Source organism: Esox lucius, chromosome 11 (assembly GCF_011004845.1).
Source record: "Esox lucius isolate fEsoLuc1 chromosome 11, fEsoLuc1.pri, whole genome shotgun sequence".
Taxonomy (NCBI): Eukaryota; Metazoa; Chordata; class Actinopteri; order Esociformes; family Esocidae; genus Esox; species Esox lucius.
The window spans coordinates 5008063-5080151 of NC_047579.1; the positions used below are offsets into that span (position 1 = coordinate 5008063).

Below are 72089 nucleotides of genomic sequence, written 5' to 3' on the forward strand. Positions count from 1 at the left end.
CCGAGGCCATGGTCCTCAGTCGGAAAAGGGTGGCTTGCCCACTTCAGGTTGGTGGAGAGTGCCTGCCTCAAGTGGAGGAGTTTAAGTATCTAGGGGTCCTGTTCACGAGTGAGGGAAGGAGCGAACGGGAGATTGACAGACGGATCGGTGCAGCTTCTGCAGTAATGCGGTTGATGTATCCGTCTGTCGTGGTGAAGAAAGAGCTGAGCCGCAAGGCAAAGCTCTCGATTTACCGATCAATCTACGTTCCTACTCTCACCTATGGTCATGAGCTTTGGGTCATGACCGAAAGGACAAGATCCCGGATACAGGCGGCCGAAATGAGGGTGGCTGGGCGATCCCTTAGAGATAGGGTGAGAAGCTCGGTCACCCGGGAGGAGCTCAGAGTAGAGCCGCTGCTCCTCCACATCGAGAGGGGTCAGCTGAGGTGGCTTGGGCATCTGTTTCGGATGCCTCCGGAACACCTTCCTGGGAAGGTGTTCTGGTCCCGTCCCACCGGGAGGAGACCCCGGGGAAGACCTAGGACACGCTGGAGGGACTATGTCTCCCGGCTGGCCTGGGAATGCCTCGGTGTCCCCCTGGAAGAGCTGGAGGAAGTGTCTGGGGAGAGGGAAGTCTGGGCATCCCTGCTTAGACTGCTGCCCCCGCGACCCGGCCCCGGATAAGCGGAAGAAGATGGTATGGTATGGTATTTTATTTTACCTCTGTTTGTGCACGCTGTGAAGTGTGATGAATGTATCATCTTCATGGATATAAGTATCCAGAGCACAATAGTCTCTCCTCTCCAGGCAAAACCACAATACATTTCTTGTGGTCCTCCAGTTTGAAGGCATGGTAATGACTGTTGAAAATTTTTGGTGTCAGCAACTTTCCAAATATCATCCAGATACCTCTGAACTGGATTATCTTGGCTATTTTCAGGAAGACTGGTATGTATGTCCTCTTCAATGATATCTATGATGATGCTGTCACCCACTTTATATTTGATGTTGTTTGTTGAGAGAGAACTTGTCACACCAAGTTTCTCCTCCCTGTAGATGTTATCAACCCCGCTCTTGCCAGCAACGCCTTCCTTAATGTCCAGTGGCAAAGATGGGAATGGAATCAGTTGTTCCCCTTCGGTGTATGTGATTTGGTGGAGGACATCTAACGATGTAAGTTCCCAGCACTGCCTCAACTGGTGCCTTTTGGAGAGGGTATAGCACAGGTTCTTAAAGTTGCAAGTGTTCTGTGATAATTGCTTGAAATATTGGTGCTTTCCCACAAATCGCATGTATCACAGTGGCTTCAGGGGCCCAAATTCTAATATCAGACAGGGGTAATGTATGAGGAAGTAAAGTTTGAGGGTGAAAGTCTCTGGGAACACTGACTGGAAAGATGAGAGGAATTCACCAATTTGAAGACTAAGGACAGGAATGAGATTACTACTTATGATGGGTGACTAGATAATCTCACCAATCTCTCTGCACTTCAGATAAAAATCCCAGTGTACATCACCTTCTGGGTTATCATGTCCAATTAGAAAAGGCTATATCCTAAAAAGACACCAAATTTGAGCTGCTGATCCCTGTAACTTGTCCTGTTTCAGAACACCTTGTGGTATTTTTGTTGGGATGTTTCCTGTCATCTTTTCCTATCTGAAACGCTTCCAACTCTGAATTTATGTTATTCAGAGAGACAATATCCAAACGATGAAATGCCTTGATTACTTGGCAGATCACTATGGGTACAATGCCTTCCAAGAAGTCATGCATTAAGTCTGGAGGAAACACTTTGGTGACATCAAAGTATTCTAGATCACTGAATGGGCATTCTCTGACCACACCGTAGGTCAGTTTTGATATTTCACTATTCTGTCTGACTACATTCAGATTATATTTGTGTACCTGTGAAGATCGGATGATGACATTGTCTTCATTGACTTGAGATCTTAAGTCTTTGTGTGTGGTCATACAAAACCTGCACACTCGGCCGCTGTTGAAACAGTAAGTGAATCCAGCCAAGCTATGAGCAGATAAATTGTCGGCTGAAATGGTAGCCAGAGCACACCTGATATTGAAATTGTGTCCATTCACATTGATTGACAGTCCATCCAAGTATAACTTCTTAAGGTCATGAGTAAGTGGAAGCAAAATGTTTCTGTGCGAATACCTCTGAAACAGCTGATATCTTACCAGTATGTGTTTCAGCTGTGACTTGAAGTTGGACTCTAGATTTCCAATAGTGAAGTAAAATGCTGTGATTTTGTGAATGGATCTTTTGGAACCCAAAGGATTCACCACCTCAAATACATACTGTGTAGAGATGTATCCTAAGAATATTTGGGTCTCCAGAAAAAGGGCATTCTTGGAAAATCTTTCAGTCTGTGAAGTTTTCCAAAAGTGCACTTGGAGCTTTTTCACTGTTTCTTTGAAAAGACTCAAAAATGTTTTATTGGCACATACTGAAATTTGTCTTCCTTCCCCTTGCTGTTAACACCTAGAATGTGTTGTACAGGCTCCACAAGATTCAGATTTTCTTTGCTGTATTGTAGCAATTTGTATTCAGATACTCTCTCATCGGAAAGCAATCAGTCTAGGACCTCATTGCCTTCAAGTTGAAATCCTGACTGTTCCAAGTGAAATGTAATTATTGCAGCATAGTTTTCTTGAAAAAAATGCAGAATGAACTGAAGGTTGGTAACAATGGTTTCTTGTGTAACTTTGGGAATGCTTTTCTTGGATGTTTATTATAAAAAGAGCGATATGTTGCCTTAGCCCAGACAAAAGTGTGTTAATATCAATATGAGGCAAACCAACTGGTTGTGAATGTCCAGCATCTAAAATGTCCTCTTCATTGTGCTCTGATGGTGTATTTTCCTGACTGTGACTAGTTGTATGAAATGCAGCTCTATGCTTTCGGTAGATGTGGTTTCTCAAAACGGGGACACTTTTTTATAGCTTCTCTTGCAGCCTTCTATATCACATACAATATAAAGTTAGGTTGGTGGTGATGTAACAACTCAAGATGTTTCAAGTACTTGGTTAATTGAAACTTAATCACATCACAGAATGGACATTTGTAGTAGTGCACCCATTAAATACCTTTGAACGTTTCTTTTGCGTCACTCAGATGAATTTCCTCAAGCCGTTCCCAAACATCTTCAATTACCCACTTTTCTACCATTGTTTTCTGTAAATAAAGGAGCACACTCATGGGTTCATTTGTTGCACATTATTTCATTGAATGGCTTAGTAGCTAGGTGCCGCTATATATTTTTGGACCGAGTCTAAGTAACGCGAACTTTTCTTCTCTTAACGGCGCTGCTAAACAGACGTCCCATTCATTAGATGACGTTAGTATTTTAGTGATGTAAGTGGCCGTAGCTATTTGGTCCCGGTTACACGGAAATCATGATTTGCCTAATTTAGCTGACAATGGATGGATGATCTACTTAAAATTCTGTTAAGCCATTTTGGTAAACTAACGTCCAAATTCGTTGAAGTTGAAGGTAGTGGCTGCTGATCATTACGACCAACTACTTAATGTTAAGTTAGCTATCTGGCTAGCTAGCTATCTTTCGTTACTTATCGGCCAAGGTCTTAATAGTTGGTCGTAATGATCGACATTAGAACCCCACTTGCGTTGTATAACCTAGCTATTTGCTGTATTGTTATTCTAATTTACGGGACTGTAGCGTAAGTTAAAATATTGTACTCGCCTGTAAATCACTCCGTCAAAGGAATAAACGGAAGTTTGTCCCTTAACATTTAAATGCTCGTGCAAATCTGAAAACAGAATTCTCCCAAGGATTAGGGTACAGTACATGTATTGATAAATCCGGCTATTACGATTTGTAGTGATGGTCTGAGTACGTATCGTCTACTCAAGTTGGGTAGTTAAATATGATGTACTGTAACAAGTTTTGTGGATAAAGTGAGCAAAACTTTAATCTATTATCATTTTGGATCTTTTGCATCCCAGTTATATATTAGACTTGACATTTCGAAGATGGTCAATGCAAAACCCCTCTGCACCTCTGGCAGATAGACTACCCTCACGCCCCACATGTAGGTACATTAATATAGGGGCATCCCTGCCGTGATATAGAATAGAAATACTGAAAACAGTAGGTGCTTTTAAAATGGAGACTATGATATCTAGAAAAATGATAATTAATCAGTGCCTAATATGTTTTATCCTTTCCATAAAGCATCTTACTTGTGTTATCTGCTTTAATCTGTGGACATTACCTGTTACACATCTTTATCCAAAATGTTAAATAAGGATTTCCAATATCCCGCAAGTCAGTAAATAGTGTTTCTTTATATTATATATAGCATATAACCCTAATAAAGCCAAGAGTAGCATTTTTATAAAAAAGGTTATTTTGCTTTTGCAAGACTCAATAAAAAACACATTTCCTTTAATGGTTCTTTGTTATACGGTAAAGAACCCTATGGTTCTATATAGAACCCTAATTAACCTTATTTTTTAAGAGTACACTCAAATTGGTAGGTGACGTTTCTCTTCAAAATCACTTTTGGATAAAATACCCTAATGACCAAGAGCAAGTGGTGTAGAAGAAAAGGAGGAGTTTCGATGGCTGCGTAGCTTACATTACAAAGCTACGAAGTGAAAGTAATGTCTAGGTACTCGCAAGCATGCAGCCCAGAGCAGACGCTATAAAGAAGGTAAGCAGTATTGCTGATATTCCGATTTCCTTTTGCTATGCCATGCCAAAATATTTTTTTCAATGCATTAGGTTTTAGATGAATGAATTGAGTAGATGAAATGTCTAGTCAGACAGCACAACTAATAGGCTACTTTCTTGGTAGGTTAATGGATAATTGCACCATTCTTAACAGCAGAAATGACCCAATCTCGTTGTTTTTCTTTGAAGTTTATAACTGCGATCAACATAGACCACTCAAACATAACTCTCCTAAAACGTGTGCGCGGCTATACCAATATATTAAGTGGGAGCGCTTTTAAGAGCAGTCTGAGTCAGAAGTCATGTGTCTTGTGCAATCGGTTGTATATTTAGTATTTTATGACTATGCTTAGGGTAATGGATTATAAAGTAAAATAAATGGGTACAGTTGACAGATTAATTTGTATTTAACCAAATGTATTTTTTAGGAAAGTTTACCCCAATTTTGCTACTGTGGTAACATGCTGAGTCGGCATGTCCCCCACCGCCCCCCCCCCCCAAAAAAAACGAGCTTAAGAAGAAAATGTTTTGATCATATTTATTTATTTTAAACAAATTAATACAATTCAACATTTCTTAAGATACGATATAGTAAGAACTTGTTTCAGTGTTTATAGATCTGATCCGGACTTTGAGAATAAATGAATTTCCTATTTGGGATTCTAGTACATTAGAGTAACATGGGGCAATACGCCCCCTGGGTTAACACGAAAATACTTTTTCAGTAGCAGTTTGGAGAAATTCACATTGAAAAGTATAATGTGTCTATATATATAATATACATAATATAATTCTGTCTCTCACGGTTCAAATAAACCTAGTATTAAAATTATAGACTGATAATTTATTTGTTAGTGGGCAAACATACAAAATCAGCAGGGGATAAAAAAAGAAAATCCTCACTTTATAGTAGCAAATTCTCAATAGAGATTAATTATATGATCATGATAATTTCTCCATAAAGTCTTCTTTCTAGGTCAAATTTTCACAAATTGTGATCACAAAGTATTTTGAGAAAATACATTTCCAAGTGAATGAACAAGTCGTGTAGCAAAAAACAGAGGGTAACTTGGGGGATCAATGTTTTTTGTGAATTAAAAAAGGCAATGTTTGGTCAGATTAAGATATGTACCTATTGACTATAGTCAGACAAATACATTTAGAAAAAAAAAATATTGGGCAGAATGATTCTATTTTATTGCAACCTAATCAAACTGTAAAGGCCTCTATCCGTGAAAAATGTCCCTCCCTAAAGGGGTAAAAGGCCCCCAATGGGCAATTTATTGAATATCAAGGCCAAATGATAGGGATATTACATTACATGTTCAGTAAACTAGCTGTAAACTAAATGCTACTTATATTAGGCTATATCTAGAACTTTTGTAATATTTCAGCATATTTTTGTCCAAAGGAGAGCATTTAACCCCAAACATGATCACCATTAAAATAGGTTTGCTGTAAAAAATAATGATGATTTTTTTTGATTACTTAGCCTAAGGCCTTCCTAATGTCATTAAAAATCAGTTTAGAGGTCTAACTAATGTCATTAAAAATCAGTTTAGAGGTCTAACTTACATCACATGTTTTCAAAAAGAAAATAAGATAAACTCCTGTCAAAATCGTTTTTGTGGAATTACTTGCTCAGTTAATTCAACAACATTTTCTAGATGAAGAATACTGGCAACCAAGGAATATTTGGCAATATAATGTGGTGTCATTTGGTACTTTAGGGCATGTAACCCTGGGAGAACCTGAAATAATATGGGTTTTGGAAATCCCCAATCAAACAAACTTTCAATCAGAAATGTATATAAAATAAAATAAATGCATAGAGGCATTTGCAAGACAGCAAAGAAATACATTTCTTATGATGACATTTGAATGGCATAATTTGCCGAACAAGTCAGAGTGCCATAATTTTGCGGGACCGCATAAGCGGAGCTGGCCTAGAAGAGCAACTGACTGACTGACTGACTGACCGACTGACCGACTGACTAACAGACCCTTGTTAAAAAGCGTAGTTGTTGGAGACTTGGTCTACGGAACAACAGGTCCCACATTCAACTCCCATCACATTCATGCTATTTGTGGTGGAGGTAAACTTAATAAGAAATGTTACCTAGTTTAACACAATGGTTAATTGTGTCCAACAAAATATTCAAACTTGGCATGATGTTAATATGTGACAAAGATAATGTCAAGAGGCTATACCGACACTTGGCATATGTATAGCTCTGTCGTGTAGTGGTTAAATACACAGCTTTTCACATAGGTGATCCAGGTTTGAATCTTGGGGAGCATCAATGAATAGAGCTTTTTATTGTGGGCGGGCTGAACTAGGCTTGCCTGGTTTCTTGTTTACAGATTTCATGTATGACTAAAAATGAAAGTCTGGGATCCCTGAATGCTGCTGTGGAAAAGTCGCTGCCTCATATTTAGCAACAGCAGAGTTAGAATCTTACTCATGAATTAGCCCTGGGGCCCTGAGGAGGTCTGTGCATTTGGCAAACATGTCCAGCTCATGACTTCCTTATGGTATGTAGTGATTCCGGTCTAGACTTCCTGGTAAAGCAATAATTATGAAAAGAACAGTTTGGGATTTGCTTCAAAAGATCTGGACATTGGCTGTGCCTAGATTGCTGGGAGTTGCTGCGATTATACAGACATTAATCACATATTTGATATCAAGAATTTGTAGGGAAAAATTACAAACTACTTTCGTTGTAAGCATTTCTGCTGCATGTTTAACTCAGTCTAAAAAACGTGTTATCTATATGTGAAGTTCCCTTTATTTGTCAATTGGACACAAGTTCTTATCAATGTTGGACTTATTCTAAATAAAGGTAGAAGAAATGCACACCTTAGTTGACGAGGTGCTGGCTAAAGGGTACGAAATTGAAACAAAATGAATGAAAAAGCCGCACTCTAAACTCAAATGCATATCATAGCATTTTTTTTTAATAAGACCAACGTTTCGACAGACACGCTGTCTTCATCAGGGGACTTATTCTAAATGCCAGTCACTCTGAGTGACATGTTGGAGAAGCGTTAGCAGGGGGCAGTCACGCTAGACCCCCATGGAGAATTGTTTTAGGGCTGTGTCAGTTCATGTCACTTAGAAAAAAGGAAACTAACAGTATAGTTCCTTTTTTTCAACAGAGAAATTACAACTGGAATCTCCTCTGGTGGGGGAAGTTGCCAATGCCCTTAGTTAGGGTGCCCCCCCATTGAAGTAAGGTTTGGGGACCAGTCAGGTTTGGGGACCAGTCAGGTATGGGGATCAGTCAGGTATGGGGATCAGTCAGATTGACCTAGGGTAAAATAAGACAATTCACAAGCGCCGAACTTTGATCGACCTGTGACATATTACTTTAGACTCATTAATCTTTTTGACCCACATGGGAACAGACCGCAGCACTATGAACGTCTTCCAGGAGAAGAAGATATACAGGGATAACAGTGCAATATCACAACTCCCCTGTCCCCCTGGTGATCAATCTGAACATCTATAAACACTTCATTTCCATGGTTGGATTAGTAGTCTTACAAACCAGTTCATATTGACCATAAAAGGACACAGACTGCACAACATTGGTGAACTGGTAACCAGAAATGGACACAGATTTTATGTTACTGACCTTTAGTCATTTTTCTTAAATCTAGTCTTTATACATTGCCTTTTATTTCTTTTACACCTTGCCTCAATGCCTTTGTGTTATCAAACTTACCTTCAGAGGGAGATGCAGTCTCATTTAATGTGGACGATACATCTGCTAAATACATAATTTGATTTGGTTAAGTAAAAAAAAGTGATGTAACCTACCAAAATCTTCCATGTCATGGACTTGCTCTGTCATGTTTGATGCGGCATCCACAATGTTGCTAGTTCCACTCTCTGACATTGTGACAGCTTCGCTATTTTCATCAGATTGGCTCCCACTATCATCAGCCTCATGATCACTCAATGCAATTTTGTCTGGGAAATGGGATTGATAACATACATATAGCTGGACATAAAAACAACAGTCATGGAAATAGGATTTTTTGCTTAATATATGAGTATCATATAAGGGACCAATTCTATGGCAAGTCGATATGCCTTATACATGTTTAGTAAGAAAACACTCAAACTTTAACACAAACTCATCCAGTGATTTCCCCTGCATGGTGGAAAGAAGTCCTTTCTCCATTGATATCAGTAGCTTGGAAATCTTAGCCAGTTGTGTTGTGGGAACAGGTAAATCCCGTAGGACACGGATCAAGTTCTTGTTTTTTAATTAAGGACTTTGTGAAAGAGTGGCCCCATGTTTTCTGAGTTGTGACGATCTGAGGTGCTCAGGATGCTTTGCTCCACATTGGCTTGCATGAATACGCAAACAGTCCTGTCCTCTATAATGGCTCATTGATTTGGGTCTCGCAAACAGGAAGACAGTTGTGGCATTGACATCACATTATGTTCTTTTACTCACCAGTAGTGACAGAGCATCAACCATGCTTGGTGTGAGCAAGACAGCAACCTTTTTTCCCCCGTTTCCCCATGATTTCAATTTGGTTAAAATAGTTGCAGAGCTTCTGTTCAGTCTTTGATAACCCCACAGCAACATCTTCATGGAGCTTAGTGTAGTCTCTTTAATGAAAACTCTGGAGGCGCAATTTTGAAACCTCCCCAGCACGTCAGCGATTGAACACAATGATTTGTGAAAGTGTAACTTTTGCAAATTGACCATAGTTCTGAGTGGTGGCCTCCTCCTCCAGGCTGCAAAAGGCCCTTTTAGCAGATTTCTCAAGGTACTGGTGAAGTATCTGTACATCTTCAGTGAAGGGTATTGTTGATGGCTTGTTGTACTTTGCGTCACTCAGCGTGTTCAGGGCACTGTGAGACACCAACTCAGACCACTTGGATGTGTACAGTCAGATTGACCTAGGGTCAAATTAGACAATTCACAAGCTCCGAGCTTTGATCGAGCTGTGACATATTCCTTTAGACTCATTCATCTTTTTGACCACGTCTGCCCTTTCGGGGGACTTTTGAAGTCCCCACATGTATAGTAAAACCACACACACACACGCGCACACACACACACATATATAAATACACATACACACTCACACTTTCAGCCAGGTCATACACAGAAGTTTGAGCTGAAATATGCAGCATCTTTGTGAATGTTGGAGCGTTACTTTTTAAAGGAGCATTACTTTTTAAAGGAGCAACCCAACCTTAGTGTAGTCCACTCTACAGTCAAGAGATGGATGCTTTTGTCAGAAGGGGTTGTAGTTATGGTTGTAAGTATAGTTGAAAGGCTAAACACTGTGATCAAAGCAAGTGTGATTAAAACAGTTCCCCTGACAGATTAATGCTGTAAAATAGGATATTTTCCAACCAATGGATCTTTTACTTCTGAAATGAAGTGCCTTGTTGTGAAGTCAATTGTAAATGATTACATGTTGAGGCATGTTCATTTTCATTTTTTTTGGTTGAATCAAAAAAAAAATATTAGTTAAACTTCAAAGGTAATATACATTCATGTTAACTGTTATGGCACTACATATATTCTATACAAAACATTTTTTGCAAGTAATTCGAAGTCCAGAACATTTATACGCATGCAATTATAAAATTTATGAACAGTATAGACAAGCTTTCTGATGACACAGAAATACTGCAGGACATATAACTTGGTTATAACTCTATATTTCCCTGTCTTCCTGTCCAGGATAAATTCTAATAATTACCAGGTCAACATGATCAGTTGGTTAATATGGATCATCGGAGCCTGTCTGCTGGTGAGTTCTACATGTTTCTTTGTCTCCCACTAGTTTGATTGTCTGAAAAGTCTTTAAGCCTGATGCCCCATCCTATAGACACACCTGTAGCCAATGGATGAATTGTCTGTCACCCTCTGGAACTGCATCTCCAAATAGGGGTAAAGAGGGGAATGTTCCTCATCTGACGCCATGTTTCACTGGCATTAGCTATAGGCTCTAGCCATAGTTGAAAGCATAGAACCTCTGGAAAAAAGCTTCACTAGAAAAGAGATTAGGACTTGTGTAGTAACAAGAAACCAGGCAAGCCTAGTTCAGACCGGACTGTTATTGAAAGTATGGCCATTTGAACAGCGTATTAGCCAGTAATTTCAGGTTTTAGCCAGCAAAGTTTTCGTCAATACGGAATAATTCACAATGCGTACTTCACTTCGCCTGCGAGGAGATACGGACTCGGAACCTACAAGTCTGCTTCTCTAACCACTACGCTATTTAATGAGGGGCAGTCAGTCAGTCAGGCACTCAGTCAGTCACTCAGTAAGAGACATTCGCTCTTCTTAGTCGGCTCTGCTTACGCGGCCCGGCAAAAAGGAGCTTCATTTCATATTTCCACACCTAAGATATCATGCATTATATCCAAGTTGTCAGATATATTACTGTATCTCAAGGTATTGAGTATGCCGTTTCTTTTGCTTTGAACAAGATAACTGTAATGCTCCTCATTTAATGCTTTGCCAAACATAACTACCCATGGGTCATCCTGACTAAATTACCATTTGAGCTGATGCCTTGTCAGTAAGACAAAGCCTAGTTTAATACTTTGCAGTGAATGATTCTACATAACAAAGAATACTATTTAGACCTAGATTGTCATCCGTTATCTGTGCAATAGTACCAACGATGGGTTCCAAATTACACTAACATTCCTCTCTCAAGTATTTTTACATCAACCAATGGACTAAGTATCCTATCCATGCCATACTTTTTGGCATCCTGAGAATAAAACAAAGCAATGAGGTGTATATTCATTAGAGACGAATTAAGAGATGCTGGTATGTCACAAAGCACAAACATCCAAGTTTATAGATTCCCTGATTAGACACTAATGGGTTAACAATTTGAAAGTCATCATAGTAAACTAATGCATTGCTACATATCAATAACAAAAGATGGCATCTAAAATACTGTCACAATAGTCCTTGTACATATCACTGACTGATCTTCAATGTGTTTCCACACCTCCTGATTCCTAAAATTGAACTTGGGGGCAGTGCCGTTTCTTGAACATTTTACATGGGGTGGCAGAAGGGTGGCAAGTTGAAATTCAAGGGTGCATTAGGGCTGTCACAACTATTACATTATTACCTGATTATGTAATATTATGTAATATTATTTAATTATTATATCAACTTTTTACACAATATTTTTATTCCAAAATCATATGTTTCCAATCTGAATAAGGGATTTTTAGGCAAATGTTAGAAACGTCTCAACAAATACCATGCGGAATATGTCCATTCCCATCAGTCAGGATGTCTAGTGTATGGGAGCATATGAGTGTTGGACAGCTGTGGTGAAAGTTATAGGTGCAGATCATTGCTTCTTAATTTCAGTACGTTTAAACCATGTTTAGAATTGTTTTGCACCAATGCACCATTCTGTAATTTTGCAACAGTATTATTTAATTGATTTGTCACATCAACTCTGATCAACAAAAGAAAAATAACACTCAAACGGGTGTAAAATATTCAAACTAATTCGACTTTTCTTCTATGTAAGTCAACTTTTTTTCTATTTCCATCCATATTTCATAATTAGAAGATACGCATTAAAATAAATGGATATAAATATCTGTTCTCCTATTGCATATTAACGTTAGAAAATGAAATTAATCGTCGTTGTACATTTTAAACTGAATTAACTGAGCATTGAAACACATTTTGTGGTGCCCAAAAGCACAAACACCACAAATCTGAAGAACCATTTCCGAATCCATCGTGTAATTTTAGGCCTAAAATATTATTTGGCTCACACTATAAAAGTGGCATACAATTTACAATATAAACTACATTTCTTTCTACGCTCTGATGTTTGTGTTCAGTTTGGTACAAGTCTTTCCAGGGTGCATGAGTGTTGGGATTGTTATGACTTCCTTATGTATTATACTGTATATGCAACTTAAGCATTGAGGCAAATGATGCAGTATTTTACAATGAGACATTGTTTATATTATTCTGCCAAGTGCATAAGCATAAAACAATGCATCCTGAAAATGAATGCCTTATTTTGCTTCAAATACACAAACACTGAATATACTGAGGATATAAATGGAGTAGCAATTAAGTATACTAACACCATTTAAATTACAACTGTTTATCATGTATGACCGCACATCCCATTTTGTGGATGTTATAGAGTCCAGAGATATCAAATTAAATTAATGAATTGATTAATTAATTAATCTGTGGAGAAAATTACGGTTTATCTACAGTATTTCTAAATTGCCCAACACAAGCTACATTGTCCACCGCAAGTTGCATGGTCCACTGCAAGCTACATCAACATTGTGCAATGCCCCTTTGCTAGGTAGGTATCAGGACAATCATTACTTGGCAATGGTGGCAGCTAGCTACAAGCTACTTCATCTGCAAATTTGCTAGTGTTAAGAATTTTACGTGTATCAGAATTTCTGAAGAAGGACGAGGCTCCGGTCCAAATGGAAATTAAGCACAAAGATTTATTAATATGAATTGATAAGTCAAAATACATGAAATACACTGCAGCGGTCAAATATTTGCTCAACCCTCGAGCTTCCACAAAATATTCGCCCCGAATAAAGATCGAACATCGGTTTTGATGCTCCCGCCACAGGGGCGGTTACTTTTCACTCTCGTGAGTAAAACCCATCCTTATTGGCTCTTCGTTGGCATGGTGACATGTTGGACGAATCTCTTTGTTTTCGCTGTCCAATGAAGAAGGGCATGCTCTAAACTCATCCCATTTGGGGGTTACTCTTGGTCATAGATCAACAGGTTCTTTGCATACAGGTATGAAATCTTAACCAGGTTACAGTAATTTACATTCTATTGTCCAAACCTAGACTAGAACATCAGGGGGTTGGAGACAGAAGGTCTCTTTGTGCTGTATAGGGGGCAGTTTCATTTGTATGTTAATTGTTTCAATCCTGTGTTGGCTTATGGCTCTTTTTGTAGAACAATAAAGGACCCAAGTCAGGGGGAGAAGCGTTCCTTGTTGTTTATTCACAAAATATAGTACATGTCTTTCTTAGATGTTCTGTCTTCTTCCGATCTCTCTCTTCACGGTCTTCCCAGATGTCTCTGTGCTTCTCCAAATGTCATGGTCTTAAACAGCATATATATATACTAAACCAAAGACCAGTACATCCTACTTTCTGGACGTCTGCCAATCATATAGATGTGTTTTACATATGCATCCTAACCTTGTTTGGTATAGTGTCCATTCTTGAGTCCTGGTGCTCCTCTAATAATAGACAACAGCTGATAACTATGTGCACCTCATATAGCACCTACTCAAACATTCTTCCTCTGTGTTGTGTGTTGTTTAACTAGAGTATAGGATTATCATACATTTAGGACATTAGGAAAAGACATGCTTTCTCACACCTGTCTCTCTATCTGAGCCAGGTGGAAAGTCTGAGTGTGTGTGGCTGAGTGTAATGTATGGAGTTCTAAACTTTTTATGGTTATTGTATTCAATCATATTTCCCTAACCTGGCTGCAGCATACAATTTAATAAAACAAAAACATAAGAATACATGGTTATTAAATCAGCATTATTTAAACTACATTTATCTCAACACTAGCTAGCTAACTTTACCAATAATATTGATGATCGGTGGTGTTTTTATATATGTAAAAAATTGGAGGGGCACAAACCATTTCAAAATATTGGATATATACCAGTAAAGCTACAAAACTCCCTTTTGCTAATGATGTGTTTATTTTACACATCAACAAACAGCGTGGCTCCACAAAACACTTTTAACGACAGAGCGACTTGCTTCTACCAGGTGTTGTAGTACACATACTGGAAAAAGAGAGAGAGAGACCTTCTTGTGTAATTGCTCTCCTTCTCTCTCACACACGTACAATTACCACTGTCACATTTACACACCTAAATTAGGAATGCAAATGTGCCTACAGGGCCATACGCGAACAGCAATGAGCTCAACACCGCAACGAAGCGGAAAGACAAGGGATACAGATCCATTCTATGACAACAACCTTAATAGATAAGCATGGACACACTGACACTCGTCACTATCTATATCAATCGATCCAGCACAAAAATATGACCAATGCACGGACCAGCACCACAAAGGCAGGATGATAAAATATGCTTTCACTCACCAAGGCTGAGGGCTCACTTGAAGAGAAAGTTGGCACAGCGGTTCTTTCTCTTCGATGACTTTGGGAATTAAGTCATGTTTCTGCTGAATCAGCTGGCTTTCGATGGACAACATGGCCAATGCGTTGAGTCACGGCTGTCCCATGGTATTGCGAGTGAAGGTTTTCTACTCCCTTGGACCAGTGGACGTGATGCCATGCTCAACGCTTGCAAAGTATAATAGAAAGGGACGCGGTCATTCTGTAACCCACCTTCTACTCCCTGCTTATACCCGTCCCTCTAAGCATTCGTTATAGACAGCACCCACTTAGCCTCCTCCTGGCAGCTGGTTACCTCTCTCCCTGACGATACAAAACATAAAATTACAAACAACAATAATATTGAGGATAAAATATCCTGTACTGGTCGCGGATCCCAACGGCCAGTACAGATAAAAGCGTCTCTGCCAGTCTTTATAGTGCCAATCACTGCACCGAAGAATGTACACTTTTGGGAAACCGGCAGTGCCCCTATGTCCTAGTTCCGATTCCCAATCGACCTGGTGGAGTTGTCGTTTGCTATAATCCACCGCCCGCACTCTGCCTTGCCTACCTGCTCGCCATCTGTCGGGGGCAAACACGGTTAGAGTGACACACCCACTTTCACCCTGTAACACACTCTTACACACTCTTAAGAGTATGATAGGTTACAGAAAGTTAGTGTCCCTTTCTATTAAACTTAGGATTGATCACACTAACATTCTGAGCATGCGTATTAATATTTTCACACGTACAATGTACATTGCATTGTGAGAGAGGGGCTAGCCTCACATTCACGCTTAGCCTATGGGCTACTACTGTCAAATCGTATGCAATTTAGGAAGATGCTATATAAATTATAGGAAGTAATCTTAAAGAAATAAAAATAACATAATTTGTTGCAATTCTTTCTGTTGACAACCCCTAATGACCAGTCGCCCCTGGATATAACAATGGTTGTAATTCCACAATTTCATAAGAGCATCACCTCATAACAACGAGGGAACAGTAGGCTACAGAAATGTATATCATAGACAGCCCTTTTTCAAATGTTCATAGCTGCTCAAAGCTAATTCACCCAATTGTTTCTGGAGCTGAGTGAGATCAAAATGGTCATTACGGTTTTCCCTACGTCGTGGCTTCCTTTGGGGATATTTATCTGCCCAGTGGCCAATTTGTTGGCAGATATGGCATGGTGAAATAGAGAATGAAAATTTGATCAGGAGCAGCAGGAATAACAGCCACAGGTTTGAACTTCATAACAGATCTACGCTGTTTATTTTGAGTACCTATAGCTACATGATTGTCCTGAGTTAGAACGTTTTATGATGGCGAAACTGTACTATAGACAGTACTATTGTAGGTTCAACTTTGGATGAACTCTAACAACAAACAAAAAAGGCCAGGATAAAAGCAGCACAATAACCAAACCATATTCTGCATGTATCATAACAGCATGGCCCCGTAGTAAAATAGTCCAGGTGCTAAACTGGCCTGCCTGCAGTCCAGAACTGTCACCCACTGAAAGCATTTATTGCATTATAATATGACAAATACAGCAAAGACCCTCAATTTTTGAGCAGCTGAAATCCTATATCAAGCTAGAATGGGAGAACATTCCACTTTCAATACTACAGCAATTGGTCTCCACAGTTCCCAAACCCTTACAGAGGGTTATTAATTACATTTTACACAGCGTCCCGACTTTTTTGGAAATGGGGTTGTACATTGTTAACTCCATAAGTGCATGGGAGATTAAAGTTGAACTTAATTAAACATCCACATCTGGGCGTGGGATACTAAATTGGAAAAATAAGACTTGTAGAACATGATGCGATTAACTGCTAGGCCTGTAAATTAACCAATATAATTATCGATAAGCCTGGCATGCGCATATTACAAGTACGTTTTGCATGATATCCTATGATTGTACTGTCAAACATTGCCATCATGACTAATTGGACATGTACATCAGACGACCATATTTTATGCAAAGCTATTACTCGTTGGTAACGTTACTTAAACAATGAAACCAAATCACCAGTTTCTCACTGGTGCCCGGTTATGTGGTCCGTACAGTGGGCGTTCTCTATCAGCAGACGTCTAGTTGGGATAAAACACTCAGCAGCAGGTTCAGTGTGCACACGTTTACATAGATTTGAGTCCAATACATATTTTTGTGTGTGGCTGATGTGCATGCAGTTTATGTTTGGCCTAGTGTTAGCATGTGGATCAAATTCTACAGGAATGCAAATTTAAGCTATTTCTGCAATCAATCGTCAACTACTTTAATGAACAGTAGCCTACTATATTAATGAGACATAAACATGCAATGCGTGTTTTCCACAATTAAAGCATTATTTGAATTGTTACCTGCCGGTTATATAATGTTACCCTTGCTGGAATCTCCAGGTGCGGGATAATAGGAGCTTTATTGGCACCATTTCACTGACCAGGTAGGGTGAATGTTGGCCCCAGCGCAGGGGACACAGTAGACAGTTAAGAAATTGGTGAAAAGCCCAACATCAACTCCAATACACACAGTATAAAGTACATATTTTACCCTCTAGGTTAGAGACAGTTAGGGTCTAAATAGTGGACTTGACTGAACCTCTCCTGTTCTGTGCAGGTTTGCCACTGCGAGGACTGCAAGGACAATTATAATGAATATTTGAAAGACATGGTAAATAACAATCACTTGTTTGGTACATTTTCATACCTTAAAGAATGTTGAACTTTTTAGTTACTGTCTGCCTTTTTTACCTTGAAGGAAAATGATTTGCCGAAAGACTATTTGTTCAGGGTGAAGAAATGGAATGACAATGAGGTAAAAGTTCTATTCTGTTCCATATCTTCAAACAAATCTGCATGAGTTAATGTTATACAGGGCCCTGTATGATTATTTACAAATTAATATTTGTTAATGCTTGCTTTTTTTGCAGGAGATGTATGAAAGAATTAAAGAATCTCTTCAGCAGTTCAACGAAACAAACTGTGATAAATCGAGTTGTGGAGCCAAATATCAAGCAATATGTTGCCTGATGTTGTGTGAGGAGGTAACTCTACGGTCGTTCAGTTTCAAACTCTCCTTTGCGTGTGTGTGTCTGTGTGTGTGTGTGTAGGGACCAGATGACCCCACTAAAAATAGTAAAAAAAAAATGTCAATTTTGTAAAAAATAGTCAAAACAACTTTCTTTAACCGGGTCCCACAAGAAAAAAGGCAATTTTCCGGTTAGAGGTTAAGTTTAGGGTAAAACGTAGAATTGTCTGTGTATGTTAAAGGAGTATTCATTCTTAAAGTGTGATATCTTGAGAAAGTCTCTCTCTTAAATTCGTGTCCCTGATTTGGGATTTGGGGGAAAAAGGTCTTCCCCTGTACCAAAAATATTATTTAAACTCTGCTTAATTTGTCCAAGTGATGGAAAAACTGGATTTTGGGGTTGGCTGAGTTGGATATGGAAAGAGATTAACAAAAATGTACAATCAAGCATTGCATGTTCATCATCGCATTTGCGTGGTCGCATACAGCATAAACGATGCACACATGGGGATATTTTCAAAATAAATTCTCAGGAAAATGTGGCCCATTATTATTGCATTTTTATGTTTGGCCTTGTTACAGACACAAGGTGACCCACACTTGTGAAAATAGCAATTAAAGGTGAATTTACCACACCTGTGTCTTTTTAAATTGCAATTAGTGTCTGTGTATAAATAGTCAATGAGTTTGTTAGCTCTCACATGGATGCACTGTGCAGGCTAGATACTGAGCCACGGGGAGCAGAAAACAACCGTGAAAAGACCTGTGTAACAAGGTAATGGATGTTTATAAAGTTGGAAAAACGATATAAAAAGCTATCCAAAGCCTTGCAAATGCTAGTCAGTACTGTTCAATCACTTATTAAGAAGTGGAAAATTCAGGGATCTCTTGATACCAAGCCAAGGTCAGGTAAACCAAGAAAGATTTCAGCCAAATCTGCTACAAGAATTGCTTGGGATGCAAAGAAAAATCCTCAGGTAACCTCAGGAAAAATACAGGCTGATCTGGAAAATGACAGTGTGGTTGTTTCAAGGAGCACAATATGACGATACTTGAAATGTTTTTTGCTGCATGGTGGAGTTGCCAGAAAGAAGGCTTTACTGCGCCAATGCCACATAAAAGCCTGGTTACAATATGCCCGACAACACTTTGACACGCCTCAAAGCTTAATTTGGAGTGACGAGACCAAACTTTTGCTTTATGGTCACAACCATTCCAAGTTGACCCTCCAGTGGTTACAGCAGAAAAAGGTGAAGGATCTGGAGTGACCATCACAGTCTCCTGACCTTAATATCATCGAGCCACTCTCGGGAGATCTCAAACATGCGGTTCATGCAAGACTTTGCATGACCTGGAGGAATTTTGCCAAGACAAATGGGCAGCTATACCACCTGCAAGAATGTGGGGCCTCATAGACAATTATTATAAAAGACTGAACGCTTTCATTGATGTTAAAGGGGCCAATACACAACATTAAAAACTAAGGGAATGCAAACTTTTGAACAGGGGTCAGTAAAAAAAGTTTTGTTTTATGATTATTATGACCTACAGTTAAATGTGAATCCCATAAGAAATAAAAGACAGGTGTTTTGCCTGCTCACTCATGTTTTCTTTACAAATGGTACATACACTCACCTAAAAGATTATTAGGAACACCATACTAATACTTTGTTTGACCCCCTTTCGCCTTCAGAACTGCCTTAATTCTACGTGGCATTGATTCAACAAGGTGCTGAAAGCATTCTTTAGAAATGTTGGCCCATATTGATAGGATAGCATCTTGCAGTTGATGGAGATTTGATGCACATCCAGGGCACGAAGCTCCCGTTCCACCACATCCCAAAGATGCTCTATTGGGTTGAGATCTGGTGACTGTGGGGGCCATTTTAGTACAGTGAACTCATTGTCATGTTCAAGTAACCAATTTGAAATGATTCGAGCTTTGTGACATGGTGCATTATCCTGCTGGAAGTAGCCATCAGAGGATGGGTACATGGTGGTCATAAAGGGATGGACATGGTCAGAAACAATGCTCAGGTAGGCCGTGGCATTTAAACGATGCCCAATTGGCACTAAGGGGCCTAAAGTGTGCCAAGAAAACATCCCCCACACCATTACACCACCACCACCAGCCTGCACAGTGGTAACAAGGCATGATGGATCCATGTTCTCATTCTGTTTACGCCAAATTCTGACTCTACCATCTGAATGTCTCAACAGAAATCGAGACTCATCAGACCAGGCAAAAATGTTCCAGTCTTCAACAGTCCAATTTTGGTGAGCTTGTGCAAATTGTAACCTCTTTTTCCTATTTGTAGTGGAGATGAGTGGTACCTGGTGGGGTCTTCTGCTGTTGTAGCCCATCCGCTAATCTCAAGGTTGTGCGTGTTGTGGCTTCACAAATGCTTTGCTGCATACCTCGGTATAACAAGTGGTTATTTCAGTCAAAGTTGCTCTTCTATCAGCTTGAATCAGTCGGCCCATTCTCCTCTGACCTCTAGCATCAGCAAGGCATTTTCGCATTCTTTGTGCGTGAAAATCCCAGTAACTGAGCAGATTGTGAAATACTCAGACCGTCTGGCACCAACAACCATGCCACACTCAAAATGTATTAAATCACCTTTCTTTCATATTCTGACATTCATTTTGGAGTTCAGGAAATTGTCTTGACCAGGTCCACACCCCTAAATGCATTGAAGCAACTGCCATGTGATTGGTTGATTAGATAATTGCATTAATGAGAAATTGAACAGGTGTTCCTAATAATCCTTTAGGTGAGTGTATATTACCAATTCACCAAGGGTATGCAAACTTTTGAGCACAACTGTACATATAAAGCCCACAATTAGAGGAAAATACAGTACTATTCATTGATTTGACCCCAGGAATGCAGTCTCTCAACCTCTCCTTGATTTAATTTTATACCTCTCATTTTAACAATTTTCATGTTCATAAATGTAAAACACTTTTTTGCCCTTTATTTTCCACAACTGATTTCTAAATATTCACTGACAGATTTGCTGTTCAGTCCCCAAATGTAGTCAGTAAACTTTTGTTACACACAAAAAAATGTATGCTGTGTCTCCTCTGTTGTAGTTTGTTTCTGATAAGTTAGTTAATTCTTTAAGTTTAGTATATGTTTTTCAGTATACAGGGATTTGCATACGTTTTTTGACAGAGGCACATATTTTCTTTTTTTAAAGAAAACAAGGTGTTTGTGTGTAACTGGTGATTCTCATGTTTGAGGTCTTGTGTCTCCAGACAATATACAGTAACTAAGAAACGTGTACTCCCATAGATGTGTTCCTATTCACTGTGTGGGTCCTTCAGTACTAAGACTTTTCCTGTCTCTACTCCTGTCTTCCTCATCCTTTTTTGCAGATCAAAGCTTCACGTCCTCCTGTTACGTCGCCCATTATTTCCCCGGTAACTTATTGAACGTTGGTGTTTATGTATTGAATAGTTCCTTACTTCTTTTGGTAAAGTTATGTTACCAATATATTGATTATTTTGTGATTGCAAAAACATTCCATATTCAATATATTCACTATATTTCTATTCCCTGCTTTTTAGGCTATAGACTACGCTGCTACACATCTAACATTTCAAATACAATCACTATTTAAAAAAGTATATTGCTATTTATTGTATATCACTATATACTTTCTAATCTTTCTACAATATACAGGCCCAGTGCTCGAAGTGGGGCGGTACTCACCGGTACGCAGTACCGGCACTTCTACATTTTGCTCTTAAGCGTACCTGCACTTTTTCTTGCGTTCTGCTACTTCTCACATGCAGCCGGTACTCTACCACTGACAGAAAAAGCGTCAGTGTCAGAGAGATTTGTAATGACCTAACGTAACGTTACATAAACTACACTACCCAGAGGGCAATACGTGACTTAGTAATTCTTGACGATTCTTGACGAATCACGTAAAAGCAAGCAGTCGGTTCATCAGGAGCTGTCTGATGGCTGCGGCTTCCACCTGAGCGTAAACATATTTTTCACTGGTGAAATCCGAAACCTAGAAACTTAGAAAAAGTGTGTAGAATTAGAAATTGTAAGTCATGTTAGCCTGGCTTCAGTACCGGCACCCTTTTCCCCCCACTTCAAGCATTGAGTAGGCCTATCACTTTTATTTACAATGCAATAATATATTACATAATTTAAAATGTTAAACCATTTGTGCAGATACACCACCATTCAGATTTTGGGGATCACTTAGAAATGTCCTTGTTTTTGAACGAAAAAACATTAATATAACATAAAATTGACCAGAAATACAGTCTAGACATTGTAAATCACTATTGTGGAGAAACTAATGTTTTTTTAATGGAATATCTACATCGGCGTACAGAGGCCCATTATCAGCAACCATCACTCCTGTGTTCCAATGGCACATTGTGTTTGCAATTCAAAGTTTACCATTTTAAATGGCTAATTGATCATTATAAAACCCTTTTCCAAATGTTGGGCTGATTAAAGAAGCAATAAAACTGTCCTTATTTTGACTAGTTCAGTATCTGAAGCATCAGCAATTGTGGGTTTGATTACAGGCTCAAAATGACCAGAAACAACGAACTGTCTTCTGAAACTAGTCAGTCTATTCTTATTCTGAGAAATTAAGTCTATACAATGAAAGAAATTGCCAACCAACAAAAGATCTCATACAACCATGCCTACTATTTCCTTAACCAGAACAGAGAGAGCAGTGGGAGGACCTGGTGTACAATTGAGAAAGAGGACAAATACATTTAAGAATCTAGTTTGAGAAATAGACGCCTCCCAGGTCATCAACTGGAAGTTTCATTAAACAGTTCCCACCAGTCTCACTGTCAAAACACCAGTCTCCAAGTCAAATAGTGAAGAGGCAACTCCGGGAAGCAGAGTTCTGCCTCTGTCCAGTGTGTGTTCTTTTTGCCTTTTATGGCTTTTCTCTGCCACTCTGCCTAGATGGCTAGTATCCCGGAGTCACCTCCTCATTGTTGACGTTGAGACTGGCATGTGTTGGCAGGCAGCAATCAGTAACTAAGAAATGTTTACTCCTTAATGTATTCCTATTCACCTTGTGACAGGAAACTTATGTGTTATCTTCTCCATCGCAGATTTACTTAGTCTCGATGAATGGAATGAAGCATCTGATTCGAAGCATTTTTAATGCAAGTATGTTTACTTTATTTTTTCTTTCATGACCTCCATCCTAAAAAATAACTACATTACATAAAATGAGTGATTAATGGAAGTTATTCTGTCTCTTCCTATGATAACCTGTCTTTACATTTCTTCCAAAGAACATAATGACACCATCGGTAAGCATGTGTGTGTGTGTGTGTGTGAGGGACATTTTAAATGCAAAAAACATGAATTAGTAAAAATAACCAATACTCTCTTTCATCTCTATTCATCTCAGATTATTTAGAGATATGCCCACAAGGAACCACAACTGGTAAGTTTCTGTGTGTCTCCTACTCTCAGTTTTTTCCTAGCTCCTTTTCTCTGACTTTCTTTCTCTTTCTTAGTGTCCCTTCCTTCTCTCGCTGGTCGAGCTGTTTCATTATAGTCTTGGCTATCCTGGGTTAGGGTTAATTATTTATGACTTTCGTGGCAGCCTCACCACTGTGTGTAACTACTGTGTACAGAGTAGACTGACTCACTGTGTAAATTGGTTAAACTTAATAAAGTGATGACATGTACACTGCTAAAAATAAATAAGGGAACTCATCACAGTATAACACCAAGTCAGTTAAACTTGAGGGATATCAAGTTTGTCCAGTTAGGAAGCATAAGCTATTGTGTCAATGTCACCTGTTTTGGTACTCATGAAAATCACAAAAGGTGCACTGGAGAGACAACAGCACGACAACCCCCAAAACTGGAATGGTTTTGCAGGTGGTGGCCACAGACAATTGCTCTCTCCATATCTTTCTTGACTGATTCTTCTCTAGTTTTATGTTAGTGTCCTTGTCACTACTAGTTGCATGAGGTGGTACCTGCAGCCCATTCAGATTGCACAGGTAGTCCAGCTCCTCCAGGATGGCACATCATTACATGCCTTATCAAATAGGTTTGCTTTGCTTCCCAGTACAGTCTCAAGAGCATGGAGTAGATACCAGGAGACAGGTTGTTACTTGAGAGCTGGACAGGGCGTAGAAGAGCATCAACCCAGCAGCAGGACCGATATCTGCTCCTTTGTGCAAGGAGGAACTGGAGGAGCACTGCCAGACCCCTACAAAATGACTTCTAGTGGGCTACTGATGTGCATGTTTCTGACCTAACTGTCAGAAACAAGCTCCATGAGGGTGGCATGAGGGCCTGATGTCCTCTAGTTGGACCTGTGCTCACAGAACAGGTTCACACTGAGCACATGTGACAGACATGAAAGAGTCCGGAGAAGCTCCTCCCATCAGTGCATACCACGATATTATACAATAATTCAATCAAGCCAATACACATGGTTACATTTCTTATTCTCCTGTTAAATTAGTCAGACAACAAAAGACACGTTTATAAACTTACATGTCACAAAATCCTTTTTCATAAATACCCTTTCCTATCCGAATACAACCCCTTCTGACATGGTTTCTTCCAGAAAAGGCCAATCTATCCAGAGGGATTGAAACAGGCACTACCAAGCCAGCCCATTGTGGTCTTTCAGATCAGAGTTTACACTAGACCCTTTACACTAGACCTGCCATATAGAACAGCTAACGGGCATACACCGATCAGCCTAAACTTTATGACCACTGACAGGTGAAGTGAATAACACAGATGATCTATATAAATATATACACCGATCAGCCATAACATAATGACCACTGACAGGGGAAGTGAATGACACAGATTATCTATATAAATATACCAATCGGCTATAACATAATGACCACTGACAGGGGAAGTGAATGACACTGATAATCTCATATAATTAGGCAGCAAGTGAACATTCTGTCCTCAAAGTTGATGTGTTAGAAGCAGGAAAAATGGGTAAGTGTAAGAATCTGTGCGACTTTGACAAGGACCAAATTGTGATGGCAGAGCATCGCCAAAACTGCAGCCCTTGTGGGGTTTAACCCAGTCTGCAGTGGTCAGTGCAAAAGTGGTCCAAGGAAGGAATAGTGGCTGGCGACAGGGTCATGGGTGTCCAAGGCTTATTGATGCACGTGGGGAGCGAAGGCTGGCCCGTGTGGTCCAATCCAACAGACGAGCAACTGTAGCTCAAATTGCTGAAAAGGTTAATACTGGTACTGATAGAAAGGTATCAGAACAGTCAGTGCATAACAGTTTGTTGCGTATGGGGCTGTGTAGCAGCAGACCAGTCAGGGTGCCCATGCTGACCCCTGTCCACTGCCGAAAGCACCTACAATGGGAATGTGAGCATCAGAACTGGACCACGGAGCAATGGAAGAAGGTGGCCTGGTCTGATGAATAACTTTTTCTTTTACATCACGTGGATGGCTGGGTGTGTGTGCATCGCTTACCTGGAGAATACATGGCACCAGGATGCACAATGAGAAGAAGCCAAGCTGCCATTCATGTGGACGTTACTTTAACATGTACCACCTACCTGAGCATTGTTGCAGACCATGTGCACCCTTTCATGGCAACAGTATTCCCTGATGGCATTGGCCTCTTACAGCAGGATAATGTGCCCTATCACAAAGCAAAAATGGTTTAGGAATGGTTTGAGGAACACAACAGCAAGTTCAAGGTGTTGACTTGGCCTCTAAATTCCACAGATCTCAATCCAATTGAGCATTTCTGGGATATGCTGGACAAACAAGTCCGATCCATGGAGGCCCCACCTTGCTATTTACAGGACTTAAAAGATCTGCTGCTAACGTCTTGGTGCCAGATACCACAGCACACCTTCAGAGGTCTAGTGGAGTCCATGCCTCGACGGGTCAGGGCTGTTTTAGTGGCAAAAGGGGAACCCACCCTTTGCGGGCCCTGGGTTCAATTGCACTTCCTGCACACTTGATAATTACATCACGTTTGTTTTTTTGCATAGGGCTGGGCGGTATACCAAAAAAAACGGTGTGTACCAGTTTGGATTTACACGTAACCTTCTGCACCGGTGTTTTAGTTTTTTATGTTAAATGTATTAATTTACCAATTAGTGTAATTCCGTCAGCTGCGATGACTGAGAATTATCTCATTTTGGAAATGATGGCGCCCCTACCAACCTTGAAATAAACCCATGTGCACTGCATGTTGATGCAAACAATCACACATGTGAAACGAACACTGAGAAGTCTGTTAGAGGTGGGGACAAAGACTCAAAGGAGGATGCGGGTCGTAGAGATTTGAAAGATCCCAGATAGCAATGAGTCGGCGGACCGGAGGCGGTCCTCCAGAGACAGTAGAAGCATCAGAATGTCTTAATCGCAAAAACGTTTGCCGGCTCACCGCCGGCGGCAGCCTTTTTAAAAGCAGAAGCCGCCTTCCTACCGCCTATGTTCTGCGGCTGGCCCGTGGGACAACCGCCGTTCCACCGCCGTTATACAGAAGGCGGACCTTCTGCGGCAAACGCTATTTTCGAGCGATCTGCCGCTTTTATATATTTAATATTTATAGCATGCAGTTTATCGAGAATAATGATTGATCAAACCAGACAAATTTCCATTTGGTGTTTTAATTCCACATTTCAAAGTACAGTAACTGTCATTCAAACAAGATGTGTCAGATCACTGAGTTAAAATAACAGGCAGAAAAAAATATACATATAAATACACACTACAGAACATGCAGGTTTTTTCTAACAATAGGAAAAGTGGTAATAATTTAGAGTAAAGCTCTATAGCAGAGCTATTAGCAAGCTATTATTAATAGAATAACAGTTAAGCACACTGATGAAATGAAAGTAGAATTTTGGTACTAGTTAATTTGCAATATCAAGTAACAGGTATGAAATAGGATTTACAAACTATAATAGAATCGTTAAGACAGAATGAAATAAGCCAATACTAAAGTTAAAATACAAAAACAAAAACAGGGTGGATTTGGTGAGTGTAGTCTGGCACTTTTGGCTTCTTAATGTTACTGACTGCAGGATAAATAAAGTGTTCCAGTTCAGTGATGCTGGGGTGTCAGTAGTCAGCCTAGGTTTAAGGGGTCGGCTGTGGGTCCTTCTCAGCTGTGCGGCACCTTTTTCTGCCTTCACGGTCAGATGCTCCTTTCAGGAAACGCGTAACTAAACTACAACATTTATATCTAGGTCTACTACATGTACAGGTATTAAACTAACAACCACAGGTGTTGTTTGCAAATTGTACCTGATTGCCCAGTGAAAGCAAACGTCTTCAACATTGTCCCTACTTGCTTCACCTGCTCTTGAAGTGAGCCGCTTTCATCCGAAGCTACAAAATCAAAGGCATATGGTAATTCTGAACCTACATTACACACAAAAAGTAAAATTTAAGAAAGAGTGCACGTTCTCACCTGCTTGTGCATTGCATTCCCTCAGGGCTTGGTTCTCCTCCCTCAGAGCTTGGTTTTCATTCTGGAGTCTCTGGAAATCTACATTAAAAAATAAAAAAAACTACTAAAGGCAATATTTTCAATACTGTTAAAACACTGTACAATAAGACATAGGCCTAGAATATAGCTTCATAGCTGAAAACTGTACACAAGATGCCAGGGGCGTCCAAGGGACAATAACAAAGCGATGACTTTCTCCTATTGATAATCATTGACGTAAAAATATGTTTGAAGTAATTGCATACATTTAATGAATTGGACTTAAATGTAAAACTTAGTTTAGCGCAACGTATTACATACCTCCAGCGTTTTCACCCATATGCTGCCAGGGTAAATTTGCTGCTGGTGGTGTAAAGCTTAGTACTTGACGAGCTGGGGGAACAAACATAACAGCTTTAATTTCACTGCAGAGATTGCATACTCAGTAATGAAACAATAATTGAACTGGGCAAAGCTAATGATATGTACAACACACCTCGACACCTTTTATCCAGAAAGTGAAGTGCCTTAATGAAAAACAGATTATGGATAAAAGGATTCCTAATCTTAAATAGAAGCAATAGTTTCCAAGACAAAAAACGTCACAAATAACATCACTTACTTGTACTCAAACTCTTGGCTCTGTGAAGTGGAGTCTGGAATACTGGGGAGAAACCTGGTTCTGAGAAAGAGGGAACAGAAATTAGAAAATCTAAAAGTGTATAGTTTAGTTACAGGATCACAAATTAAGCACTGCAGCAATACATTTTACATACCAGCTCTGACGTCTACAGATGGCTCAACATTGTCCTCGTTTTCTGGAATCAATGCAACTTCTGTAGCATGTAGTGATTCAAGTGAATGTCCTGTTTGTCCCTCTCAACTCTTTTCAATAGTATTTTCCTTTTGGCCCAGTAACTAGACATTGTGACTAACAATGCATTTACCTTTAAAGCCAAAACGATTGACCAACAGTAGGTCTCTTGGGTGAAGATAACCGGTTATGCTCTGGCCAAGGTATCTCCAAGAAAACATGAACAAAACCGGATTGTTAACGTTAGGAATATAGAGTAGCTATGCTGTGGGGGGAAACATTATCAAAATGAAATTGTTAAAAATAAAATGTATTCACCGAGTGTTGTGATTCAAGTGAACACAGAATTTTCCTCTAACTTAAAAAGTACAGCAGTTCAGAGAATTAGAAATCATAATCGCCTTAAATCCAGTACAGTAGCAACACAGCACAAAGCCACAGTGTGTAACAAAGGCAAAACAGCATGTGCTAGCTAACACTTACTAGCCACTCTAGCTACTGGACTAGCAGCATACTTGTTCAGGCAAACAAAATTATTTAAACATATATACATCGTTATTTTTGTAAGAAAACACTAAAAGTTAAATTTAGTCTTTCTAGATGTAAAGCTTTTGCTACCTATTATAACTCGTTAAAATTCTACATGTACTAGCAACATTGCATAAACAAGGCTACTTTATCTAGTTAGGCAAGAACAAAGATGACTACACATTTTAAATATATAAACTAAAAACAATGTTAACATAATATTGCGTTACACAAAAAGGAAACATGTACTTACTTAAACGATGGTAGTCGATGACTTTGTAGCTAGCAAACTGCAGGCTGCAGGCTGTAACTCGCGATTGAGTGACGAACTGATGCGAATGTGTGTCCAAACCAAGATGAGAGTAGCCTTGTATTTAAAAGCGTCTTGCCGCCGGACGACCGCGGTCCTTTAGAGCGAGGCAACCGCCAGAGAAAATTAAGCAGTCAGACCGCCGGCTAATTGCTGCCGGCATCTCGCAAGAAATGGGAGTGACGTATTCCCCGCCAGCAGGACGCACCTATAGCCGACAGCTTAGGGCCGGCGGCAAAAAGAAGCCGTGCAGTACAGCATCCATATTAGGAACGTTATCATTCGTCCCCAGAAACTCTGTTCTTCCTCCTACTCAGTCATCACATCCATCGGTCAAACGTCACCACTCCCTTGGTCAAGTATCCGCTGTCGCCTTATCAAACATCACCCCGATTAAGCTTTAATCCTCCCCTTGTCAATCGTCAGTCCTCCTCTTGTCAATCGTCAGTCCTCCCCTAGTCAATCGTCATTCCTTCCCTCGTCAATCATCAGCCCTCCCCTTGTCAATCGTCAGTCCTCCGCTTGTCAATCGTCAGTCCTCCGCTTGTCAATCGTCAGTCCTCCGCTTGTCAATCGTCAGTCCTCCCCTTGTCATTCGTCAGTCCTCCCCTAGTCAATCGTCAGCCCTCCTCCAGTCAAACATCAGCGATCCCCTTAGTAAAGTATCAGTCAAAAGTGTACGATTTTTCCCAGCCAAAAAAACGAGCACAAACACGGAACTGTGGACTCATTACAGAAGAGGTGCTAGCTGGTGTAAGGTAAGATCAATTAGAAAATTATGTTTTTGCACTTTCATAATCGCAAGATTATTGAAATACTTTTATATATTTGCTTAGCTAGATTCATTATTTTCAGTTTAGCCGTTCTGCTAAATAATGTTATCTTAAATTAATCTAGCTAAGAAAATATAGAAAAGTATTTAAATAATTTTGCGATTATGAAAGTGCAAAAACATAATTTTCTAATTGATCTTACCTTACACCAGCTAGCACCTCTTCTGTATTGAGTCCATTTGATAATAGTTCCGTGTTTGTGCTCGTTTTATTGGCTGGGAAAAATCGTACACTTTTGACTGATACTTTACTAAGGGGATCGCTGATGTTTGACTGGAGGAGGGCTGACGATTGACAAGCGGAGGACTGACGGTTTACTAGGGGAGGACTGACAATTGACAAGGGGAGGGCTGACGATTGACAAGGGGAGGGCTGACGATTGACGAGGGAAGGAATAACTTTTGACATGGGGAGGGCTGACGATTGACTAGGGAAGGCCTGACAATTGACAAGGGGAGGACTGACGATTGACAAGGGGAGGACTGACGATTGACAAGGGGAGGACTGACGATTGACAAGGGGAGGACTGACGATTGACTAGGGAAGGCCTGACAATTGACAAGGGGAGGACTGACGATTGACTAGGGGAGGACTGACGATTGACAAGGGGAGGACTGACGATTGACAAGGGGAGGGCTGACGATTGACAAGGGGAGGGCTGACGATTGACAAGGGGAGGGCTGACGATTGACAAGGGGAGGACTGACGATTGACTAGGGAAGGCCTGACAATTGACAAGAGGAGGACTGACGATTGACAAGGGGAGGATAAAAGCTTAATCGGGGGGATGTTTGATAAGGCGACAGCGGATACTTGACCAAGGGAGGGGTGATGACTGAGTAGGAGGAAGAACGGAGTTTCTGGGGACGAATGATAACGTTCCTAATATGGATGCTGTAGTGCGGATATTTTTTGCTATCTGGGATACTCATCCAGTTACCGTAGCAAGTGAAGAATCTGTGGTTAAAAAAGGTGCAACGTCAATAGTGTGGACATGGTTTGGTTTTAATACAACAGACACAGAGCAAAAAAACATATTTTGCAAGTTATGCAAGCGGTCTGTTGTTGCAAAATGGGGAAACACGAGAAACCTCTAATGCCATCTAAAAAGCTACCATGTGGTCGAATATGGTGAAAGTATGAAGAAGCGCAAACTCCAACCTCCACCAGTGCCAGGTCTAAAACGAGTTTGAACCAAAGCACGCCGGTTGTGTCATTTTCAAGTGGATGCGCTTACGAGATGGCGGGACAGTAATTGTAATTGTACACATCGCCCCGTTCAGACAGTAGAGAAGGAGGGATTTAAAAATGAATAAGCTTGCCAAATAAGTAAACTGAATGCCGTGAAAGAGTAAAAAGGAGATTCAAAACATGACGCACTTTGCCAGCACAATGGACCTATGGTCAAGCCGAACATCTGAGCATTACATTAGCCTAAGTGTACACTTGATAAACGATGCCTGGGAGCTGAAGAGCAGGTGTTTGTAAACAGCTTTTTTCCCGGAGGACCATACAGGAGAGTTGCTTGCCCAAGGGCTGAGGGATGTCCAAGAATTATGGGGACTGAAAGAAGAACAACTTGTATGCTTTACAACTGACAACGCGTCAAACATGATAAAAGCCATGGAGCTGAACAGCTTGACAAGACTGCAGTGGTGTGGTCACCGTCTTCATCTGGCCATCGGTAAGTTTAAATGGTTGCCAAAGTATTTTCACAAATATGCAGCTACTCTTAGGACTTTAGTTATTCATTCAATATTAATTTATTTTACTAGCTAGCTTAGCATTGATGGCCAGTTGTTGGATTCATAAACTGGAATGCTCATCACATGAATTGAAAAATATTTATTTTACTCTAATGGATTTATATCAATTCATAAAATCGTAATTACTGTAATTAAACTTTACACGCAATAAAACCCAAACGGTAAAATCAAATTTCAGGTCATATGTGTAATATACCTATTATTAGTGGTTTACTTTTTAGTTCTTGTTTCAATTCTGTCTTGTGAATATAAGAAAACAAATCTGAGACTGAGATAATGTAGTTTAATTAATTTAAATAATTATTTTGTTGGTATTTTTACAGAGAGTAGTCAGTGCCTGGAAAAAGAAAAAAGCTATGAAAACTGCACAGGCTGAACTTGACTTGCCTGACCACTCACTTGTCACTGAAACTCCAACCAGATGGGGCTCACACCAGAAGATGATCCAGAGAGTGCTTGAACAGGAGTAGGCCATAACTCAGGTACTGGCTACAGAAAAGAAAACCAGGCACTTTGTGCCTACATGGCAGGACATACAAGTCCTTGAGTCAATCAACAAAGCCCTGGCTCCCCTGCAGGAGTTCACTGATGCCTTGTCCGGAGAAGATTATGTGTCTCCTACCTGAAGCCTGTACTCAAGCTGTTCAACACCACTGTTCTGACTCTGGAAGAAGATGACCCACCCCTAACAAAGGACAACAAGAGGACCATCCTTGATTATCTGAACAGAAAATATTCAGATCCTATCACAGATGACCTGTTGGACATAGCATCCTTCCTAGAACCACGCTTTAAGATTACTTACATCAAGAGCAACAGGTTGGACTACATAAAAACAAAAGCAGCAACAGAGATTCATATGCTGTTAACAGAGCAGGTGCCACTGCCATCCATCAGAGATAAAGATGAATCACAGTTAGGAGCAGGAGCAGAAGCACCAGGCCCAGTGGAACCAAAGAAAATTAAGAAGACGCTTGGAAGCTTTTTCAAAAAGGACAAACAAGCACTTACAGCTTCCTTCTCTGACAGAGGAGCCATTGAAGCGGAGCTGAATTGCTACCTACAGACTGTTGATGCTGACAGTGAGGCAGATCCAGCAAACTGGCCAAGAAATACCTGTGCATCCCTGCCACTAGTTCTTCTGAAAGGGCCTTCAGCACTGGTGGCAATGTGGTGACATGTCACAGAGCAGCACATAAGCCAGATAAAGTAGATAGGCTTGTTTTCCTTGCCCATTACCTTTGAAACCAATGATTGTCTGTTCTATTGTCTGTTCAATAATATGCCACCGCGCAGCATTGAAGCCATAGACAGTGGATACGCTTGTTTTCCTTGACTATAATTGTCACACTGTGACAATTATCTTTTTGCAAAGTTATTTATTAGTATTCCTGTATGTAATAAAAGTTGAACCAATGGCACTACTTTTATTTACAGTCTTGTTCATTGGTGTTCCAACAAAAATCTGAATGGATGAAGCTAATTAAAACCAATTAATTTCTTGCAATCCTTTATATAAAAAATAAATACCTTTAAATACTGTGATACCGTCACAAATTAGAAAAATATTGGGGTATTATATTTATCCCATATCGCCCAGTCCTGACACTGCATATATAATGTTTTTTTGATAGTACATACCATAATCTGAGTGTTATCTTCATTTGTCACGCAAACGCTTTATACAAAAACAATATTGATTGCATTTTTATAGGCTACTAGAAGTCATCGGAAAACGTTTAAGAAATGTTATGCGGATTGCATGTAGTTCAAAGGTTACGTTTTATTGAAATATTTTGACATGCTTGGGTCTAAAAGAACTAGGATCCACTTTTTCCAATGTTACTCATCTCTGTGATGTCAGGTGTGATGGTAATTCCATTAATAGGAACTCATTCCTATTAATGGAGACAACATTCTCTTGGCACAATTAGCAGTTTATAATATATTTGCAAATAGAGAGGTGCGTCCTAAGCCTATCATAATTGGCCTTTGTGGATCTCTAAATTAATAAAGGACAATCATCAGTTCTTAAAGAAGAAAAAGGGGTTGTGGCTGTCCTATGTCAATAATACACATTCTCTTTGTTCTGTCACTACCTAGGTTTTAACAAAGGGGCAGGCTGTCCTCCCCTACATTAAACCAAGGACCTTGTGGGTAACCTTTTCAACTCTGAAAGGACACACAGCATCTGGACAAAGAACAGATAAACTGATGGTTTAAACAGATTGACAGATTAATGGATAACCCAATGATCTACTGATACCATTCAATGATGAACATTAACAAATAACAGATCCCCCTCTCCTACATTCCTTTTCTTATCTAAACATGGGGACTCTTTCACTGACACAGGATCGGTGTGTTCCTGTATATGATGTTGCCAGATTGTATCGAGTGTAAACAAATACACAAATCCCCCGCAGACGCCAGATAAATTGACCTGCCCATGCACACTAAAGTAGCCCAATTGTGAGGAAACCTAGAGGAAAAATATTTATTTTACTCTAATGGATTTATATCAATTCATAAAATCGTAATTACTGTAATTAAACTTTACACGCAATAAAACCCATACGGTAAAATTAAATTTCAGGTCATATGTGTAATATACCTATTATTAGTGGTTTACTTTTTAGTTCTTGTTTCAATTCTGTCTTGTGAATATAAGAAAACAAATCTGAGACTGAGATAATGTAGTTTAATGTAGATAGGAAACCTTCCAATCTGGCAACACTGCCAATATGGAAAACGTGAGCTCCTACTATCACATTCCCTGGAGTGTTTTGCTGGTATTTTATGTATGAACACACCTCTCTGGTCATTCCCAAATTCAAATACAAAAAGTTTGGAGGCCGATCATTTGCAGTCCAGGGCCCAACTCTGTGGAACGCTTTACCACCATCCCTGCGTAACATTACCGTGTTCAGTGTTTTTAAATCGCAGTTGAAAACACATCTGTTCAGACAGGCTTTTAACAAGTAATATCTGACTCGACTGCTCATTTTATATATTTTATGTGTGTGTATGTGTGTGTATGTATGTGTATGTGTGTGTATGTATGTGTATGCGTGTGTATGTGTGTGTATATGTGTATGCGGGTGTATGTGTATATATATGTATATATAAACTCCTAAGTGTAGGTTAAATCAAAAAACATTTGGTATTTAAAATGTCAACTTAATGTACTTGCAAGTAATGTTAGTTTTCTGAAATTTCTTTTAGAACTATCATCAACTCCACCCAAAACCTCCTTGTCCCCTTCAGCAGCAACAACATCATCCACATCAACAACAACAACATCATCAACAACATCAAACAGGAGCAATCCAGGTAGCACACTCAATCCTTTAATAATTATGTCTCAATTAGTGTGAAGAATGTCTGACATTGTGCCGGCCAGGTTCAACCTTCCTACTACCTGCTTCTCATGTTGAATCCTAATCAATGTATGTCTCACCATGACTTTACATTGTTTTTATGCAACATTTCCAAAGTGTTCTAGCTTCATTAATTGATTAAAAGATGATTGGTCGTTTTAATTCGTTACTACTAAACAAAACTGTTTGTTTAAAAAAAAAATTATACAGAAACTCAATATTTTCTGATCCAATTACATGGTTTTTATTTTAGATTTAAATGGAAAAGTTTTGATTACAGAACATGTATTTTTGACATTTATTTCAGAAACATCATCACAGAAAACACTGTCTACTTCCATACCAGCAGCAACAACTACACCATTAACAAGGTCAAACACCAGCAACATAGGTAGCACACTTTGTTTCTTCCATCCATTCATGTTTATGACATGGATATTACCTTTTATTACCATCTTTTCTATGATGAATCCAAATGAATGTCTTATGTGATGGCAATTTCATCGATCAAACATTTAAAGGAATAAGTAAAGAGACAAAATTATCTTGGGACCATTAATAGTATATTTGCAAATAGAGAGACGCGTCAAACACTTACAGAATAATTATCTGAGGAGTCTCTGAAGTAGATAGATGAACAGTCCGTCTTTATTACAGTTAAAAGGGTGAGGTAAGAGGCTGCCCAGCTGTCCTGTAAATAAAACACATTCCTTTTGGTCTATTCATTCCTAGGCTTCACACAAGTGGCAAGCTGTCCTCCCCCATATGGGTAACCTCTTGAACTCTAAAAAGGTCTTACATCGTCTGGACAAACAATAGATGGACTCTGATGAGTTTTACAGATTCACAGAGTACCTTATAATCTGCCGATACCAGTCAATGATGCTGTGGAAAACGTTTGCGATTTATAAAAGTAAAAACTTCTCAGAGTCTGGTATAACAGTTGATTATTTAAAGTTTAATTACGTGGATCCACGGGAACAATCGCTTTCACAAAACAGAGTATAAGTACAGAGACCAACAGAGTAGTCCGTCCATCCATCCAACATCATGCGCTTATCCGGGGCCGGGTCGCGGGGCCAGCAGTCTAAGCAGAGATGCCCAGACTTCCCTCTCCCCAGACTCTTCCGGGGGGACACCAAGGCGTTCCCAGGCCAGCCGGGAGACATAGTCCCTCCAGCGTGTCCTAGGTCTTTCCCGGGGTCTCCTCCCGGTGGGACGGGACCGGAACACCTTCCCAGGAAGGCGTTCCGGAGGCATCCAAAACAGATGCCCAAGCCACCTCAGCTGACCCCTCTCGATGTGGAGGAGCAGCGGCTCTACTCTGAGCTCCTCCCGGGTGACCAAGCTTCTCACCCTATCTCTAAGGGATCGCCCATCCACCCTGCGGAGAAAGCTCATTTCGGCCGCCTGTATCCGGGATCTTGTCCTTTCGGTCATGACACAAAGCTCATGACCATAGGTGAGAGTAAGAACGTAGATAAATCATGACCGGTAAATCGAGAGCTTTGCCTTGCGGCTCAGCTCTTTCTTCACCACGACAGACCGATACATTGACCGCATTACTGTAGAAGCTGCACCGATCCGTCTGTCAATCTCCCGTTCCATCCTTCCCTCACTCCTGAACAAGACCCCTAGATACTTAAACTCCTCCACTTGAGGCAGGCACTCTCCACCAACCTGAAGTGGGCAAGCCACCCTTTTTCCGACTGAGGACCATGGCCTCGGATTTGGAGGTACTGATTCTCATCCCCACCGCTTCACACTCGGCTGCAAACCGTCCCAGTGCATGCTGAAGGTCCTGGCTTGAAGGGGCCAACACAACAACATCATCCGCAAAGAGCAGAGACAAAATCGTGTGGTCCCCACACCTGACACCCTCCGGCCCCTGGCTGCGCCTAGAAATTCTGTCCATAAAAATTACGAACAGAACCAGTGACAAAGGGCAGCCCTGCCGGAGTCCAACATGCACAGGGAACAAGTCTGACTTACTGCCGGCAATGCGGACCAAGCTCCTGCTTCGGTCGTACAGGGACCTGACAGCCCTTAGCAATGGACCCAGGACCCCATATTCCCGAAGCACTCTCCACAGGATGCCGCGAGGGACACAGTCGAATGCCTTCTCCAAATCCACAAAACACGTGGATAGGTTGGGCAAACTCCCATGAACCCTCCAACACCCCGAAGAGGGTATAGAGCTGGTCCAGTGTTCCACGGCCCGGACGAAAACCACACTGTTCCTACTGAATCCGAAGTTCTACTATCGACCGTATTCTCCTCTCCAGAACCCTGGCATAGACTTTCCCGGGGAGGCTGAGAAGTGTGATCCCCCTATAGTTGGAACACACCCTCCGGTCCCCCTTCTTAAAAAGAGGGACCACCACTTCGGTCTGCCATCCCAGAGGCACTGTCCCCGACTGCCACGCAATGTTGCACAGGCGTGTCAACCAAGACAGCCCCACAACATCCAGAGACTTGAGGTACTTAGGGCGGATCTCATCCACCCCCGGTGCCTTGCCACCGAGGAGTTTCTTGACCACCTCTGTGACTTCAGCCCGGGTGATGGACGAGTCCACCTCTGAGCCCTCATCCTCTGCTTCCTCAATGGAAGACGTGACAGCGGGATTCAGGAGATCCTCGAGGTACTCCTTCCACCGCCCGACAACATCGCCAGTTGAGGTCAACAGCTGCCCACCTCTACTGTAAACAGCATTGGTAGGGCACTGTTTCCCTCTCCTGAGGCGCCAGATGGTTTGCCAGAATCTCTTCGAGGCCAGCCGATAGTCCTTCTCCATGGCCTCACCGAACTCCTCCCAGGCCCGAGGTTTTGCCTCCACAACCACCCGGGCTGCAGCCCGCTTGGCCTGTCGATAACCGTCAGCTGCCTCAGGAGTCCCACAAGCCAGCCAGGCCTGATAGAACTCCTTCTTCAGCTTGACGGCATCCCTTACTTCTGGTGTCCACCACCGGGTTCGGGGATTGCCGCCTCGACAGGCACCGGAGACCTTACGGCCACAGCTCCGAGCGGCCGCTTCGACAATAGCGGTGGAGAACATGGTCCACTCGGACTCAATATCTCCAGCCTCCCTCAGGATCCAGTCGAAGCTCTGCCGGAGGTGGGAGTTAAAGATCTCTCTGACAGGAGACTCGGCCAGACGTTCCCAGCAGACCCTTACAGTACGCTTGGGCCTGCCGAGTCTGTCCAGCTTCCTCCCCCGCCATCGGATCCAACTCCCGGGGAGGCTGAGAAGTGTGATCCCCCTATAGTTGGAACACACCCTCCGGTCCCCCTTCAGGTGGTGATCAGTTGACAGCTCCGCCCCTCTCTTCACCCGAGTGTCCAAGACATACGGCCGCAGGTCAGATGAGACAACAACAAAGTCGATAATCGACCTGCGGCCTAGGGTGTCCTGGTGCCACGTGCACTGATGGACACCCTTATGCATGAACATGGTGTTCGTTATTGACAAACTGTGACTAGCACAGAAGTCCAATAACTGAACACCACTCGGGTTCAGATCAGGGGGGCCGTTCCTCCCAATCACGCCTCTCCAGGTGTCACTGTCGTTGCCCACGTGGGCGTTGAAGTCCCCCAGTAGAACGATAGAGTCCCCAGTCGGAGCACTTTCCAGCACCCCTCCCAGAGACTCCAAGAAGGTCGGGTACTCTGCACTGCCGTTCGGCCTGTAGGCACAAACAACAGTGAGAGACCTATCCCCGACCCGTAGGCGCAGGGAAACGACCCTCTCGTTCACCGGGGTAAACTCTAACACATGGCGGAAGAGCTGGGGAGCTATAAGCAAACCCATACCAGCCCGCCGCCTCTCACCATGGGCAACTCCAGATTGGTGAAGAGTCCATCCTCTCTCAAGGAGTGTGGTTCCAGAGCCCAAGCCGTGCGTAGAGGTGATCCCGACTATCTCTAGTCGGAACCTCTCAACCTCACGCACGATCTCAGCGAGGTGACATTCCACGTCCCTAGAGCCAGTTTCCGTGTCCAGAGATCGGGTTGTCTAGGCCCCTGCCTTCGACTGCCACCCGATCCTCTTCGCACCGGCCCCTTATGGTCCCTCCTGTAGCACACTCTGTTTCCTCAATCCTTTAATAATGATGTCTCAATTAGTGTGAAGAATGTCTGACATTGTGCCGGCCAGGTTCAATCTTCCTACTACCTGCTTCTCATGTTGAATCCTAATAAATGTATGTCTCACCATGACATTACATTGTTTTTATGCAACATTTACAAAGTGTTCTAGCTTCATTAATTGATTAAAAGATGATTGGTCGTTTTAATTCGTTACTACTTAACAAAACTGTTTGTTTTAAAAATGTTTGATACAGAAACTCAATATTTTCTGATCCAATTACATGGTTTTTATTTTAGATTTAAATGGAAAAGTTTACAGAACATGTATTTTTGACATTTATTTCAGAAACATCATCACAGAAAACACTGTCTACTTCCATACCAGCAGCAACAACTACACCATTAACAAGGTCAAACACCAGCAACATAGGTAGCACACTTTATCATGTTTCTTCAATCCATTAATGTTTATGACATGGATATTACCTGTTATTGCCATCTTTTCTATGATGAATCCAAATTAACGTCTTATGTGATGGCAATTCCATCGATCAAACATTTAAAGGAATAAGTAAAGAGACAATATTCTCCTGGGACAATTAATAGTTTATTTAAACCTAAAAAATTTTGGTATTTAAAATGTTAAATTAATGTACTTGCAAGTAATGTTAGTTTTCTGAAATTTCTTTTAGAATTATCATCAACTCCACCCAAAACCTCCTTGTCCCCTTCAGCAGCAACAACAACATCATCCACATCAACAACAACCACATCATCAACAACATCAAACAGGAGCAATCCAGGTAGCACACGTCTGTTTCCTCAATCCTTTAATAATTATGTCTCAATTAGTGTGAAGAATGTCTGACATTGTGCCGGCCAGGTTCAACCTTCCTACTACCTGCTTCTCATGTTGAATCCTAATAAATGTATGTCTCACCATGACATTACATTGTTTTTATGCAACATTTCCAAAGTGTTCTAGCTTCATTAATTGATTAAAAGATGATTGGTCGTTTTAATTCGTTACTACTTAACAAAACTGTTTGTTTAAAAAAAAATTGATACAGAAACTCAATATTTTCTGATCCAATTACATGGTTTTTATTTTAGATTTAAATGGAAAAGTTTACAGAACATGTATTTCTGACATTTATTTCAGAAACATCATCACAGAAAACACTGTCTACTTCCATACCAGCAGCAACAACTACACCATTAACAAGGTCAAACACCAGCAACATAGGTAGCACACTTTGCAAATAGAAATAGAAATTTTCTTTTTTTGCAAATAGAGAGACGCGTCAAACACTTACAGAATAATCATCTGAGGAGTCTCTGAAGTAGATAGATGAACAGTCCGTCTTTATTACAGTTTAAAGGGTGAGGCAAGAGGCTGCCCAGCTGTCCTGTAAATAAAACACATTCCCTTTGGTCTATTAATACCTAGGCTTCTGGCAAGCTGTCCTCCCCCATATGGGTAACCTCTTGAACTCTAAAAAGGTCTTACATCGTCTGGACAAACAATAGCTGGACTCTGATGAGTTTTACAGATTCAGATTACCTTATAATCTGCCGATACCAGTCAATGTTCGCGATTTATACAAGTAAAAAAAAAGTAGATGAGTATCAGTAGATCAGTATCAGTAGATCAGTTTCAGTAGATCAGTATCAGTAGGTCCATTTAAACATTGGGATGTCTTAGACTAATGCATGTCTTTTAGCTCTATGCCAAATTGTTTATTATTGGAACACAATACATTCAGGGCCACTCGACAACTGGCACGTAGGAGGAGTACTAACAGACCTATGGCCACTATAATTACCATACCAATCCATTCAAAGACTACCCAGACTACCCAGGATTTATGTTATCTTTCACCATTGGGCTCGGCCCACTTTTACTGTCCGGCTGGGTGCTCTTGGGAAACAATAAAGCACTTGTGTCACAGTCAGAGATTGGAACAGACATAAAGGGCACAACCCCTGTGGAACTGTGTGGTATTAGCCCACATATTACGCATTTTCCTTTCTTGTTGGCTCTTGCATGAGCAAGAGCAAGTTCACTATATAGGTTAATGGTCCTGCCGGAGAATTGTGACCAACACAATTAAGAGAGGCTGCATATAGGTTAATGGTCCTGCCGGAGAATTAAGAGAGGCTGCCGGAGAATTGTGACCAACCTCTTTGTGTGTCGGTTATCTTGGGTCTGTTACAGTTTACCACCACCACCTGATGGCCTGGGTGAATCACCCGGTTCTCTTGTTTTGGAGCTCTTTCAGGGGTGGATAAAGTACAGTAAAACACAGTACCAGTGGTTAATGTGGATGGGTCAATCACAAAGAATACAATTCTAACTTTGTATCTTACGGGCACATGGGTTATCATTACTCTCTTTGGGCAATCGTTGCCTATAACTGCTTCCTTCTTTTCCTGGTCCCACAAAGCTGTTTTACACATTTGGGCAGAATATTTTGGTGAAGCAGATAAGATACTTACTACAGTTGCAGGAGACCCTGGGGTAAACAGACATTCTATATGGGCAATTCTGTCTTCCCCTGCAAACAGCATGGTTCACTAATGGAGGAGAGATAGTTTGTCTGCTTCTTACCTCTGGTCTAAATTGAGTGGTAAATTGGGGCAAGGGCGGGACAAGAGTTGGTCCTCCCTTTTCTCCTATGGGCCACCCAGGCCCTACAGATGGTGGACCATCGCACCTGGATACCTCGACCAATGAGAGCACCTGCTCCTGATTAGTTCCCTTTTTGGGGTTGAAATGATGAAAGACATGCATACAGTGTAAAACCTGTTAGGGATATTTAGCCTGTCATGGAATTCTAATGTATAGGTGAGAATCCCCCCTGCCAAATGTGTTCTTGGAGTGTGTGGGTGAGTGGTGTTGAGGTGCATTGTAAGTGCGTTTACGTATGGTGACATCTGGGTTCTTTGATTGTTTGGTTCGGCTGTCAGAGTTAATTTTCCAGGCCCACCCTTGGCAGTTCCTGTGGATTCTAGACTCCACAGAAATCACCAGTAGACTGACCAGGATCACAGCGATCATACAGAGGCATCAGAGAAGGAGGTCACCTGATTGTCTGCCAGTTTTTTATCTGCCAACTTTGTCTTTCTTTGATGCCAGGCTGGACTCCTGATGTTTGTCCTCCTGTGCTGAAGGCTCGTGGTCTGGTCAACAGTGGTTAGCCTGGATCCATGTGTCCTTTCCTAAGATGTTGAGCTGTCGTGTTGTTCATTGGTTAGCCTGGATCCATGTGTCCTTTCCTAAGATGTTGAGCGGTCGTATTGTTCATTGGTTAGCCTGGATCCATGTGTCCTTTCCTAAGATGTTGAGCTGTCGTGTTTCATTGGGGCCAAGTGCTGAGGCCCATGGTCAATTGGTTGATCAGTTGTTGCTTCCTTCACAGAAGGAAGATCAGTTATCTTTACCACTGTTTTCCTGGTTGGTGGGAATTGTTTGGGTTTCCAAATGGAGTCCTTCCATTTTCTTCTGGTAGAATTTTCGTTTCAGCCATTCAATGTATCTTTACCCACCCTGATTTTAACTTTACTCCCATTGGATTTTAATTTAGCTAGTATATTCTAGTTACAAGCTTTGACTTACCACTCCATTTTGACCTGATATAGCCCAACCTCTAACCCAATACATATCAAAGTCTAAATTTTATTGTGAAGTTACTCCCCAGTCCTCTCCCTTTACCTGGCACATAGTCCTGTTGTTCTCCTCGTCCACTGATATTGACCCAAAAGGCCTCTTTCCCTCAGTCTTGATGCTGATCACACAGTATCATATTCTGTCTCATCTTCTGTAGTAAGCGACTCTGTACCTCAGATCTGTTGCTGTTGGGCGCAAGGCTCAAGGTTCAATTTCAAGTAGTGTTGTTCTGTCTCACCTTCGGATTGGAGATGTGTTCCAGACATAACAAGGTGGTAAGGCCTTGCGCCTTTCCTCAAACAAATGTCTGTTATGCCAGAAATCGGTTTCTGGAACTCAAAAAGTGCCAAAGGGACAGGTTGCAGGAGGTTTCAGTTCACATGATTTTCTCCATGCATTGAGCTAGAGGTCTGCCACTCCGTCCTTATAGGAGAAAGGACAAGACAAAATACTGCATCAGTTAAATTATTCTCCTGGGCCCCAGCAAACAGGCTACAACAACACTAAAATAAACTGCCCTATTAAACAGATGGTGGGACCATTACTTAAATGTCAGAAACAAAAATGTTTCAGTCTTGTGAAAAGATCACAAGTCACACCAACTTAAAAACAACTATGAATTAAGATTTTAAATAAGAATATGGAAACATTTTAAGTGTAGTTAATTTGTTGGTTTGTCTAATTAAGTTGTTTAAATCTGTTTTAAAAACAATTTTCACTGGCCAGTAGGTTCTAAATAGAAAAGTAAGTAAAGACTGATCTTTTGGTCATATATGGGTAGTGCTTTACAAAGTGCTTTTTTCACAGACATCTCAAATTAGCTGAAATAAAACCCCACAATGTCCTTGAAGTATAATAAAAACAAACAAAAATTGACAATAGGGCTTTACTGGTAAATTTGCTAACACCCAAACATAAAATTGAATAATAAAACAAGCTCTGCTCCCTGATCTCCCCATGTCCTGGTGAGTGGCTCCTGACTGGTGTAGTCATGGATGTTGACACCACGTTGTGTTGCATGGTCATCTCCAGTTCTCCAACCTTCCTAGTTGTTACATGTGGAAAACTACAGGGGTTTAAAGACTGATACTGCTGTTTCATGCCTTGTGATTTGATGTTGTCAGCCATTCTGGGGTCCCACGTTTAATGTGTGTGCCCACTATTGTCTGTACTGTACCTCCCTGAGACCCCAAAGTCCCAAAGTCAAGAGTCCCTCTTCCTATGAGTCAGTCCAGATGGTTACCTCTCCTTCATAGAGCTTGGCTCCTCTGGCTGTGATGGTTGCCAGTAATGGTCCAGCCTTGGACTGTCTGTTGTACATGACAATCGGTCCCCTACCTCTCTGTGGTTTTGGTGAAGTGGGAAACGTCAGTGACCTGGCTGGCTCTCCACTCTTACTGAGCCCAAGTCAGTCTCATGGGTCTGGGCTTGGTTTGGCCCTGGAATGATCTGGGCCACAGGTGTCGTTGGACAAGGTGTGTCAGGTCTATCAGTGATTCAGGACTCCTACTCCTACTTAACTAGGGAGGTGTGTATTTAACTAACTCCATTCTTGTATCTGTAATTTCTCAATTGCATGTATCCCCCCCACACACACTTTCTTTTATAAAGAGAATAACATGGCCCAGTTTGTAACAATAATAAACAACAACTAGGGAAAAAAATGCTAAATAGGCTATCACTGATTAAAATTAAGACTCATGTATTTGTCTTCCCTTAATAATAATAGGAAGAATCTATTCATATTAGCAATTTCTAAGGCAACATTTCCTCCAATAATATAATAGGACAGAAACAAAATGTACTTCATAATGACAAATGAAAAGGTTCAAAGAACTCTGGCTCCTATCTCTTTCTGATACTAGTCTAAATGTTTACTGTTAGGGCCCACATTAGTCCTTCCCAGTGCTCTGTCTAAAACCGAAACCTGAATGTGTAAATAAAATATGCTCTCTTAAAAAAAAAGAAAAACAGAGGCTCTACTGAACAAGGCTGGGTCAAAAAGAAAGAAGAGAACAGGTGGAGAGGTTTTGTTTATTTATTTATTTCCGCACTGGTGAAGGCTAGATGACAGTAGTGGGATAATGGTTAAATGATTGACATTACCCTCTCCTATACTTACAACCAGTCTGGTGTGTTGGTGCCATGTGCCCTGGTGAAAAGGAGAAACTAGTCAAACACAGGGTGGTAAAACTCAGTCTTGGGTGTTATTAGTCTCTTTTGTACGTGGTATGTCACTGCAGGTGTGAGTGTACATCAGGAGGTCTGTGTGGATTCTACAGATGGTGGTTTTTTATTTGAGATTTAATAACATTGAATTGCATGGGCTGTTTATAAAAAAATGAATTTAATCGTAGAAGCATTAAATGAAGCAGATCAACAAATCAATGGTGGGTGGGATCTAGTGTACTGCCACCACCTCTCAACACGGGAAACAAATACACCTTAAATATGTGTATATATACAGTGGGGAGAACAAGAATTTGATACACTGCTGATTTTGCAGGTTTTCCTACTTACAAAGCATGTAGAGGTCTGTAATTTTAATCATAGGTACTCTTAAAATGTGAGAGACAGAATCTAAAACAAAAATCCAGAAAATCACATTGTATGATTTTTTTAATGATTAATTTAAATTTTATTGCGTGACATAAGTATTTGATCACCTACCAACCAGTAAGAATTCCGTCCCTCACAGACCTGTTTTTCTTTAAGAAGCCCTCCTGTTCTCCACTCTTTACCTGTATTAACTGCACTTGTTTGAACTCGTTACCTGTATAAAAGACACCTGTCCACGCACTCAATCAAACAGACTCCAACCTCTCCACAATGGCCAAGACCAGAGAGCTGTGTAAGGACATCAGGGATAAAACTGTAGACCTGCTCAAGGCTGGGATGGGCTACAGGACAACAGGCAAGCAGCTGGGTGAGAAGGCAACAACTGTTGGTACAATTATTAGAAAATGGAAGAAGTTCAAGATGACGGTCAGTCTCCCTTGGTCTGGGGCTCCATGCAAGATCTCACCTAGTGGGGCATCAATGATCATGAGGAAGGTGAGGGATCAGCCCAGAACTACACGGCAGGACCTGTTCAATGACCTGAGGAGAGCTGGGACCACAGTCTCAAAGAAAACCATTAGTAACACACTACACCGTCATGGATTAAAATCCTGCAGCGCACGCAAGGTCCCCCTGCTCAAGCCATGTCCAGGCCCGTCTGAAGTTTGCCAATGAGCATCTGGATGATCCAGAGGAGGAATGGGAGAAGGTCATGTGGTCTGATGAGACAAAAATAGAGCTTTTTGGTCTAAACTCCACTTGTCGTGTTTGGAGGAAGAAGAAGGATGAGTACAACCCCAAGAACACCATCCCAACCATGAAGCATGGAGGTGGAAACATCATTCTTTGGGGATGCTTTTCTGCAATGGGGACAGGACGACTGCACCATATTGAGGGGAGGATGGATGGAGCCATATATCACGAGATCTTGTGTGCAGATCCTAGTTTTCTTTTACAGCCAAGCATGTCAAAATATTTCATTAAAACTTAATAACCCCTGAACTACATCCAATCCAACAGAAGTTCAAGATGACTTCAAGATGACAACACACAGTGGTGGTGCAAGATTTGGGGAAGTCGGTGGCCTTTGATTTTTGAATGAGGGTAAAACCCTGGCTGGGCTATACTGTGTGGTGACCCACAGAATCTACTTAGCAGCAAACAGCATACTCAACAGAAACTGTTTGTTTGTCTGTGTGTGTATTTGTGTGTGTGTGAGTGTGAGTGTGTGTGTGTGTGACTATACCCAGCGCCCTCCGCAGCCAAGGACGAACTTCTACATCACATAAATAGTCTGAAAATGTTTACTAATGGGGAATGTTACCCCTTTTAAAGAAATTCTGTTTTGCCTTAAGTGGTAGGGGGTATTTAAAATATAGTTTCAAAGTATTGATGAAATAAAAAATGGTGAAAGTAATGTTCATTTTCTGAAATTTCTTATAGAACTATCATCAACCCCACCCAAAACATCCTTGTCCCCTTCAGCAGCAACAACATCATCATCAACAACAACATCATTATCATCAAAAACAAAATCATCATCAACAACTTTAAACAGCAGCAATCCAGGTAGCACACTCAATCCTTTAATAATTATGTCTCAATTAGTGTGAAGAATGTCTGACATTGTGCCGGCCAGGTTCAACCTTCCTACTACCTGCTTTCTCAATGATGAACATTAACAAATAACAGATCCCCCTCTCCTACATTCCTTTTCTTATCTAAACATGGGGACTCTTTCACTGACACAGGATCGGTGTGGTCCTGTATATGATGTTGCCAGATTGTATTGACTGTAAACAAAAACACAAATCCCCCGCAGACGCCAGATAAATTGACCTGCCCATGCACACTAAAGTAGCCCAATTGTGGGGAAACCTTCCAATCTGCCTACACTGCCAATATGGAAAATGTGTCCTCCTACTATAACATTCCCTGGAGTGTTTTGCTGGTATTTTATGTATGAGTGCAAAATCATGTTTTACCAGGCCGACACACAGAAGTGGTGCAAGATTTGGGGAAGTTTATGCCAATTGGTGTTTGAGTTTGTAATTAAAATAAAACTGCCATTTTGAAAGCTACACCCTCCTCCTTCCATGACTTTTCCTAAATAGGTGTGAATTACATTGTTCAGTTGTCAGAATTCTAAACTGATTCCCGTTTTCCTACTTAATCCACTAACAGGCCACCCCACTTAGCGATGGTACCCAAATGGTACCCAGGCGCTAATCACTCCTCACTGAATGCATGATGTCAATGGATGAATGCGCTATACTCCCAGAAGTATAGCGCATTATTGAAACATAATACAAATGATACAGGCAACTTATGACACATTATCGTTTTTCAATAGGACATTAATCTTATTGTGTAGGCTAATTCATCAAATGTATATCTACAAATGTATTATATTAAAATAATATTCACTAAACGAAATATCAAGGATATTGTTTAGCAGTCACAACTCACTAATTAAAGAAAGATATTACAATTTACAGTTTTTATTTTAGGAGAAAAGGATAAACTAATTTGCACAAGTCTGATCGTCTCTCTAAATTTTCTTTGCTTATAATTTGCTAAGATTAAGATCTTACAAATATATTAGGCTAAATAATTATTCACTAAACTGAATAATTATTCACTAAACTGAAATTCCAAGGATATTGTTTAGCAGTCACCATTCACCAATTCAACAAAGGTATTACAAGTTACTGTTTTTATGTTAGGAGAAAAAATATACTAAATTGCACTCAATTCATTTACCATTTAAAACAAACAAATACTGTAATTCATAATTTTTTAGACTACATAGTTTGATAACAACCCAGTAGATGAACCGATGCTCTGGCTGGATGGTGATGCTGCAGAGGAGAATGTGTATGTTAATAGGGACGATTCGAATGCTAATGACGCCAAATGGTGTTCAGCTCTGGCGGTTACAGTGGATAAAAAAGGCCTGGTAGTTGTAGTGTTAAGTGAAAGTGTGTGTGTGTGTGTGTGTGTGTGTGTGTGTGTGACTATACCCAGTGCCCTCCGCAGCCAGGGACAAACTCCCACGTAAATAGTCAGAAACATTTAACTAATGGGGAATGTTTCCCCTTTTAAAGAAACTGTTTTTGCCTTAAGTGTTGGTTAAACCTATTATATGGTGGTATTTAAAATGTTATATGAATGTTCTTGAAAGTAATGTTAGTTTTCTGAAATTTCTTTTAGAACTATCATCAACTCCACCCAAAACCTCCTTGTCCCCTTCAGCAGCAACAACATCATCCACATCAACAACAACCACATCATCAACAACATCAAACAGGAGCAATCCAGGTAGCACACTCTGTTTCTTCAATCCTTTAATAATTATGTCTCAATTAGTGTGAAGAATGTCTGACATTGTGCCGGCCAGGTTCAACCTTCCTACTACCTGCTTTTTCATGTTGAATCCTAATCAATGTATGTCTCACCATGACATTACATTGTTTTTATGCAACATTTCCAAAGTGTTCTAGCTTCATTAATTGATTAAAAGATGATTGGTCGTTTTAATTCGTTACTACTTAACAAAACTGTTTGTTTTAAAAATGTTTGATACAGAAACTCAATATTTTCTGATCCAATTACATGGTTTTTATTTTAGATTTAAATGTAAAAGTTTTGATTACAGAACATGTATTTTTGACATTTATTTCAGAAACATCATCACAGAAAACACTGTCTACTTCCATACCAGCAGCAACAACTACACCATTAACAAGGTCAAACACCAGCAACATAGGTAGCACACTTTATCATGTTTCTTCAATCCATTAATGTTTATGACATGGATATTACCTGTTATTGCCATCTTTTCTATGATGAATCCAAATTAACGTCTTATGTGATGGCAATTCCATCGATCAAACATTTAAAGGAATAAGTAAAGAGACAATATTCTCCTGGGACAATTAATAGTTTATTTAAACCTAAAAAATGTTGGTATTTAAAATGTTAAATTAATGTACTTGCAAGTAATGTTAGTTTTCTGAAATTTCTTTTAGAATTATCATCAACTCCACCCAAAACCTCCTTGTCCCCTTCAGCAGCAACAACAACATCATCCACATCAACAACAACCACATCATCAACAACATCAAACAGGAGCAATCCAGGTAGCACACGTCTGTTTCCTCAATCCTTTAATAATTATGTCTCAATTAGTGTGAAGAATGTCTGACATTGTGCCGGCCAGGTTCAACCTTCCTACTACCTGCTTCTCATGTTGAATCCTAATAAATGTATGTCTCACCATGACATTACATTGTTTTTATGCAACATTTCCAAAGTGTTCTAGCTTCATTAATTGATTAAAAGATGATTGGTCGTTTTAATTCGTTACTACTTAACAAAACTGTTTGTTTTAAAAATGTTTGATACAGAAACTCAATATTCTCTGATCCAATTACATGGTTTTTATTTTAGATTTAAATGTAAAAGTTTTGATTACAGAACATGTATTTTTGACATTTATTTCAGAAACATCATCACAGAAAACACTGTCTACTTCCATACCAGCAGCAACAACTACACCATTAACAAGGTCAAACACCAGCAACATAGGTAGCACACTTTGTTTCTTCAATCCATTAATGTTTATGACATGGATATTACCTGTTATTGCCATCTTTTCTATGATGAATCCAAATGAATGTCTTATGTGATGGCAATTCCATCGATCAAACATTTAAAGGAATAAGTAAAGAGACAATATTCTCTTGGGACAATTAATAGTTTATTTAAACCTAAAAAATTGTGGTATTTAAAATGTTAAATTAATGTACTTGCAAGTAATGTTAGTTTTCTGAAATTTCTTTTAGAACTATCATCAACTCCACCCAAAACCTCCTTGTCCCCTTCAGCAGCAACAACAACATCATCCACATCAACAACAACCACATCATCAACAACATCAAACAGGAGCAATCCAGGTAGCACACTCTGTTTCCTCAATCCTTTAATAATGATGTCTCAATTAGTGTGAAGAATGTCTGACATTGTGCCGGCCAGGTTCAACCTTCCTACTTCCTGCTTTCTCATGCTGAATCCAAATCAATATATGTCTCACCATGACATAATGTCTTTAATTTTGACAAAAGCAGCTATTACAAAGTGTTTTAGTTTTGTTAATTGATTGATATATCAATTGATAGATCATTTTAATGTCAGCTACATTATAAAAAATGTTTTGTTGTTTTTGCATGTTTAGATAAAAAATTGAAATAATGCCTATAAACATATTATCTACCAGACATTACAATCAACATCCCTCAATAGTTTGTAAAACAATTAAACTGTTTATTTCATTTTAAATCTATATTGAAATATATTGATAACAACTTTTATTTATGATATTTATTTCAGAAGAATCCTCTCCATCAACACCAACAACATTAAGCTGCACGCACACAGGTAACTCTGTCACGTTTCTTCAGTCCCTTAATGATATCCAAATAACCTCCTCTCCCATGTGAAATATGTAATGTGGAATAAATACATAATAAACAAAACAACTCTTTCATTTTTTTTCAGATGCAGATAAGCGGCAGTTACACAGTAGGTGTTATAGATTTGTTCATGTATTGAGTAGAGGTAGGTGGCATCATAGCAAGAGATTTTGATCAGGAGGAGCTCATAATGGTGGAACATGGGGTGGTAATGAACAGATATCAAACGGATGGTCAAAGATTGCCTATTGGCTGTAGTGACACACGTCCCTATGTCAGACAGTCGGACAACAAGCGTGTATTGGTGGCAGAAAAGAGGCGTGCAGAGGCCGCAACAGGGGGGACTGCTGCAAACTCAGCACCACTACTTCCTGGGGCTATTGATAGAGTAAATATGATAGATAATAATAATACCATTAATAATGATACCATCGTTGTATATTTCTATACTACTTTTTCTTCTCTGTGGTCACTCTTAGGTGCATTGTTATCATTCTCCGTCATACTTAATATCATCCTTTTGCTTTGTGTGGTCTACCTGTTGACCCGAAGGAGAGGCCAGCAAACAAGCCAGGTGAGTGTGTACTGTACATGTGTATGTTTGCCTGTCTGACTGTGAGTTTGGGATTGTGGATTCTCTGTGGCTAAAGTGCTTTTTGACATTTTCAGTCTCCTGTGATGTTTGAATTAACGTCAGTAGAGGCACAGATTCTGATGCAGGTAAAAAATAACATTTTAAAGCTTGATAACCGACTTCTAAGGATACAGTTCAGTCATATGTAATTATATTTGTATTTTCATCAGTCTCTTTTCTTTCTGTCTCTATTAGCACACTAATGGAAACAATCAGTAGCACTAACTCAATTCAATGGAATTGTGGTTTTGTTCATCTTTCTTGCTTTCCCAAACAATGATGAACAAAGACGTCCTGAGGAACAGGAACAGGTCAAACAGTCCTGTCTCTCTGTCTCACACACACAATCAACACCCCGAAGCAGAGATCATGACTCCTTTTCTCCTGCCATCTCCACTGTTACAACCGCAACAGAAAATCTGTTCTTCTTTGGAAAAGCCTATGGACTTTATAATAAAAGATCTCTTTGTGTTTTAATGAGGAGATTAAGACAACAAATGAATGGATGTATATAAGTTGTATTTAAAAAGACTTGCATTAACAGAACAAAATGGTCTTGAATGAGCACCCCTGCCTTCAGCTGCCCATTCAGGCCAAAGAATGAGAATTGCTAGGGAATATCAAGATTGAATGGGCACTGAGTGAGTGCTGTGTGTTAAGCTCTGTCCAGGCAAGGCGTTCAATTGATCTGACGCATTGCATGGCACTACATATGGATTAATATACTACAAAAAACATGGATCCATCCATATGACATAAAGACATCTGCAAAACACCCCAAAGTTATTATAGAAATGAAACCAAAGACAGTATACTTATTTTACTTAACTATTTGCTTTGTCATTCAGATACTGTACAGTTTGTGTATGTTTTTTTGTGTTTGCACATCTGTGTGTGATTTAAAAGCTTTCTTGTACTCCTAGAATGGGAGAGTCTGTGAATCAGTGAAGCACAGTTATCTTATCACTCCTTCATCCCTCCTTTATATTCACTCATCATTCACCCTCTAAGCTAGACTGACGCGCCGGCGCGCCAATTATTTTTTATTTTATTTACTGCTCCGTGACTATAGAACTTAGATGCTTCAATCTAATGTGAAGTCTATCCATGTCACCCCCCTCCCCAAAAGAGAGCGAGAGAGAGTGAGCGAGTGCGCCGGGGGGAGCGGCACGTGTCGCACTTACCATGCTCCTTATAAAGTCATTATGCACTTGGATTGCATTGAAGACGCATTAGGTTGCTACCAGCAATTGTTTTGAGGGGAAAAATTGCCAAATGGATATTCACTGCAAAAGAAGTGGAATAAATGCTTATGGAGAGTGAGGATATTGAAAATGGGTCTGAACATTCAGGATGGAATCGACCCATTTGTAAAATAGGTTAAGTGTAACCTAAATGCTATTCTATGATAATGTTTATTATTATTTTGCATTGTTTTAGTGGAATTACTAAGCTTATATGATAACTTGATATAACGGTACGGTAGCCAGTGGTCAAATGTGGGCCTATTCTGTGTTGTGTAGAGTGTCACCTGTGGATATAACCATCCAAAGGAAGACTGGACACATCCCTGCTCTAATCTCCACCACTTCCAGATATGGCACATGTAGGGAATTCCAAAGGAAATAAAGGCACCCCCTATTCAGGACACCCCATAAACAATTATAATAATAAAAAAAGAAATCCTGAGTTCACAAAAGAAGGGACTGCTATCTAGTGGTGTCTTTTGCAAGTACAATATGACAGAATAAGTTCAGTGACCCCATATGGGCATTTTCAATGATTTTCAGAATTTGTGAGAAAAATGTGGATGAGAGTAAAAAAAATATTATGTTCATTTTATTATTTTATTAATTCAAAACCATTCACCATTCACTATTTCACATATGTAAGTGTCTCAGAAAATGTGTTTTCAAAATCTGAGGGTCTGCAGAATCCCAGAATATAAAGCACTTCCTTCTACTATTAAGGACGGCCATTTTAGAAGCCAGAATGTCAAGAAAGTGACAGGCGGATTTGAAACCCTGGCTGTCAGAGGGATTTAACAGTGCAGGGATTTTTGCAGGGACAATTTTGAAAGACAAAACTTAGAATCTTGTTGAGAATCTCAGAAGAAGCTATGTTCATCTTGGTCAAAACATTTCCTTACTAGAAGACCCTCTGGCATTTCTGTTTTTGAATTGGAGATGATTCTCCACTGCAGTTGCTAACTAAAACATTTTGTATCAAACAATGTTCTGTTCTGGTTGTTTTTCCAGAATAAAAGTGTGGATGTTGGAAATATATCACAAACCTCTGAGATGCTTTATTGAAATTATTAACTGGTTACTAATGCAATTATACAATGATGACCAATCACAGGTCAAGTGAATAATGTTGATTTCCTAACAAGGGCACATGTCAAGGTCTGGGTAGATTAGATGGTAAGCAAAAAATCCATTCTCGTAGTCAATGGGCCAAGAGTAAAGACCTGAGCAACTTTGACGAGTGTTATGGCCAGGCGACTGGGTCAGACCATCTCTGAAACGGCAAGGCTTGTGGGGGGTCCCAGTTAGCAGTGGTGAGCACTTATTGATGGAACTGGATTTAGACCCGTTTTAGATTATTCCAAATAGAAAATCAATTAACATAACAAAATTATTAAATATATAAAGAGTATTACAATTACAGTACAAGTATCAAATACAAATGTTCCCAGGAGATTTGAGAAGTTGCAAGAGCAGACATGCATGCAAAGGTGAGGAAAATGCAAGGGAGCATTACCAAACCCCACTCTGGTTTATATCCCAAACACCAAAGTTGTGGGGATTGGAAGACTAACCCAAGGACAACAAGCACAAGTTACAGAAAGTGTTAATGATGGTTACAGGAGGAATGTGTCAGAAAACTATGCATCGCACCCTGCCACATATGGGGCTGCGTATCCGCAGACTGGTCAGACCACCTACAATGGTCACACAAGCGTCAGAACTGGACTTCAGAGCTGTAGAAGGTCGCCTGGTCCGATGAGTCCTTTTGTCTTTTACATCCCTTGGATGCCTGTGTATGTGTGTGGCATTTAGCTGGAGAAGTGATGGCACCAGGACACACTGTGGGAATCTGGTGAAGGGAGTGTGATTCTTGGTCTATTTTCTGCTGGAACATGTTAATTTGAGACGTTCCACCTACCTAAACATTGTTACACAATGTGTAAGTCCTGTATTGGAAGTAATCAAGGTACCAGTGAATGCATTAAACTCAAGGGCCCTAATGGCTGTATTATTTTTATGGGCTTTCCAGAACCTGCGGCACCAATTTTTAACAGGTTTGTTGGGTGGATTCCACAAAGATAAGAAATAATGTTGGCAGATCAAAGAAGATCCACCCAAGGGATTAGCATAAAGGGATGGCCAGGTGATGTTATACAAGATGGTACTGTATAAAAATGAGTATCCGAGATTGGAAAGGCAGTTGTTCTGCAGACCGGCTTTTTTTAATTCTTCATTAGTCTATTTTGGATACACAAGCTCCTGAATCTTGGCTGGAGACTGAAGTGTTTTCCATGACACATGACGTTGTGGAATGTGTGACTTTTAACAAGTATAGAATTTCATATGTGAGAGCACATATTTAATCTAGCTTTTTTGTGTATGATATAAAGACGAGGTCAGAACTTGTGCCCCCTCCAGCACTCCTGCCCCCATATATATTTATTTTTTTAAGATTAAATGGGTCTTATGATCAGATGCGTCAATTGTAATGAGCCACACAATAATCCTAGGTACAAACTGTAGTACATGCAGGGTGATAAACATCACGTGTTTCACACTAGGTTTGTAATCCACCATAGCACTACTTAATACACACACTGCATGGGCAACTTTGCAGTTATGAAGCAATATCCTAAACCTGGGTCGAGCAGACATTATGGCTAGGTTAAAAGTATCGTGGTTGGGTTAAAAATATTGTTAAGAATAAAACTGATGACTTCGGTACATGTGTATGCATAAGCAATGATGATTTGTGTAGTCAGAATGGCTATTTTTAGTCAGCATTAACCTTTGAGTTGCATTATATGGCAAAATGTTACAAAGTTACCCAAAAGGTTTGAACTTCTAGCAGTTGTGACCTCACAACTGCTAGAAGTTCCTTACGTGTGACACAGTACCTCTGATGGGCTGGTGTGATGAGACAGTTGGCAAATGAGATAACTTTCTCTGCCCCCCACTGTAACTGTGAGAGCACTGCTCCAATGCTCTGGTTGGATGCATCAGTGTCCAGGACAAACTGTCCAGAAGTAATTGGGAACACCAAGATGGGTGCAGTTGTGAGGCTCCTTTTAAGATGTTCAAAGGCCTTTTTCTGCTCCTCTTCCCAGAAGAAGGGACTCCCTTTCTTCAGTAGCATTTTCAAGGGTGTACTGATTTCAGCAAACTTGGCAACAAACCTCCTTTAATAGTTGCACAAACCCAGGAAAGACTGGAGTTCCTGGACACTGGTGGGGTCTTCCAGTTCCTAACGTCACTAATGAGAGCTGGATTGGTCTTAATTCCTTCGCCGCTCACTATGTGACCAAGAAAGAAGACTTTGTCTCTTAGCAGCTGACATTTTGAGGGCTTCAGCTTTAGTCCATATTCCTGCAACCTCTGAAAAACCTCTGTGTGGTGCTCCATACATTGTTCCACATCTTCACCAAAGATGATTATGTCACCCAGGTATATCAGTAAAGTGTCCCACTGCAACCCTCGTAGAACCAGCTCCATGGCCCTCTGGAATGTGCTGGGTGCGTTACATAGACCAAATGGCATTCTGGTGTACTCATATAGTCCATACCTTGTCACAAAAGCAGTCTTGGATCTGTCTTTTTTATTCATTTCAATCTGCCAATATCCTGACTGAAGGTCAAGTGTTGAGAATGACTTTGCACCACCCAGCACGTCCAGGCATTCCTCTATTTTTGGTAGGGGATATGCGTCCTGGATGGTAAGATCATTAAGCTGGCGATAATCTATGCACCAGCGAACCCCCTGTTAGATTCTGTCCAAGTTTGATACATGAACAAAATAAATGCAGCCAGAAGTCAGGGGAGAGACATCTTTATTCAGCATGAGCCTATGATGTTGACCTTCCATTTCTCATTTCTACCTCTCTCCAATGATTACAATACAATAAAGTGGAAATGTTATAAACACAAACATTCACTAACACAAAGACATCAATGTGCAACACAGTCTTGTGCGAAGGAATTATAAACCATATTACCCACTGACACATTTGTCTTACAGAGCTAAACAGCTCAAATTCTTTAATTGGCTATCATGCATTTATAATATCCTGAAGTTTCTTGGCACATGCCTAACTAAATTGGTTAGCCCACTAGGGGATATGCTGAGCAACTAAATTGTAGGAGAAAAACTCCAGCCCAAGTTCCAGTGGTATACCTACTGCAACCACCAGGGCGATTGTATTAGCATATCTACAGCACCCAAATGTAGCATTTCTAAAGGCAACGACCAAACTACCTTGTGACAAACAATGTCTTAATTAACCTTCTACATTTAGGTAAAATTCTCCAACTTTGATACATTTTTATTCCAAATAGTGGCGGTCAGCCAAAGACTAAATCATAACTTATATTTTGACCACATCTGTGGTTCTATTGACAAAATTACTCTATCATCAACAATGGAGGATGACTTTTGGACTCCACCCTCTCTGTAGTCCATAAATTCCTACATTAAAGCTATTGAGTGGAAAATTGGTCTAACCTTTACCTAATGTTTGACTATCCCAAAACTGAATATGCCTATGTTGAGGAAATTACCACAGTTGAGACCAGTCTGAACACTCAATTTTAACCCTTAGTAATAGGCTGCCCTGATTTAATGGGAGAGGTTGTTTGGGGTCATCCTAGGGGTCTGCCCCCCTTCCTGTAGCCCTTGAATTTCCCCACTTATGGTTAGCCATGAATAAAGGCAAAATTGATTATTTAAAATGTGTATGAAATGTAGGTTTCCACGTATTAAAAATCTGTACATGGTCCTCAGACTGTCAGTAGCAACATATGTTATTCTCTCAAATTAGCCGATATCCTTTAAGTGAAGGTTCAGATTTATTGTCTTACCCATCTCTAGTATTATGTGCAGTTTGTAAAAATATGCTTGTCATATCTATACAATAACTTAACATTCTTGTGGACATTCCAAAACATTGATAAAAATTATGACTAAAGTCAAACTATTTATAACTGAGTATCTAACTTTTGTTCTTTAAAACACATATGTCATCTCAGAAACTAGAGAACAAATTAAACTGTTCCTAATAAACCAAAGCCAATTCAGCATTCAAAATACAATATTTTATTTTGTTGTAGGGGATAAACTCGCTTTTGGCAGTTTTCACCCTTTTTGTCCTAATTTCACATGAGACTGTAATCTCAATCTTTTGTCTAAAACCAATTTATAACAATTTATAAATGTGTGTTGTTTCCCTCTCACCAGTTGTCCTGTGACAAGGCAGAGAGAGAGAGAGAGAACACACACACATTCCAACTTGGTGGAAACCCTTTATAAAGGCCTATGGCTGTTTTGGATTCATATTCAGTCCTCATGGGACACAGCGTGTCTTCTTAACGTTAAAGATTATCACCATGTGGATTCTTCATTCTATCACTGATATATAAGTAGAGAGAAAACACAATATTTTAACCTTTTGTAAGAAAACCATGAGACTATTTGACCAGATTAAAAAATCAAAAATCTATTTCTAATTTATCACCAGGGTTAGACATATCCACGTGTGCTAGTGAACAGGTCAGCACCCAACAGATGGGTACCATGCGGTGGGCCTGTTAAAGCCTACCCACATTGTAGTGAGACCCTCCTTGAGGCCTTACGGTTATAAACATTATCATCAACGCAATAAATACGTTTTATTTAAAATTACATAGTGAACATGACAAAGCACAAACAAAACATTCAATATACCATCAAAGTGCTTTCAAATTAATATTCACTTGAATAAGCATGGTAATTATCAAGGGAAGTGATCAGATTTCCTTGATAAGTTCCAGCTCTACTCAATATTTTAGGTACGATACATTTTTGGAAACACATTTAGAGCACTTAATCAATGATTATATAAGCTCATGTCAGTTCCAGGTATCTCCAGAAAATCCTCTGTCTTTGATTCCTGGATTCCATACAGAATGTCTCATGTTTGAACTGTCTGTCCATCCTGTCTTTTTCCTTCAGTTCTTCTTCTTCATGCGACTGCTGTCCTCTCTCTGCCATCTTAACTTTCCTTTGTCCCTTCTCTTGGTTTGTACCACACTCTCCATCTGTCCATATACAATTTCCTCTGAATCCATCTTGTTTAGCCGGAAACCTTATTTTTCAACTTGTTCAGTTCAGCTTTTTGTTCAGCCAACGCCCGCACACATTCTTTCTCCTTCAAAGATCTTTCAAGACCATCTTTGAGGAATGTATCATTCCATTTTTGAATTTCTTCCCATATTTTCTGTAAATCAAAAAAACTCCAAAAATCTTCTTCTGGAACAATGGCATATTTTTGAATTATCTCTTGGTGACAGTCATCTATTTTTATGCTCTTTTTGATCTCATAGGCCAATGATTTCGCCATTTTCAAAATTACAACGGGAGGGCTGCAGTCCCTGTATTTACCACGTTGTTTTTAACTTAAAGACATCATTTTCCCCTTGTACAAGATTTAATTTACTACATACGTGTCAACCTGCTATCCAAATAACAAGGACTTCTAGATGAATTCCGAAGCTTTGCACTAAACAGTGGCCTATATTAGGACTTCACACATGTGTCACTTACTACTCAATCTAGTAAGTACTTCCCATCACAACAAGGAAGATTTAGCAAGGACTTCTAGATGACTTAACAAAGATTTATCTTCTTCTGTGGAATCTGTGGACTAAAAACACATCTTTCAGTGTCAATGTAAGTCTTACGTCCTCACCACAGGTTTCCATTGCCTAAAAAAGCGATATTTCTAGGTCTTCTTGTTCCAGATGTGTTAATCTGGATACTCATGCTGATTTAACTGACTTGTTCTTTTAGAGTGGTTTGACTCACCAATCAGAGTGCAAATCCATCTATCCGGGTCACGGCACCATACTGTTAGATTCTGTCCAAGTTTGATCCATGAAAAAAATAAATGCAACCGGAAGTCAGGGGAGAGACATCTTTATTCAGCATGAGTCTATGATGTTGACTTTCCATTTCTCATTTCAATCTCTCTCCAATGATTACAAAGTGGACACAGTATTTATGCCCCAGAACATCCCTCCAATATCTGGCTGTCTTCCAATCACATATGTGTATTCTACATCCTAACCTTGCATGGCCTAATAGTGTCCCCTCTTAAGTTTCTTGGCTCCACAGCTTATCAGGTTGTGTGAGGCCCCTCAGTAGTAGATACCAACTGCTTGTGATACGGTACCTCATATAGCACAAGATAACGAACCACTCCTCTAACAAGAGAATAGAACTAAAATACATGCAAATCATCAGGTACAGACAGGTTTACTCACAATGGTATGTGCCAACCTACGGTCCACGGGTCTATTCATAGGGTCTATGAAAGTCAGATGGAAAACTCCTATCAGGAGGTATGGACAGGATGTGTGGAAACCATCAGAAATGGGGCATCACATTTCCTACCTAGTGTCCTTCGTACAGAGATCATTAATACTCTCATACATTGTGTAATTCAGCTACTTATCATGCCCAATATCTATCACCCACCATCCTTTTTCCTTACAAGGACAATAGGGGAAGCCCATTCTGAGCTTGAGGGGACAACAATTCCTGAATCAAGAATTTTCTTGAGATGTGTTTCCTCCTCATTCCAGAATCCTAAAGGGGTACGTCGTACTGGCTGTCGGACAGGTTTAGACATTCCTGTGTCTATGCTGTGCTGCAAAGCAGAAAACTTCCCATGATCATCATCAGTTGCTGCAAAAACTGCTTGATATTCATTCAGCAGAGTTACTAACATCTCTTGTTGCTGTTCAGTGAGCGTTTCGCTTGCAGAAGTAAATAACTGTCTGAGGTGCTCTGGAAGGTCAAGAGCATTTCGCTTGCAGAAGTAAATAACTGTCTGAGGTGCTCTGGAAGGTCAAGAGCATTTCGCTTGCAGAAGTAAATAATTGTCTGAGGTGCTCTGGAAGGTCAAGAGCGTTTCGCTTGCAGAAGTAAATAACGGTCTGAGGTGATCTGGAAGGTCAAGAGCGTTTCGCTTGCAGAAGTAAATAACTGTCTGAGGTACTCTGGAAGGTCAAGAGCGTTTCGCTTGCAGAAGTAAATAACTGTCTGAGGTGATCTGGAAGGTCAAGAGCGTTTCGCTTGCAGAAGTAAATAACTGTCTGAGGTACTCTGGAAGGTCAAGAGCGTTTCGCTTGCAGAAGTAAATAACTGTCTGAGGTGATCTGGAAGGTCAAGAGCGTTTCGCTTGCAGAAGTAAATAACTGTCTGAGGTGCTCTGGAAGGTCAAGAGCGTTTCGCTTGCAGAAGTAAATAACTGTCTGAGGTGCTCTGGAAGGTCAAGAGCGTTTCGCTTGCAGAAGTAAATAACTGTCTGAGGTGCTCTGGAAGGTCAAGAGCGTTTCGCTTGCAGAAGTAAATAACTGTCTGAGGTGCTCTGGAAGGTCTAGAGCGTTTGGTGACGACACCCTTCTTATGTCATGCTCATTAGGAGGCTCATTGTCAGGATCTTGTGGCACTGAGTTCCTGCCTTTTGCATACAATGGAGCGTCGCCTGGAACTAAGTAGGCTCTCTCCCCCAACTCTTGAGCATCAGGATATGCTTCAATGAGCACACCCAAACAGACTCCCCGTAATAAGGGTTTACTGGAAGCTGTGACATTGCATAGCCTGACTGGGATCCTCTGTTCCATGTTAATCACGATGCTGCCTGAAGACACTCCATCAGCCAGGCTAACAGGCTCTAGAACAGCTGGAAGTTCTGGTTTTGGGTCGTCTACCACACCCCAAACTAAACATTCACACTCTGGCGGCACAGTGACATCACTTTCTAAAATCACTCTCGAAATGGCATAGTCTGGGCCCTTGCCTTTGGATATATAGGCTGGCATGAGTTCAGAGCCCATAAACACTTTAGCAGAGGCATGTATGGTGAAATCAGCAGCTTTTAAGAAATCTAAGCCCAAGAGCAGGGCATCACGAATTGGTGCAATGCAAACTGGCCACTCCAACACCCTTTGTGCCAATTCTGAATTCCACTTTCACTCCGCCTGTTGCTGACATCTCCCTGCCAGTTTCTGCATTTCGGAGACACACATTTTTCAGTCCTGAAGGTGATTTAGCGGGTAATTTGCTACACGTCTCTTCAGACATTATTGTAGCCTCAGCACCCGTGTCAATAACTGCATTAACCGGTATGCCATTAACAGTCAGCAAAATCATTAAACTGGGCCATCGACTCTCAGCTCTGCTCACATGTACAATAGACGGGGTCTGCTCTGCAGGTTCGGAGTCATTTTGATTTGGGGGCTCCATTCTGGCCACAGTATTTGCAGGGGGACTTCTAGATGGACTCGGGGACCGGGAGCAGTTTCGTTTGAAATGCCCCTCCTCTCCACACTGGAAATATGGCCCGCTAGACGCTCTGGTGGGGCTGGTATTTTGCGGTCTGTATCCGTTTGACCTGAAAGAGGTCTGAGCTGCACGTCCTCTTTCTGACTGAACTGCTATCCTGGAATTTATTTGTTGGGCGGATCTTTCGGAAGAAAGAAGAGCAACAGAAGAGGAAGGAGGCAGGTGGGCTATGGCTAGTTGGACCTTTTCAACTTTATCAATGAGTGTTTGCACTGGTGCTGTGTAACATAACCCGGCTGTGACTGCACTCTACGTGACTGCAAGGCCAGGGGCTCTTCATCTGAGTCCATGTCTTGATCATCCCAGGATACTCGATGTGTCCTCCCTTTCAGATCAAAGTCTCGTCCAAGTGTGGCTTTGAAATTGTGTTCATCCCGCTGTGCCTCATCCAGCGATACAGGGTCACGGTTCATAACCTCGTATGCCACTTTCTGGTTGCGCAGCCCTTTGAGAAAAGCATCAGCAGCAATTTGCTCCCTGAGCTCAGTGTCAACTCCAGGATAAGCTAAAATGACCAGCCTGTGGACCTTCTCTGCGAACTCCGAAACAGTTTCTTTAGATGGCGCAGTTCTCCAAGTCTCCTCCGTGCTGTGGTGGGATGCTCTTTCTGGCCAAATCGGAAAGCCAGCTGTTCTTTCAGGAGAAAGTAGTCTTCACGTATGTGTTCAGGTAAGGAGCACAGATATCTGACCTTGTAGACATTCATGGAGTTTATCCACTCTCTTCACTGTACTCCATCTGTAAATGGCAGCTCTGCGCTCAAAAGGAATGATGAAGGAGTCCCAGTCATCCTTACCATCGTAAGTGAAAAGTTTACCTTTAGGTCCATCGGAAGCTCTACCCCGAGGGGTTGTGAGGTGATGGGTGGGTGCTGCAGCAGTCGAAGGTGTGCGCATGTTTGGGCCCAAGTTGAAAGAGCCATTATAATGGCTGGGTCCCTGTGCTCCTAGGTCTGACATCGGGGCCAGGTGTGGAGGAAGTTGGACTAATTGGGCTCCGTACGTGTCTATCAATCACCGCAAGCTCAGCTGCAAAAAGCTGTTCAGCATCTGAAGGCCCTGTAGCATCTCCATCTGTCATAAGGGTTCTATCAGGGGCAGCTGCAAGTGTGGTAGAGTCGTCACGTTGGTGGGGACCACGTGTTACCTTATTGGCATGACGCTGCTGCATGAGGGCAAACTAACTAGCCTCCGTCACTTCCAATCTTTGGAGCAGAGGTGAAATGGCTTGTTGGAGTGGCTTATTTTGTTGTGACAGCACAGTCGGTAGACATTGTGGGGGGTCTGGAGCAGCTGATGCTCCAAGTTGGACTTCTGACTTGCTCACATCCATGTTGTATTACGATTCAGCTTGAATAATTATTATAGCTTTTTTTTTTGCTTATATATATATATATATATATATATATATATATATACATATATATATATATACATATATATATATATATATATATATATACATATATATATATATATATACATATATATATATATATATATATATACATATATATATATATATATATATACATATATATATATATACATATATATATATATATATACATATATATATATATATATATATATATATAAATATATTCTTTTTTTCTTATTCTTTTTTAAAATACTGAAATATATTCTGGTTTGTGAGCATCAATATAGATTTGCAAGGCTGTTTAGTAGTATCTGCGAAAGTTGGCAAGCAGCCAACAGCAGCGCTAGCTGGCACACTGCCAGCGCTACGCCTCTCTGATGGTGGAAGGGGAAACTCAGTGCAGCTCTTATTTCCGGTCAATGCAACGACCAAACGTGGTCAATCAGTCTTTAATACAACTTCATACCAGCGTATGGCAGTGATTACAATGTCCATCGATTAACAAAAGACGTCCCAGCAGTTCACAACACTCACAATCCCGCTTCTGACACCACTTGTTGTGCTTTCTTGTGTTTGGATGATCGATGTTCGTGGAGGCGTGAGGAGAAGCACACAACAAAGAACATCAGTTTCAGGAACTTTACTTTGCTTCTTAAAACACACTTTTACAACAACAGGGATTTTATGCTCTTGCCCAGCGCCGGTTTGCATTCAATCTTCTGCACCGGAGCCTGCAAGCATCTGACGCTAAACGTAAACAAGCCAAAAACTAATCCCCACGTAATGATGTAGTCACATCTGATTGACTAATGCGAACACATTATGTATACATGTAAAATAACTGTAACAAACAATGTATTTACTTAACTAACACTATAACAATATGTTATTTCAGGTAAACACAACTTTTGTAAGCGCGTCTTTTTAAAACGTACGAGCATTAATGGGGGATTGTTTTCTACACATTGAAAGAAATGTTTAACAGGTAACGATGCTCACAAACTGTGGTATTTGTCAGTTCCTGAATACTTGTTTGTGTTTGTGTGTTTGTTTGCTTTGGCCACATATGAATACATTCACCAGAATACACACCAGTACATTGGAGACGCCCAGAAAATTGGGGACAAAAATTGCGTCCCCAAATTTGTGTGAAACACTAAATTAATGTAGGCTTATTAAAAACATTTACAATACCACAATATCATTGGATTGGTGTCATGTTAATCTACTTGCTGCAAATTGACGAGAATTAGCCTATATGCTAGCAGGCCGTCTGAGTCAACTTAAGGGTGGGACTAAAATGAGAGATATTACGTCTGTTTGACTATCAGACACGTCTTTCCGTTAACCAGTTTCTCACCGAATGTTCACACGTGCACAATCACCTATAGCCAGTGCAATGATATGGCTATAAGTATAGTCTGTATCCGTCACTAATGCAAACCTCAGGTGGCAGATAACGCGGCGCGCTAGTTTTAATGTAGACAACCATGGCGTTGCTAGGATCGCAATACATTAGAGACTAAGCCCCACCAGATGGGACTTTTTTGCCACTTAGCCTAAACAGCTAAATTGACATTTCCTTGACCCGCGCGTCTTGTTACTTTGTTGTGGCTATTACTCTTTAGTTATAGAGCCATCACGGAATTGGGATATTTTAAGAATACTCACTTCAACTCAATTTGAATAAATTTGGACGAGTGAGAGGCATGATCAGAACAATGTATTTTATAGTTTGATTGACTGATTTGAAATAAACAGCTGAAATGTTTAATAGTAAACGTGTATTGTCTTAAAATAGCAAAAGGCAGGGGAATATGTGTTGTATGTGCTTGTAGATGCGTTGACTGACGTACACGATTGTGTCGTTCGCTAGCCGAACTCCAACCTTTATACTAATAATCTGAATTATTTTTAGGTATGCAAATGGATACTAAAATCAACTCCTAATAATCTGTATACATTTGTATACAAATTATTACAGAGATTATAGCAAAAATGGCACACCAGTAAAAACGATTTGGATTGTGCCTAAAAATAAAGCCAAAATCGCAACTTCCTGCGGTTTAGAAATCACACATGTTCAAATTGCGATTTGAATATGATTTTGATTAACTACAGTCCTACTTTTCATCTTTGTAAAAGAAAAATGTAATCTGGGTCTAGTCATAGGGTCAATATATTTTCAAAACCCCAAACCGGGACCCTTTTGTAACTGCAAGTTAATGCACGCACATTTATATGCATTTCTATGCACCTATACCTTTGCGCTCCAATTATGATAACTGGTCATAATTAAACTCATGCGCTTAGGCCCACTCACTTGAGAGTTTTGACAGGTGGTCTACAATGGGGCATGCATGCTGACAGTCGTTGTTTAACAATTCTTCACTTCAGAGTGTGTGTAATGTATATGGAATGAAGCGAGAAGCGGAGCGTGCTTGCATTTGGCTTAAGCACAGGGCTTGTTTTCAATATTTTGTAGTGGCATCTACCTGTCCCGCTACAATTTCGCTCCAGCAGGGCCGTGCAGAGACCTTTGGAGGGGCAGTTGCTCAAAGCATAAAAGGGGCACATGGAGCAAGGATTTAAATAGGGCTTTGCTCAAAATATCAATACATCAATATATTGTGACACATTCCTTTCTGATATGTGTATCGATACGGATGCTTCTATATGGCAGCGAATGTTGTTATGCAATTTTGAAAAAGAATCAGAATAGAAATGACAAGTTTAAAAAACTATTTTCTTTGCACCTATTAATAACTCTGGAATTACAAACTGAAGTGTCTTAAGTTGTCCCAATCTGAAGGCTTTTTCTACTCTGTTATACAGAAAAGTAAAGAATAGTTGTTATGGTAAACTCGGTCTAGGACATGGTCATTATTCAAAATCAACGTGGCCCGTTTCGTACAGTACAGTATAGTTTTATTTAATGCCTTATCAGCATATGTGGTTATTTTAATGGCAAAAACTGAATTACAAATAAAAGAGTTACATTTACACAATAACAATATAAAGTTATTTTTAACATTAATGTCTAAAACTTTTTCTGGTAAAATCCTTAATAAATCTTAAGTGCATTTGCTGCTGTTGGTGCTGCTGATACTGCTGGAGTTTATCTGAGAATAGACATTAAAACAAGCATATGACATATATTCGCTGATTAAAAGATTGTTATGACCATGACAAGCTGTAAAGATTGCAGAAAGTGTTTGTAACTGGCTCACAGTGACTGACCTGCTGTGCTGCAAATGCTGCCAAGGCTGACTGCTACAAGAAAATAAGAGGATGCTCACAGAGGCTGCTGCACACAAAGAGCTGCAGATAGATAAAATAATACCATACTCAATACCAATACCATACTCAAAAAAACATGGGAAATAATTTGAGAAAGAAACATTAATAGGGGGAAAGGATGAGGGTGGCCATGGCAGGGGTAAGAGTGAGACAGAAAAATCTATATAGACAGAGATGTGTATGTCAGTTCCTGAATACTTGTGTGTGTGTGTCTACAGTATGCAATATTGTGATCATGATTTCATATATTGCATTGTGACTCTAAGATTTTGATTGATTATATGTCTAATCAAAAATCTAAATAAAGAAACTAGAATGTGTGTGTGTGTGTGTTCATTCTGTTGGCACCTACCAAAAATCACAGAGTAGCAATAATCTTACCAATAAGTGGAGGATGAGTTGTAGGCATTTATAACAGCAATTTCCTGTTGGCCATGTCCCTAAAAATGTCAATGACATCATTGTAATTTATTGGAATGTCCTTCTCAATGGCCAAAAGAAGAAGGTCAGACAATCTCTCCTCTTTACAAAGGCTGCGAAGTTTGGTTTTCACCAGCTTCAGTTTTGAGAAGGAACGTTCCACAGTTGCTGTGGACAGCGGAAGTGTGCCAGATGTCTTCAGCAGCTCAGTCATGTTGGGGAAAACTAGATGTGTTTTCCTTGACCACTGAAAGAATAGTTGACACATTGACTGGTGGTGGGCATGAGTATGAAGTATGGAAGACCTTCAGTTCTGTCTGCAATTTGTCTTCCTCTTCAATGTTATAGAACTGGCAAAGTTTCTTCACAGCTTGGAGTGCTGCAGTTGGAATGCTTGCTGTTTTCCAGTTCTCTGGGACTGCCAGGCAATGGAAGGCATGCAAGATTTCCCATATGGAATTATCTCCTCCTTTAAAGCGTCTCTGAAGCTCTTGTATCATTGTGTCCACAAAAACATAATACACTTTAACACGGTAGTACTCCTGCAAAGTTGGGAAAGCATGGTCAGTCGTAGCGGATGTGGCAGAAAACTTGAACTTTTCTGTCACTTTCCTCCTCCTAGCTTGTCCAGGGACCTCAGATGGAGGATCCAGGCCCACTGATGCAGTCTTCTCTGTAGCCTGTTTATAAATGTTCTCAAACTCTTCTTCTGTTCTGCTGTAGGCCAGCCTCTTTAAAACTCCATCAGTAATGCTGTATGCTGCAGCCAGATCCATGTCTTTCTGCTGCAATGCATCAGATGCAACTGCAGTCACCTGGAAGATTGGACAGGTGATCTCCAGACACAAGAAGAACTCAAAATGTATGCTTTTTAGAAGGATCATTGCATCACCAGCTGAGGAGTCTGGGGGATCTTGCTGTGTCATTTCCTCAAGGAACTGCATGACAGATGGGAGGACCTTCACCAGAGTTTTAAGTGTACTCTCTCTACAGGCCCACCGAGTATCTCACAGTTTCTTCTGGTCCAGTGGACGCTGATCGGGGTGCTTCCTCTTCTTCATTTCAATAAATGCAGACTGCCGTTTTGATGAGTTGGCCATAAAAGTGTAACGTTTTTAAACTAGATTGAAAAAGTTGACAAACCAGATGTTTGACTTTGCACTTTCTACCAATACCAGATTAAGGCAGTGTGCCTGACAGTGCACATACTTGATGAAGTCTCATCATCTCCCCTGAAAGACATGCCCTGTCTTGCCAGGAAAAGAGTAATGGCAATCAAACGAGACAACACTTCTCTGTTCCTCTCCCTCTCTCAAGGTCACCCACTTCAGAAGCTGCCTCCAGTATTTTAGTTATATAGTTCAAAGTATAAATAGTTTTTAGTCAAATAACATAAAAAGACAAGACCCCTCTACGCCCATGAAACTTTTCTCCCTCAAAAAACAGCAAACTAAACGTTACTTCTAGGTTACACACACACACACAACAGCTCCATGCTCTCTTCACGTCGTTCTTGTAAAATAATAATAATAATCAGTAAACATTACAAACACACGGTTTCGCTGAGAACAGCACTTACCAGCAGCCACGATATTGGAGATCTTCTCCTTCTGGTAGAAGTGCGCATGCGCGATATTGAAAAACGTGCGTGCGGCAAATCGTCCCGGTCTGGATGAGGTCGTCAGGTCAAAGGTCATCATGTGGTTTAATTTATTTACGAATAAATTATTATTCATAAATTTTACTAATAGTTAGATTTGGGCAGGCATTCACAAAAGGACCTTTAATTACTTCTTTTTTTGCCTTGACAAAAGGGCATCAAGGGGCAAAGGGGCAGGTGCTCAAGCACCTGGTCCGCATTGCCGGCAGTAAGTCAGACTTGTTCCCAGTGCATGTTGGACTCCGGCAGGGCAGCCCTTTGTCACGGTTCTGTTCGTAATTTCTATGGACAGAATTTCTAGGCGCAGCCAGGGGTCGGAGGGTGTCAGGTTTGGGGACCACACCTGCTTAGACACCTGCGGGGGCAGCAGTCTAAGCAGAGATGCCCAGACTTCCCTCTCCCCAGACACTTCCTCCAGCTCTTCCGGGGGGACACCGAGGCGTTCCCAGGCCAGCCGGGAGACATAGTCCCTCCAGCGTGTCCTAGGTCTTCCCCCGGGGTCTCCTCCCGGTGGGACAGGACCGGAACGCCTTCCCAGGAAGGCGTTCCGGAGGCATCCGAAACAGATGCCCAAGCCACCTCAGCTGACCCCTCTCGATGTGGAGGAGCAGCGGCTCTACTCTGAGCTCCTCCCGGGTGACCGAGCTTCTCAACCTATCTCTAAGGGAACGCCCTGCCACCTCATTTCGGCCGCCTGTATCCGGGATCTTGCTGCACCGATCCGTCTGTCAATCTCCCGTTCCATCCTTCCCTCACTCGTGAACAAGACCCCTAGATACTTAAACTCCTCCACTTGAGGCAGGCACTCTCCACCAACCTGAAGTGGGCAAGCCACCCTTTTCCGACTGAGGACCATGGCCTCGGATTTGGAGGTACTGATTTTCATCCCCACCGCTTCACACTCGGCTGCAAACCGTCCCAGTGCATGCTGAAGGTCCTGGTTAGAAGGGGCCAACACGACAACATCATCTGCAAAGAGCAGAGACGAAATTGTGTGGTCCCCAAACCTGACACCCTCCGGCCCCTGGCTGCGCCTAGAAATTCTGTCCATAAAAATTACGAACAGAACCGGTGACAAAGGGCAGCCCTGCCGGAGTCCAACATGCACTGGGAACAAGTCTGACTTACTGCCGGCAATGCGGACCAAGCTCCTGCTTCGGTTGTACAAGGACCTGACAGCCCTTAGCAAAGGACCCAGGACCCCATATTCCCCAAGCACCCTCCACAAGATGCCGCGAGGGACACAGTCGAATGCCTTCTCCAAATCCACAAAACACATGTGGATTGGTTGGGCAAACTCCCATGAACCCTCCAACACCCTGTAGAGGGTATAGAGCTGGTCCAGTGTTCCACGGCCCGGACGAAAACCACACTGTTCCTCCTGAATCCGAGGTTCTACTATCGGCCGTATTCTCCTCTCCAGAACCCTGGCATAGACTTTCCCGGGGAGGCTGAGAAGTGTGATCCCCCTATAGTTGGAACACACCCTCCGGTCCCCCTTCTTAAAAAGAGGGACCACCACCCCGGTCTGCCATCCCAGAGGCACTGTCCCCGACCGCCACGCGATGTTGCACAGGCGTGTCAACCAAGACAGCCCCACAACATCCAGAGACTTGAGGTACTCAGGGCGGATCTCATCCACCCCCGGTGCCTTGCCACCGAGGAGTTTCTTGACCACCTCAGTGACTTCAGCCCGGGTGATGGACGAGTCCACCTCTGATACCTCATCCTCTGCTTCCTCAATGGAAGAAGTGACAGCGGGATTGAGGAGATCCTCGAAGTACTCCTTCCACCGCCCGACGACATCCTCAGTTGAGGTCAACAGCTGCCCACCTCTACTGTAAACAGCGTTGGTAGGGCACTGTTTCCCTCTCCTGAGGCGCCGGATGGTTTGCCAGAATTTCTTCGAGGCCAGCCGATAGTCCTTCTCCATGGCCTCACCGAACTCCTCCCAGGCCCGAGTTTTTGCCTCCACAACCACCCGGGCTGCAGCCCGCTTGGCCTGTCGGTACCCGTCAGCTGCGTCAGGAGTCCCACAAGCCAACCAGGCCTGATAGGATTCCTTCTTCAGCTTGACGGCATCCCTTACTTCCGGTGTCCACCACCGGGTTCGGGGATTGCCGCCTCGACAGGCACCGGAGACCTTACGGCCACAGCTCCGAGCGGCCGCTTCGACAATGGCGGTGGAGAACATGGTCCACTCTGACTCAATATCTCCAGCCTCCCTCGGGATCCAGTCGAAGCTCTGCCGGAGGTGGGAGTTGAAGATCTCTCTGACAGGAGACTCGGCCAGACGTTCCCAGCAGACCCTTACAGTACGCTTGGGCCTGCCGAGTCTGTCCAGCTTCTTCCCCCGCCATCGGATCCAACTCACCACCAGGTGGTGATCAGTTGACAGCTCCGCCCCTCTCTTCACCCGAGTGTCCAAGACATACGACCGCAGGTCAGATGAGACGACAACAAAGTCGATCATCGACCTGCGGCCTAGGGTGTCCTGGTGCCACGTGCACTGATGGACACCCTTATGCTTGAACATGGTGTTCGTTATGGACAAACTGTGACTAGCACAGAAGTCCAATAACTGAACACCACTTGGGTTCAGATCAGGGGGGCCGTTCCTCCCAATCACGCCCCTCCAGGTGTCACTGTCGTTGCCCACGTGGGCGTTGAAGTCCCCCAGTAGAACAATAGAGTCCCCAGTTGGAGCACTTTCCAGCACCCCTCCCAGAGACTCCAAGAAGGTCGGGTACTCTGCACTGCCGTTCGGCCCGTAGGCACAAACAACAGTGAGAGACCTATCCCCGACCCGTAGGCGCAGGGAAACGACCCTCTCGTTCACCGGGGTAAACTCCAAAACATGGCGGCAGAGCTGGGGAGCTATAAGCAAACCCACACCAGCCCGCCGCCTCTCACCATGGGCAACTCCAGAGTGGTGAAGAGTCCATCCTCTCTCAAGGAGTGTGGTTCCAGAGCCCAAGCCGTGCGTAGAGGTGATCCCGACTACCTCTAATTGGAACCTCTCAACCTTACGCACTAACTCAGGCTCCTTCCCCGCCAGCGAGGTGACATTCCACGTCCCTAGAGCTAGTTTCCGTGTCCAGAGATCGGGTTGTCTAGGCCCCTGCCTTCGACTGCCGCCCGATCCTCTTCGCACCGGCCCCTTATGGTCCCTCCTGTGGGTGGTGAGCCCACGGGAGGGCGGCCCCACGTCGCCCGTTCGGGCTGAGCCCGGCCGGGCCCCATGGGGGAAGGCCCGGCCACCAGGCGCTCGCATACGAGCCCCA

At 41.2% G+C, this 72089-nt stretch overlaps 1 protein-coding gene across 1 annotated transcript; it reads left to right on the forward strand.

Annotated features, from left to right (window-relative positions):
- The first annotated feature begins 4587 nt into the window (after positions 1–4587).
- On the forward strand, positions 4588–50271 carry LOC105008454 (GATA zinc finger domain-containing protein 14). Its single transcript, XM_034295614.1, has 19 exons — positions 4588–4673; positions 10411–10480; positions 17495–17548; positions 17636–17692; positions 17808–17921; positions 20126–20182; positions 21287–21331; positions 23015–23072; positions 23201–23218; positions 23320–23355; positions 34839–34946; positions 35301–35384; positions 39441–39510; positions 39815–39883; positions 48523–48630; positions 48995–49078; positions 49383–49451; positions 49816–49899; positions 50157–50271. The coding sequence occupies exons 2-19, from the start codon at positions 10439–10441 to the stop codon at positions 50269–50271; spliced, it is 1272 nt and encodes a 423-aa protein (XP_034151505.1). The 5' UTR covers positions 4588–4673; positions 10411–10438.
- The last annotated feature ends 21818 nt before the right edge of the window (positions 50272–72089 follow it).

What these genes read in the sequence shown, in the direction of transcription:
- LOC105008454 (XM_034295614.1), top strand. Translation starts at nt 10,439, where the DNA reads ATGATCAGTTGGTTAATATGGATCATCGGAGCCTGTCTGCTG. An exon ending in TCATCGGAGCCTGTCTGCTG is followed by an intron (nt 10,481 to 17,494) that starts GTGAGTTCTACA and finishes TGTTCTGTGCAG; the next exon opens with GTTTGCCACTGCGAGGACTG. An exon ending in AGAAATGGAATGACAATGAG is followed by an intron (nt 17,693 to 17,807) that starts GTAAAAGTTCTA and finishes CTTTTTTTGCAG; the next exon opens with GAGATGTATGAAAGAATTAA.